This window comes from Mus musculus, chromosome 7 (genome assembly GCF_000001635.26).
Source record: "Mus musculus strain C57BL/6J chromosome 7, GRCm38.p6 C57BL/6J".
Taxonomy (NCBI): Eukaryota; Metazoa; Chordata; class Mammalia; order Rodentia; family Muridae; genus Mus; species Mus musculus.
Genome location: NC_000073.6, coordinates 103727940 through 103799613, shown reverse-complemented (window position 1 = coordinate 103799613; position 71674 = coordinate 103727940). Strand labels below are relative to the sequence as shown.

Genomic DNA, 71674 nt, shown 5'->3' with positions numbered 1-71674 from the left:
GGATCTCTGCTTTTGACTTTGTTGTGAGATGCTTAATATCTTGTTCTTCCTTTGGTGCAGGTATCTTTTTTTTTCCATTTTTTATTAGGTATTTAGCTCATTTACATTTCCAATGCTATACCAAAAGTCCCCCATACCCACCCACCCCCACTCCCCTACCCACCCACTCCCCCTTTTTGGCCCTGGCATTCCCCTGTACTGGGGTATATAAAGTTTGCGGGTCCAATGGGCCTCTCTTTCCAGTGATGGCCGACTAGGCTATCTTTTGATACATGTGCAGCTAGAGACAAGAGCTCCGGGGTACTGGTTAGTTCATAATGTTGTTCCACCTATAGGGTTGAAGATCCCTTTAGCTCCTTGGGTACTTTCTCTAGCTCCTCCGTTGGGAGCCCTGTGATCCATCCATTAGCTGACTGTGAGCATCCACTTCTGTGTTTGCTACGCCCCGGCATAGTCTTACAAGAGACAGCTACATCTGGGTCCTTTCAGTAAAATCTTGCTAGTGTATGCAATGGTGTCAGCATTTGGATGCTGATTATGGGGTGGATCCCTGGATATAGCAGTCTCTACATGGTCCATTCTTTCATCTCAGCTCCAAACTTTGTTTCTGTAACTCCTTCCATGGGTGTTTTGTTCCCACTTCTAAGGAGGGGCATAGTGTCCACACTTCAGTCTTCATTTTTCTTGAGTTTCATGTGTTTAGGAAATTGTATCTTATATCGTGGGTATCCTAGGTTTTGGGCTAATATCCACTTATCAGTGAGTACATATTGTGTGAGTTCCTTTGTGAATGTGTTACCTCACTCAGGATGATGCCCTCCAGGTCCATCCATTTGGCTAGGAATTTCATAAATTCATTCTTTTTAATAGCTGAGTAGTACTCCATTGTGTAGATGTACCACATTTTCTGTATCCATTCCTCTGTTGAGGGGCATCTGGGTTCTTTCCAGTTTCTGGCTATTATAAATAAGGCTGCTATGAACATAGTGGAGCATGTGTCCTTCTTAGCAGTTGGGGCTTCTTCTGGATACATGCCCAGGAGAGGTATTGCTGGATCCTCTGGTAGTACTATGTCCAATTTTCTGAGGAACCGCCAGACTGATTTCCAGAGTGGTTGTACAAGCCTGCAATCCCACCAACAATGGAGGAGTGTTCCTCTTTCTCCACATCCACTCCAGCATATGCTGACACCTGAATTTTTGATCTTAGCCATTTTCACTGGTGTGAGGTGGAATCTCAGGGTTGTTTTGATTTGCATTTCCCTGATGATTAAGGATGTTGAACATTTTTTCAGGTGCTTCTCTGCCATTCGGTATTCCTCAGGTGAGAATTCTTTGTTCAGTTCTGAGCCCCATTTTTTAAGGGGGTTATTTGATTTTCTGAGGTCCACCTTCTTGAGTTCTTTATATATGTTGGATATTAGTCCCCTATCTGATTTAGGATAGGTAAAGATCCTTTCCCAATCTGTTGGTGGTCTTTTTGTCTTATTGATGGTGTCTTTTGCCTTGCAGAAACTTTGGAGTTTCATTAGGTCCCATTTGTCAATTCTCGATCTTACAGCACAAGCCATTGCTGTTCTGTTCAGGAATTTTTCCCCTGTGCCCATATTTTCAAGGCTTTTCCCCACTTTCTCCTCTATAAGTTTCAGTGTCTCTGGTTTTATGTGAAGTTCCTTGATCCACTTAGATTTGACCTTAGTACAAGGAGATAAGTATGGATCGATTCGCAGTCTTCTACATGGTAACAACCAGTTGTGCCAGCACCAATTGTTGAAAATGCTGTCTTTCTTCCACTGGATGGTTTTGGCTCCCTTGTCGAAGATCAAGTGACCATAGGTGTGTGGGTTCATTTATGGGTCTTCAATTCTATTCCATTGGTCCACTTGTCTGTCTCTATACCAGTACCATGCAGTTTTTATCACAATTGCTCTGTAGTAAAGCTTCAGGTCAGGCATGGTGATTCCACCAGAGGTTCTTTTATCCTTGAGAAGAGTTTTTGCTATCCTCGGTTTTTTGTTATTCCAGATGAATTTGCAAATTGCTCCTTCTAATTCGTTGAAGAATTGAGTTGGAATTTTGATGGGGATTGCATTGAATCTGTAGATTGCTTTTGGCAAGATAGCCATTTTTACAATGTTGATCCTGCCAATCCATGAGCATGGGAGATCTTTCCATCTTCTGAGATCTTCTTTAATTTCTTTCTTCAGGGACTTGAAGTTTTTATCATACAGATCTTTCACTTCCTTCGTTAGAGTCACGCCGAGATATTTTATATTATTTGTGGCTATTGAGAAGGGTGTTGTTTCACTAATTTCTTTCTCAGCCTGTTTATTCTTTGTGTAGAGAAAGGCCATTGACTTGTTTGAGTTAATTTTGTATCCAGCTACTTCACCGAAGCTGTTTATCAGGTTTAGGAGTTCTCTGGTGGAATTTTTAGGGTCACTTATATATACTATCAATACCTAAACATGATAAAAGCAATCTACAGCAAACCAGTAGCCAACATCAAAGTAAATGGAGAGAAGCTGGAAGCAATCCCACTAAAATCAGGGACTAGACAAGGCTGCCCACTTTCTCCCTACCTTTTCAACATAGTACTTGAAGTATTAGCCAGAGCAATTCGACAACAAAAGGAGATCAAGGGGATACAAATTGGAAAAGAGGAAGTCAAAATATCACTTTTTGCAGATGATATGATAGTATATATAAGTGACCCTAAAAATTCCAGCAGGTATCTTTCTTGTGTTGGAGTTTTCCTTCCAGGATTCTCTGTAGGGCTGGGCTGGTAGATAGATACTGTTTGAATTTGGTTTTGTCCTGGAATATTTTTGTTTCTCCATCAATGTTGATTGAGAGTTTTTCTGGGTATAGTAGCCTGGGCTGGCATTTGTATTCTCTTAGAGTCTGCATGACCTCTGACCAGGCTTTTCTGGTTTTCATAGTCTCTGTTGAGAAGTCTAGTGTAATTCTGATAGGTCTACCTTTGTATGTTACTTGGCCTTTTTTGCCTTGCAGCTTTTAATATTCTTTCTTTGCTCTGTGCATTTAATATTCTGATAATTATGCTATGAAAACATTTTCTTTTCTGGTTCCATTTATTTGGGGTTCTATAGGCTTCTTGTATCTTTATGCCCATCTCTTTCTTTAGGTTGGGGAAGTTTTCTTCTATAATTTTGTTGAAGACTTCTTCAGGTCCTTTAGGCTGGTAATCTTCGTTCTCCTCTATTCCGATTATCCTTAGAATTGGACTTTTCATTGTGTCCTGAATTTCCGGGATGCTTTGGGTTAGGAATATTTATGTTTAGAATTTTCTTTGACAGTTGTGTCAATCTCTTCTACCCTATCTTCTACACCCAAGATTCTCTCTTCAATCTCTTTTATTCTGTTGGTAATAGTTACATCTATAATAGTTACACCTGACTTCTTTCCTAGGTTTTCCATTTCCAGGCTTGCCTCCATTTGTGTTTTCATTATTGTTTCTACTTCTACTTTTAGGTCTTGGATCACTTTATTCAATTCCTTCACCTGTTTACCTGTGTTTTCCTGTATTTCTTTAGGTGAGTTATTGATATCCTCCTTAAAGGGCTCTATTATCTTCATGAGATAGAGTTTTAGGACAGATTCATGATTTTCAGGTGTGTTCGTGTATTCAATGCTTGCTGTGATGGAAGATCTGGGCTCTGATGATGCCCACATATTTTAGTTTCTGTTGCTTATGGTCTTATGTTTGCCTTTCACCATCTGAATATCCATGGTGTTTGTTGATCCGGGTGACTTTATTGAGTCTGTCTCTTTTGTCCCTGGTAGGCTTGTGGCTCTGGCTGTATCAGACCACCTGTAGAGCCTTCCAACTGGGGCCTTTTCACAGGGGCAGAGAAGCTACTTATCTGTTGCCCTGGCTACAGTTGACTTCCTGAAAGGCCTTCAGACTGTTGATTCTTCAATGGAGCAGTCAAGCTGTTGTCTAACTGCTTTGAGTGCAGCTGATCCTCAACTGCTCTGAGAGTAGTGGATCCTCAACTGCTCTGAGTGCAGAGGGTCCAACTGCTCTGAGTGCAGCAGGTCCTCAAATGCTCCGAGTGCAGCAGGTCCTCTAGGATGTATTGGGATATGGAGTCTTCACGGGAGCAGACCAACTAGGCGGTCAGCCTTAGCAGCAAGGAACAGGCAGAAGGGGTGGACAGGAAGGAAGGAAGGAAGGAAGGAAGGAAGGAAGGAAGGAAGGAAGGAGAGTGGTATTCGAGAGGGCAGATTTTTTGGTGAGTGATGAGTCCAGAGTCCACCAGGCTCCCATCAGCAGCCCTGGACTAGGAGGTGGGGGGTGAGGGTGAGGGTGGGGGTGGGGGAGGTTCTTACCAACTTCTGTGAGTACAGTGGGTACTTTAGGATGGATTGGAATATGGAGTCTTCATGGGAGCAGACCAACTAGGAGTCTACCCTAGCAGCAAAGACCAGGTGGAAGGAGTGGAAGGGGAACAAAGGATTTTGAAAAGAAAAAATAATTTAAGTGGCCTATAAATGTTTTGAAAATTATTCAATGTGTCTAGCTATTAGGGAAACGTAAAACAAAACTACTTTGAGAGTTCATCTCATTGTAGCCAAAATAGTCACCTATCATAGGAAACAAATGAAGGCTAATATGAAGAAGGATAAATGGAAAGGGAAGCCCTGTTCACTACTGATGGGAGTGAAAACTAATACAACATTATGGAAACCAGTGGGCAAATTCTTCAAAAACTCAAACCAGACCTACCCTCGGACCTAGCTGCACCACTCAAAAGGATTTATATCCAACACAGGAATGCTTGCATATCACAATAGTTGGGAAATGGAATCAGCTGAGATGCCCAATCACAGGAAAAGGGATAATGACAATATGGCATACATACACAGATTTTAATAACCTAAAAAGAAAAATGAATTTTTGAAAATCTCAGCAAAATGGATTGTACTAGAAACTGTTTTTACTACGTAAGGTACCTCATGCCCAGGAAGACAAAGGCTGCATTCTTTCTTTGGCTATGAATCGTTCCATCTGTATGTTTTAAGTTGGAGTGAATTTTTGTGATTGAAGGGATCTAACAGTATGTGTGGGATTAAAGATCATCTGTGGTATGAAATTAGGTAGATTATTCATTCCAGTGCTGGTGTGGGCTGCTTCCCTGTCAGTTACTGGTCAGGGAGACGTGGAGCACAGGCAATAGTGTCCCCAACCAGTACAGGCTATTTCCGAGATGTTGACGTCTCTTGATGAAGATGCCTCACACTCTAGTTGTAGGCCACAGAGAAATGGAGCTGGAGCTTGCCTGGGAGCTTCATTATGCTTGATGGTGGCATATAGCCCCTCCCCCCCCATTCTGTAATATTCCATTTTGATGTTCTTCCTTTTTCCACATATAAGAGAAAACATATCACACTTGTCTTCCAATATGACTTATCTTTTAGCATGATGAGCTCTATTTCCATCTATTTTCTTAAAAAAAAAAAAAAAGGACTTTATCATCACTTGAAAGTTAACTTGTAATCCCAGTACTTGGGAGGCAGAGGCAGGCATATTTCTGAGTTCCAGGCCAGCCTGGTCTACAGAGTAAGTTCCAGGACAGCCAGGAGTACACAGAGAAATCCTATCTCTAAAAAAAAAACCAAAATAAATAAATAAATAAGAAAGAAAGAAAGAAAGAAAGTTAACTTGGTGAGATGGTAGGTAATTAATTGGCTGGATTATCTCTTTCTATAGTTTATGGATACAGTGTATTACATAAAACACACAATTATTATTTGCCAGAAATTATAAGAAATACATTTAAAAGATGAGTTTTTGTCATTTTATTTTCTGCTTTATTGATTTACAGTCATCTTTATGATTGATTTTATTTTTTTGTGGTCCCATAAATAATGGGAGATTTTTTAAACAACAAAACAAAACTCACTTGAAAGTGACTATTTTTGTCTTATATCAATTAAATAGTTGAAATTTTGGTGGCAGCTACTCAGAAACCTTAGAAGGCCACAATTAAATAGGTGAACTATTCATGTATACTTTATTATGTTGCTATGTATTATAAAATATGAAATAATTTAAATATAGTATTAAATAATAATTAAAATATTAAACTAGAAAATAATATTAAATAGAAAATTTAAGATTTAGAATTTAAAATTAGATTTAGATTTAGAATTTAAGAAAAGTTAAGGTTAGGATATTCTTTATGCATATGTTATGAAATATGCAGTGAATAAATTAATGGAGAAACTATGAGTAAAAAAGAGAGCATTAAAAAATGAGTAGGCATACTATTCATGTGCATTGATAGCAAGGTTCCTAAGTTTGTGGTTAACTGTGCTGTCTGGTATTACCACATAGTTTGTAGGAGGTTCTTATCTATATTTTCAGCGCTGCCAAAACCCTAGTTGACCTGATCACTTTTAGAAGTAGGCTTGTTTCATGCATCTTTGAATAAGGGGGGTGGGGGGGTGGGGAGGAGGGCGGAAATCAGCGGAACACTTCTGCCCCCTACTGGTATGCAACAGGATCATTAGAGAAATGACCTTAAAAAGGTGGTGATACAGTTTATCCCAGTTAGCTTTAGTTGACAACCTGAGGCTGCCTAGAGTAATCCTAGAAGATAATCTCAATTGAGAAATGGACTAGATGAGATTGGCCTGTGTGCATTGCTCTGGAAGATTGCCTTGATGGTTAACTGATGAAGGAGAGCCCTGCACACTGAGGACCCATCTTTAAGCAGGTAATCCTGGGCTTTATAAGAAAGCTAGGTAATTGGGCTAAAGAGATGCCTGGGGTTTAGTTCCCAACATCCACATTAGCCTTATAATAACCCTATAGGTCGAACAACAATATGAACTAACCAGTACCCCAGAGCTCCTGTCTCTAGCTGCATATGTAGCAGAAGATGGCCTATTTGGCCATCATTGGAAAGAGAGTCCCCTCGGTCTTGAAAACTTTATATGCCCCAGTACAGGGGAAAGCCAGGGCCAAGAAGTGAGAGTGGGTGGGTAGGGGAGCAGGGTCGGGGGAGGGTATAGGGAACTTTCAGGATAGCACTTGAAATGTAAATGAAGAAAATATCTAATAAAAAATTGAAAAACAAAACAAAATAGAAGCTCATAATAACCTTTAACTCCTGGTTCAGGGGAACCTGATGCCTCTTACCTCCATGCAACATATAGTCACATACAGACACACTTTACAAAAACAAAAATTAATATCTTAATTAATTGTTAATTAACTAAATAATAAGAAGCTAAAATAATAAAAAAATGTTACTCAAAAGTCAAAAGAGATTTCTATGTCATCTTTTTGCATCTTTGGACCCTTCTAATCCTGAATAATTCTGTCATGTAACCTAGGGAACAGAAGGAAAGACAAAGAGACTTAAGATTTGAAGGAACATGTGATTTTAAAAAAAGGAACTCATTATAGTGGCTTCAAAAACTCATTCAGCACTTCCTCCCTAAATGGTATTTAGAACCTGTTACAGTAGATCCCTCCAGGGAACAGGATACGATTGTGCTAGTACAAATCTCTGACATGCAAAAAAAAAAAAAAAAAAAAAAAAACTGGAATATGTATCAATTTTACTGTCTGGAAATGCTAACCAGAAGAAATGTTTCTCAGACTGTGGAGGAGGAGGAGGAAAGTTCTCAAGAGAGGAGCCAGTACTGGACATTTCTTCTATGATACAACTCAATGCTCTTGGGCTAAACGTCTAGGGCCCAAGAGATGTCTAAAACGAGGTATAAATAAATGATCCAGATTTGTTGTTTAGGCTCATAGAATCTCCTTGCTTTTACTCTTTCTCCTGTTAAATGTCTTCAGATTTTAAACAGAAACAAGTAAGTGCAAAGTTATGTTCAAAGGAAGCTTGAAGCAGATGACAGAAGAAACTTAAGTCATGTTTTCTGCAGTTCTGACCCATAAGAGTACAACACCTAACTTAGTCAAGTTGATCTGCAATGGTGGTGTAGTTCTATTTTGAGAGATTTAGTCATCAGTCACAATGTTTCCATATTTATATTGTATTTATACAATAGTCTCTTATTTTTCTACCAGGATTTGAATATAGGTGTGATAAATTTCCAGTGGTTAAAATAAAGCTTAGTTGTTTAAACATTTTAATAAAGACAAACCTTATATATTCAAGAATGAATTCAAGAACATGTTCATAAATATATAGAGCCTTATAACATCAGGTACCAGTCCTGATGTGTATTTAAAAAACGGAGACTTGGAGATGTTAACTCTGAAAAGTGATGATGGTCTTATATTGGTAGGAACGACCGTCTAATTTAAAGCGATGCCTCCTTCACTGACTATTATAAACACAATTGATATTTTTAGACTATTGATTGTTATAGCCAGGGTAAGATAATGTGTCTTGGTTTGAGGATTATGTTATAAACAGATTTAATCTGAAGCCCAGAAAGTTAACAATTGTTTAAATTAACATTGATTTTATTATTAATGTTGGTAATTTTATGTGTGCTCTTATGTCATTTGTTGCTGCAATAAATAGAGATTTATGTGATTTTTGTAGTTATTATCCTGAAGTCCTAACAAGAGAATGGGTTTACAATGGTGCTAAATTTTTAGGTAATTTATCAGCAAGAGAACTAAAATTCAAGTAAGTAACAGTCTCTGCACACAGCCAAGTACATCTTAGTGGATAGTGCTCAGGTCCAACTGTGTGCAGGTTCAGCTGGACTGTGCAATCAATACAGTCATAGTGCATTTTACAAAGAGCACAGACCAACATTTTAATTAATTCCAAATCTTAATCCCACAGTGCAAGACAAATAAAATAAAAGATTAGTGATGGCTAAAGCTTCCCACCAACAGGGAAAATCTGAAGGATCTGTTTGCCTCCCTTACATCTTTACACCATGATTTCCCCTCCCCCCATGGAGATTGTTCTACTTCCCAGCTAAGTCCCATTCACTGGTTGGTTTATGTGAAGGGGGCAGATCCATAAATGTCCATTGTTTGTAAAGAGCTTCATGCCAATTTATGCTAAAGTCATATAGGCAGACACTGCCTTATATATTTAACTGTAATTAAATAAGAAGTGCCTAATATTTCAATCAGATAAAGGAGGTAACTTTGCATATAGTAACAAAGAAAGGTGGCGACAATACAGTGCCTTGGTGCACAGTTAGGACGCTTAATTATAGTGGACAGGACACAATTGTAGTGGAATCAAGGTACAAAAAGCATCTGGTACTCTGTTAGTTATTGTTTTGGTTAAGCACACACAAATGTGTTTTATTGTAACTTATCTACCCAGCTCTACTATTATATTTAGTTCTGACTATCTATATCATTATATGCAGCTCCATCTATATCATTGTATGCTAAGTATAATCCTTCCTATCCCCTGCTTTTCCGCATCCCACATAGTCGGGTCCTTTTGTCTTACCAAAAGTTTCCATATATATTCCTGACATAGCTATTCCACAATCTTTTTAACACCATTTCTGCTATCTTTATATCACTTACTCCTCTTTCATAATACTAACTCTATTTTTTTCTTCCTCCATTTTCTTTCTCCACTATTTTTTATTTATTTAAGTTTGGAAATAAAAATAAATTTACAATGATACATGCTTCCTCTGATATCAATATCTTACAGAACTTGGACTCTTTGTTAGACTCAATAGATTAACATGCATTTCATTCTCTTATCTATGAACAATACCACTATTTTGATGACCTACATATTATAAGCATACATATATCTACATGCAAATTTAAACTGATATTCTACATATGACAGGAAACATGCAATATTTGTATTTCTGATTCTGGCTTCCTTTGCTTAACATATTAGTCACAAGTGGCATTCACTTTCCTGTGAAAGTCAAAGTATCAGTTATCTGATGGAGATTCAGGGAAACCTTAAAACAGTTTCCATTTGTATTTTCTTGATGGCTTAGAATGTTGAACACTTTCTCAAACATTGCCCCCTTTCTCCTATTGACCACTGTCTATTCAGTCCAATAGCCCATATATTTAAGTGATGACGTTCTTTTACCCTATTTAGATTCTTGAGCTCTTTACATATTCAGAGTACTAATTTCCTGTTGGATGTACAGTTGGCAAAGGGTTTTCTCTATTAAGTAGATTGATAATCATTTTGTAACTCCATGTGCCATTTTGGGAATAAAGTTTTTGCCGTCTGCATTGAGAAAATTTTGGACCTGCCTATCAATTTGCAGTCACATATTGATGTCTATGCTGTGTGTTACCTACACACACACACACACACACACACACACACACACACACACACACACACACACACATGTACGCATGTACCTGTGCACTTAGTCTGGCAATGTATTGCCTTTTCCTTTTATTCCCTCATGTAAAACTTGTAACCAGCAAGCCACCTTTCTTCTTTTTATTAAAGAACTATGCATTCTTTACTGTGATAGGATATATTTGATTTATAGCTATCATCATTTGCTTATGTTCTGAACTTGATAATACAAAGGTATATTGTCTAATTTCCAATAGAAACTTAAGTTGGCTTTTGTAAAAGAAAATTTGACTACATAGTAGTCTTGTTCACTTCAGAGCCCAGTAAAATCTGGTATTTCAAATAGTTCAGATCTTTAAAATCTCACACAGATTTTTGAGAGTTAGGTAGTAGGCAGACAGGGATATATTTACTTCATTTTTGTGATCTTAATGGCTAATACAAGGCTTAGCATCAATTCATTGATCACTAAACATAGAAGATGGCATGTTATGCTATAATGTTTGAAATCTACCTTATCAAACTTTATTTTATGAGTAACAAATCTCAATTTCATATCCGTTTTCTTCAGGAATATGATGAGTGAGAGACTTTATGGCATACATATTCTGTGTCTAGTTTGATTTTGAAATATGGATGAAGATGACTAAGATTAGAGCTAAAATTTTCTCTGTCTGAGTTTTTGATTAAATGAGTTCTGTGGAAAGAGACTCAAAGCTTATGGACCCTTCCTTTTCTGTCCATGTGAATAATAGTGTGGATGCTATAGGTTAACACAGAGACCATTCTAGTAGGTCACCATAAGAACTTTATAAGCTTATATATGTAAAGTGCTAGAGTACATATTAAATATTTATTAAATGATAACCATTTCTTTCAAGAGGCAATAATTAATTGCTTGATCAACAGCGTGCATATTTAGACAATTTAATTCTCCTTAATGCTTTCACACAGATGCAAATATTGGGGAAGAATATGATGAGACCTCATCCAGCCTTGGCTGTATTCCTCAATCGTTAATGCTGTAGTGAGAGTGTAAAAGAGCCAAGATTTGTGTATACAATGAAGGTGGCCTCTTCCTTTCATAATTACACCAATCCACAGGATGTGTGGTATGTTCTGATTGGAATTCCAGGACTAGAAGATCTACATTCCTGGATAGCCATCCCCATCTGTTCTATGTACATCGTGGCTGTCATAGGCAATGTCCTCCTAATCTTCCTGATAGTGACTGAACGCAGTCTGCATGAGCCCATGTATTTTTTTCTCTCCATGCTGGCATTAGCAGACCTCCTGCTCTCCACAGCTACAGCCCCCAAGATGCTGGCTATCTTCTGGTTTCATTCCAGGGGTATATCCTTTGGTAGTTGTGTGTCCCAAATGTTCTTCATACATTTCATCTTTGTGGCAGAGTCTGCTATTCTTCTGGCCATGGCATTTGACCGCTATGTGGCCATCTGTTACCCACTGAGATACACCACCATCCTTACTTCCTCAGTCATTGGCAAGATTGGCACAGCAGCTGTGGTCAGAAGCTTTCTCATCTGTTTTCCATTCATCTTCCTGGTATATCGACTTCTGTATTGTGGGAAACTCATAATTCCCCATTCATACTGTGAGCACATGGGCATTGCCAGATTGGCATGCGACAATATCACTGTCAACATCATATATGGGCTGACAATGGCCCTCCTGTCTACTGGGCTAGATATACTACTCATCATTATTTCCTACACCATGATTCTTCGCACTGTTTTTCAAATCCCTTCCTGGGCTGCCAGATACAAGGCCCTCAACACATGTGGCTCCCACATCTGTGTTATTCTTTTATTCTACACTCCTGCATTCTTTTCATTTTTTGCCCATCGCTTTGGAGGCAAAACAGTTCCTCGCCACATCCACATCCTAGTGGCCAACCTCTATGTGGTGGTGCCCCCAATGCTTAACCCCATCATCTATGGTGTGAAGACCAAGCAGATCCAAGATCGAGTGGTTTTCCTTTTCTCCTCAGTGAGTACATGTTAACATGACAGTAGATGTTAAAGATAGCACATTCCCAAAGAAAACTCTTTTAAATGTCATCCCTGTGAGAATAGAAATAAATGAGATTTATTATTTAGAGTGCTTCACTTTCAAGAGGATAATATCCATGAAAATTTTCACAATATTAACTAATACATACAGAGAGTGGGGGAAAAATATCTTAGTGACATTTTATTAGTGTGGACTTCAAATTACTTTATATTTATATATAGATAACCGTGAAAATACAATTTCTTATGTAAAGAAAGTAAAAACAGAAAACCATTGAATATCTTAAAACTATTTTCATTAATTCTCTGAGAATTATTACATTGTAATGTAATTATATTTCAAAGGATCTCACTTTCTGCTGAAGTGTAAAACATTTCTCTGCCCATCAGCAAATGTATGAGGTAATAGAATGAAGCATTTATACTATAGTTATTTTTGTCAATGCAATTCTTATACTAAATTAGTAACTCTAAAATCATTTATTTTAAGATTACCTGATATTTCATGAGTTCTATTCTTTTGAGAGTAGGTTTCATGGAGATACACCTGCCCTTTGTAACTATTGTTATTGCCTGCAGTTGTAACTATATATATATTTCGAGGCATATATATATATACACACATATATATATATATATACACATATACATACATATATACACACACATCTATACAATTATTTAAAGCCACTTTTAAAGTATAAACTTATACAATATATACATTAAGTAAGTTGTCAATAATAAGTTAAACATATTTACTAAAATAAAGCTAACTGTCAATATCACCCTAGTTTTCTAAAAGCTGTAATTTTTCACATATGTGTTGGGGCTTTAGTTTAAAGATACTAGGGAGCATGCTGGTGTCAGCAGAGCTCCTGTAAGAGTAAATGACTGGAAAGTCCCATGCCCAATAGTTAAAAAGAAAATTCAAAAGAAGTTTCATTGGAATATTAGTTTAGAAATTTCCACTGAAATAGGATTTAATCAGACAAAATACATGTGCATGAACACATTATACCAAAATTTAACTTGCTAAAAATCCTTCCCCTTTCTGTTAAAAACCTAAAGAATTTAAGACAATGTTAAAAAAAAGTCCTGATATATATAAAAGACAGCATTTAGAAGTTGGAAGTGAGCTTTATAACTTTATCATAGAACTCATGAAACCTGGCCAGAGGTTGTTAATATGTGTGTGTACAAACAGTTATTTGTCCATATGTATGCACAAGCATTTTCACATTTCTACACCAGACTCACAAATACCAAACGCTTTTAAAAGTTGAACCTTTTAAAAATGAACCTTTAAAAATTTTAAAAAATGAACCTTTATGTATTATTTGCAACATAAGAAGACAGAATACAAATAGCTCTAACCATAAAGCAATGTACTATGGGCCACACTGCTGATGAAACTCAACTCCTTTTCACTTAATGGTCATCACCTGCCAAAAAATCCTCACATAGGGTGAGGTCGAGCCCGTCACCTATCTATACTCTATCATATTGTTCACATACTTAGCTAAGTTGGCTTTTATTTTGGTGGGAAACTTTCCTTGTTTGCGCAATATGTTAAGAGAGATATCATCATTAAAGGATGACAAATTTCATAACTTTCACGCATATTAATGGGAGTCCATGAGTGTATCTCTGATTTGATAAGAGTGTATTAAATGAATTCTTGTGTGAACATTGTTTCATCTCTACATCCTATGTATAAACCCTGCTTTATCAAAGAGCATTATTCTCTTAATGCATCCTTTCATTTTGGTTGTTAGTATCTTGTTGAGGATATGGATAGATCTGCATCCACAATTGTGGTATAACCATGTTTTCTGGCAGTGTCTTTTTCTCTTTTGACCTCAAAAATGAATTTGTACCATATCTTTTCTACTTTTATTTGGTTAAGAGCTTGAGAAGAATTGATATTTAAGTGCTTGATATAACTCAGCATTGAAACCAAGCCATCTAGTCTCCATTTACTTTTTTGTTTCTTTTTCCTCTTATTTTGTTTGCTTCTTGAAACAAGATCTCATTCTGTGATCCACATTATCCAGAAAGCCATGGCAATCTTCAGCTCCAAGTGAACCACCATACTCAGTTCAGAACTATCTGTCTGTCTGTCTGATGGGAGATATTATATCTTTATGTTAATGATTCAATATTCATTTTTCTTGTCTGTTCGGGCTTTATATTTCATTATTTATCTCTAATAATTCAGGTTAAATCTGTCAGGGAAGCAATACATTTCTTTTAGATTATTCAAATGGTTGATATATAACTTTATTGTTATTATTATCCTTTATGTGTAGTGGTGGCAATTGCAATAGCTTTTTAAAAGCCCAGGGAGTAAGGTGGTCCACACACATAATATGGATTAACACTTCTAAAGACTGTAGTGTAATTGGGGTCATAATGGAAATGAGATAACAATACTACTACTACTACTACTACTACTACTACTACTACTACTACTACTACTACTACATTTGATTTCAGATAAATGTATTTGTTGGTAAAGACAGGATCATTTGAAAGAAAACATGGGAGATGAGTTTCACCTGAAAAATATAAAAATATTATGTAAGAGCAGCAACTTATAGTAAACTAAAATTATAAAACTGTCTAATTCTAAGTAACAATAAAATAAAATGTGTGCTACAGGGGAACGCCAGGGCCAAGAAGTGGGAGTGGGTGGGTAGGGGATCAGGGCGGGGGGAGTGTATAGGGGACTTTTGGGATAGCATTTGAAATGTAAATGAAGAAAATATCTAACAAAAAATAAAAAAATAAATAAATGAAACAATTGTTAATTCTATTACAATGTCAATTCTTTAAAAGAGGAATAAATTGTAATACACATTAAAACATTAAAATTATTTCTTTTATCTTAATGCATGTGTATATGTACACACACACACACACACACACATTTATGGAGGTTATGAGGTAACTTTTGAACATTCATTATCATTTTCTGCCATGGATTCCAGAGACAGAAATCAACTCATCAGGCCTGGCAGCAATCATCTTTGCTAGCTAACCCATCTCTTTGGCCTTTAATTAAAACATTTTTTAAGTTTAAATTCAAAAGAGTGGTTATCAGATGGCTTGTCATAAATGTGTTATATAATTTATCTACACCAACTGCTAACATTGGAGTTTATGAGAATGCCATTGACATGCTGCCAAGGACATAGGTAGCAATGTTGAGTCATATTATTTTTCACACATTTTTAGAACAAGTGACTATTTCCTCCACAAATACTTAAAAAGAGAGATAGTATGTATGCTACACATTTATACAATGTTTCAAAATGAATTTTTTTATTTTTAAAAGTAATGAATTTGGAAACTTACTTTAATAGATTTCATTCTGTTGAACACCTGAGAGTTAGACTTTTATGTTTGGTGTGAATGTCTGCCTCTTTTTGTGGAAACATGCTGGGAACCTTGCAAGAGGAACAGCAAAGAGCTTTAAAACTTCTAGAATTCAGCTCATGGGTTAGCCCAACTACAATGGGTGTGCCCCAAAGAGGCAGAACCCAGAGGGCTACAAGACCCGAGGACTTCATGCTGTTAGGAAATATCACTCTGCTTGTTGCCTTCACATGCACATCTCTCATAATCTATGAGCTGTATGAAAACTCTAAGGGGCTTCAAAGCCCTCACTGGGTACTATCATTGTCATTTACAATAGTAGTGCTTGATCTTTTTCAAGCATCACTGCTGGAGCAGATTAATGACTTATCCATCATCCTAGGAAAGAATTTAGAGACATACATTGTCAAGAATGACTGCCACCTTTAGAAAGAATTTGGAGAAGTAGATTGCTAGTAAAGTTATGTTAAGAATGTTTTTTTTTTCTTCTAATGGCTCTGATATAGAAAATCTTAGAGAACAATTTGAAGTTCAGAAAGGCACACTCATAACAGTTAAGTTCAGAATTTTTAAGGTCAGGGAACAAGAACAATGGGAGCCCAACTAGCACTGGCTGATGTGACTCTTGATGAAGCTGGGTTGGTGGCCAATGGGATGATTAATTTCTTGTACTCACTTTTGTCCTCAGCTTTCTGATATGGCTTAATAAGAAAATTTTAATGAGGAGATGTGCACCCTGAGGATTTAAAGTAGTAATGACTGATCTTTCATATAAAAGATTAAATTTGTGACTCTCAAGATTTTTATAAGATTACTTTTTAAGATGAATTAAGTAATTGAGCCTTTCTTTGTAGCCATAAATTGCACCCTGCCAGTAAGAGATACTGGCTGAGAAAATTACCTTGATTACACTTTGTTAATCTATAACAAGTTGGTTAGCTATGAATGCATGTAAGTTCTTGTGAATAATTTTTTTCACTTGTACATAAAACGTTTATTCATGTAAGGGTATTGGAGAACATGTTTTTTTCTTGTTTTTACTTATTGTAATCATGCACTAGAAGAAAAATAGAATGTAGTTACATTGTGACTTCTATATTGCATGGGAGATTTTTCTGGATATATATGGTGTGTGAGAGAAAATAAAATTGTTGGAGATTTGCTCCATCCATCCGCACATATCAGTTAGTCAAAAATTTTGTATATGCAAAGGAAGTCTTCTGAAAAGACAAGACGTGGTGAGACAATGAAATTTGCTGGACTTTCACTGTTATGATCTCTAAAGCAGAACAGAGCTCGAGGTTAGTAGTGTATTTTCTACATAAGCAGAAAAAGGGAATCTTATTCATTTCATCTCCTGAAATCAAACTTTGCAATCCTTTTTTTTAACACAAAGGATGTGAAAAAAAAAACATTTCTAAAGTATACAATTTATTGTCATCTATGTGTGCAGGATATCTTGAAAATACCTATGCACTGAACATGTAAAAATCTGGTTTCTTATCAATTTAAAATACAACATGCTATTCTTGTCTTTAGTCATATTGAACTTATTGGAACTGCCAAGTGAAATTCTGTGTCTTTTGACATAGATCTTCCAAATTTCGCTGTCCACCCAGCCTCTAGTAATCAATACTTTACTCTTGGTTTTGGAAGTTCTACTTTTAAAGTCTTTTTTGAATGTTCACACCATTCTTACTGTTAAGTGAATATCAGTCATGACATTGCATTTTGCATGTATTGATAGTATAAGTGCTATGAAAGTTTGATGAAGTGCCTAATAGTAGTTAAAAATTTTGAGCAGCAGTATTTTCAACAAATGGGGCTGGCACAACTGGTGGTTATCATGTAGAAGAATACGAATTGATCCATTCCTATCTCCTTGTACTAAGGTCAAATCTAAGTGGATCAAGGAACTCCACATAAAACCAGAGACACTGAAACTTATAGAGGAGAAAGTGGGGAAAAGCCTCGAAGATATAGGCACAGGGGAAAGCAATGGCTTGTTCTGTAAGATCGAGAATTGACAAATGGGACCTCATGAAACTGCAAAGCTTCTGTAAGGCAAAAGACACCGTCAATAAGACAAAAAGGCCACCAACAGATTGGCAAAGGATCTTCACCTATCCTAAATCAGATAGAGGACTAATATCAAATATATATAAAGAACTCAAGAAGGTGGACTCCAGAAAATCAAATAACCTCATTAAAAAATGGGGCTCAGAGCTAAACAAAGAATTCTCACCTGAGGAATACCGAATGGCTGAGAAACACCTGAAAAAATGTTCAGCATCCTTAATCATCAGGGAAATGCAAATCAAAACAACCCTGAGATTCCATCTCACACCAGTCAGAATGGCTAAGATAAAAAATTCAGGTGACAGCAGATGCTGGTGAGGATGTGGAGAAAGAGGAACACTCCTCCATTGTTGGTGGGATTGCAAGCTTATACAACCACTCTGGAAATCAGTCTGGCAGTTCCTCAGAAAATTGGACATAGTACTACTGGAGGATCCTGCAATACCTCTCCTGGGCATATATCCAGAAGATGTTCCAACCGGTAAGAAGGACACATGCTCCACTATGTTCATAGCAGCCTTATTTATAATAGCCAGAAGCTGGAAAGAACCCAGATGCCCCTCAACAGAGGAATGGATACGAAAAAACGTGGTACATTTACACAATGGAGTACTACTCAGCTATTAAAAAGAATGAATTTATGAAATGCCTAGGCAAATGGTTGAACCTGGAGGGCATCATCCTGAGTGAGTAACACAATCACAAAATAACTCAAATGATATGTACTCACTGATAAGTGGATATTAGCCCAGAAACTTAGTGTACCCGAGATATAAGATACAATTTGCAAAACACATGAAATTCAAGAAGAACGAAGACCAAAGTGTGGACACTTTGCCCCTTCTTAGAATTGGGAAGAAAACACCCCTGGAAGGAGTTACAGAGACAAAGTTTGGAACTGAGACAAAAGGATGGACCATCTAGAGACTGCCACATCCAGGGATCCATCCCATAATCAGCCTCCAAATGATGACACCATTGCATACACTAGCAAGATATTTCTGAAAGGACCCTAATATAGCTGTCCCTTGTAAGACTATGCCGGGGCCTAGCAAACACATAAGTGGATGTGCTCAAAGTCAGCTATTGGAGGGATCACAGGGGCCCCAATGAAGGAGCTAGAGAAAATACCCAAGGAGCTAAAGGGTTCTGCAACCCTATAGGTGCGACAACATTATGAACTAACCAGTACCCCGGAGCTCTTGACTCTAGCTGCATATGTATCAAAAGATGGCCTAGTTGGTGGGTAGGGGAGGGGGGGGTAATGGGGGACTTTTGGGATAGCATTGGAAATGTAATTGAGGAAAATACCTAATAAAAAATATTAAAAAAAATTTTTTTTAGCAATACGGTGAAAGCCAGTATAAATACAGAAGGGCTTCCAGTCATCAACATTCAAATGGAAAACTTTCTGGATATTAAAAGAAATCACTATTGATTACAGAATCACATTTAAAAGTGTCATGTTTCTCAGTGTAATTGACACTGGCTCACTTGTCCTCAAGCTCTTTCTTGTATCTCCCCTAGAGTGTGGACAAGATTTACTTGGAAGCCTCCTTCCACAATATATTTAGCAAGGTCAAGCAGAAATTCTACTGGTTTTGGGATAGGCAGAATGTAACATTCACTCCTTTGTAATTCAGGCAAGTGAGAACCTCCATAAGGGACATAAGTGCCCCATCTCTCTGAAAACTGTTTAGCATTTCTAAGGATGACTCAGAACATTTGAAAATCAAAGAAGTGTGACATCCTCAAGGGGCTTTTATTTTCATGTTCAAGTTGTTATTTTGAAAATCAGTGCCTTTTTTCTTAACAATGTCATTAAGAAACCTTGTCTTGTCATTAGCTTTCAAAATAAGGGTGATTTTAGTTCTATGATCCAAAGAGAAAGAGAAGTCAAAGAAAAACAAATAATCTGATAACGAGCATCTGTTAGTTGATTAGTTACATAATTTATCAAATATTTTCTGTTTTTCACTGTTGGAAGTAAACCCACACATGATGGGCAGCTCTCCTCCACGAAGCCTCCTGGGGCCGTGCTCTGCTTCTTTATTCACTTTTGTTGTAAGGTGACCTCAGATGCACAGGGACTAGAAAGACTCAGTTCCACAGAGACATATTATCACATAAAACCACAGTGATTGAACTGTCACAAAGATCCTACACTATCAGTGCTGTGTTCTCATCACATGTCTCCAGGTAAGTCTAGGAGCTTGAGGTTCTGTACCATGGTGGGAAAGTAGAAGAAAAAAGCAAGATAGTAGCCTAACCAATTTCCCTATCTTCTGTATTCATCTAATTCACTCAGTGCTAACAACAATTATAACTCTATTCCTATTCATTGCTAAACCCTAGTTCGTTCTATAGAAATGTCTAAATGTACCCTTGAGTTTAACATGGTAAGTTTTCCCACAATCCCTCTGTTTTGAGGGATTTAGAGAATTTAGAAAATTTCATAAATAATAGAAGTGTAATAGTCAAGTCTATTATGTTTTTCTCATATCATGTAAATGTGTTCGTTCTTCCTTGAACTATTAACTATTTATTGTTAAAAGTTCTCATAGGATTGGCAGAATGTATAAAATAAATGATTAGTTTCAGGAAAGCACCAATTTTTTTGCTTATTCTTTTTTATGTATTCTTATTTTATGTGATTGCATCTCAAATGTTATCCCTTTTCCTATACACTGGGGCATCAAGCATTCAAAGGACCAAGGGTTTCTCCTCTTATTGATGCCAGCCAATGCCATCCTCAGCTACATATGTAACTGGAGCCATGGGTTCCTCATTGTGTACTCTTTGGTTGGTGGTTTCATCCCTGGGAGCTCTAAGAGGTCTGGTTGTTTGATATTGTTGTTCTTCCTATGGGGTTGCAAACCCCTTCAGCTCCTTTAGTCCTTTCTCTAACTCCTTCATTGGGAACCCCGAACACCAAATTTTGAAAAGATTAATATGAGTGCAACTCTAGAGAGACTTTTAATAGAGACCACCTCAGATGCCAGCAGTTGAGCTATAGACCTGAAAGATAATCCAGAAAAAACAAAAACAAAACCAAAAAATTCTAGCCTTCTTTTGAGAAGACTGAGAATTCTTGCACTCTAGTGTATTGTCTGTGTTTAGTATAGGTGAAATCATATAATATCTTCATGCTATAAATTTCACTTAGAAATCCATAATGATGCACAAAAACAGATAATAAGTAAAAAATGAGAATTTTGGGGAGACGTTTTCTTGTGGCAGAAATAGGCCACAGAGCAATTTTGTCTTCACTAACTCGAAATGATTAAAATAATTATAAGTTTAAAATTTACTGGCTAATTTTTAAACCCAGTTGGAAATGACAAAATTAAGAGAACCTGAGATAATAAAGAGAGGGTGGTTTACTTCTAACCTACTTAGATTATGTTTTGCTAATGAATTAATTTCTCTTAAATTCAATGCATCTAGTCTTAGCATGTAGCAGAAGTTGAAGCAGCAATACTGCTACACGTTTCTGAGCTCACCATGATCAAGTTCAATGGCTCAGTCTTCATGCCTTCTGTGTTAACACTAGTGGGGATCCCTGGCCTGGAGTCAGTGCAGTGCTGGATTGGAATTCCATTCTGTGTCATGTACATCATTGCTATGATTGGGAACTCCCTAATTTTAGTTATAATCAAAAGTGAAAAGAGCCTCCACATACCCATGTACATTTTCTTGGCTATTTTGGCAGTCACAGACATTGCCCTTAGCACATGCATTCTTCCCAAAATGTTGGGCATCTTCTGGTTTCACATGCCACAGATTTTCTTTGATGCCTGCCTGCTGCAGATGGAACTCATCCACTCATTCCAGGCCACAGAATCAGGCATCCTCCTGGCCATGGCTCTGGATCGCTATGTGGCTATCTGCAACCCCCTCAGACATGCTACTATCTTCTCTCCACAACTCACCACTTGCCTTGGAGCTGGTGCATTACTCAGGGCTTTCATTCTTGTATCCCCATCCATACTACTCATCAAATGTCGCCTTAAGTACTTTCAAACTACCATTATCTCCCACTCGTACTGTGAACACATGGCCATTGTGAAACTGGCAGCTCAAGATATCAGAATCAACAAGATATGTGGCCTCCTTGTTGCCTTTGCCATCTTAGGGTTTGACATAGTCTTCATTACCTTCTCCTATGTGCGAATCTTCATCACAGTCTTCCAGCTGCCCCAGAAGGAGGCTCGATTCAAAGCCTTCAATACCTGCATTGCTCACATCTGTGTCTTCCTGCAGTTCTACCTTCTGGCCTTCTTCTCTTTCTTCACACACAGGTTTGGGGCTCACATACCCCCCTATGTGCACATCCTCCTGTCAGACCTTTACCTGTTAGTCCCACCTTTTCTGAACCCCATTGTTTATGGTGTTAAAACTAAACAAATCCGTGACCAAGTCCTGAAAATGCTATTCTCCAAGAAACATTAGTGACTCTCTCTGTTGAAAAGTTGTGTGGATTCTAATGAACAACTTTAATGAGTTAAACTGTTTATCTTCCTCCAATACAAATATATGCTGTCGCATGTGAATTCCAGATATTCATAATTTATAGAGATTTGTGATAAATATTATCTTTTAAATATTTAAAATCACATACAGTGGGATAATTTGATGACTTTGTAATTGAAATTTATTATTTGTTTTGTATTTTGAGATAATAATGTAATTGTATCCTTTCCTCCTTTCTTTCCTCACTTTGAGCTCCCTAATATAGCCCTTCTTGCTCTCCTTCAAATTCATGGCCTCTTTTTAAGTTTGAGTCTCTCAATTTAAATTCTCCTATTCTTGGAACAGGTTGACACTCTAACATTAAACTTCAGTCAACTGCATATCCTTCTTACAAACCCCAAAGACAAGTTTTTATATCAGTACCCTTGAATTTCCAATCCACCAAGCACCTGCAGTTTGGGCCTTGTTCCATTTTCTAATGGTGTTGCCAATCTATAGTGTGATAGATCTTTTATCTTTTTATGTATTTTATATGAATGCTTATCAATGCAAAAATAATGCATAACTAATGATGCGTACACATTTTTTCATTAATATCCCTAAACTATAAATGAAACCATGCTATTTGTACAGGAATAATGGGAAGAAAGAGATTGACTTAGCATGTCCTTAAAGACATTTCCATAAAAACAGAAACATAGTAGACTTATGTAAAGAATATTCTTGGACCACAAACATTTGTTAACTTTAATGAAGTTTTAGTTTTAATTTATTTCACTAAAGTTTATAGGAGAAAGAGAAATTAAATATGGAGGCAGCATTTAAAAATTGCCTAATGACAGCATTTGTGTGCTATCTGCTCTTCTGTCTGAGGGGAAAAGGATTGTTCAGACACTTTTTAGAACATGTGAAATATGTTTCCTGGTGTTAGTCAAAGGTATTTTATTGAGAGGTATCAAATCAAAAGCTAATTAAAACACAGAAATCATCCATATAGAGGTGACTTTACCTCATTAGTTTTAAGGTATAAGAAAAAAAATGCAGCCTTGAAAAAGTAATAGGAAACCAAGCTGGAGAGGAAGGCCAACACAGAGAAAATGTATACAAAAGGCAGCTGGAAGGATGCTATCTCACCATCCAATAAAATAAAATAATTGGAGGATAAAGAAACAACTGGGAGCAAGCAGTTGTTTAAAGTGAAATAATATGATCAAAATGTATTGTATATATTTCTCAAAAATAAATAAAATGTTATTAAAATAACTATTTAATAATAGAATACCTTTTAAATAAAAATAGTAAGATTATATTTTGAATTAACAGAGTAAACTGTTATGTATGTGGGAAAGGGGTAAAGAGTAAAAAATGTGCTGGTTATTGAAAACTAAGGAGGACTATATGAAAGAAGACTTATGGAAAACCCTTAATGACTAAGCTAATATGTAGCTGGACTTGGGCTACTTTGTGGGTTTTTCTTCCCTTCTCCACTACTTTATACCATTTATTCCCCTAACCTTAGATAGGAGGAAAAAAGGATAGAAAGGAAAGAGTGAAGTTATCATTAAACTACTAATTAGGGGAAATGAATTCCTTGGTGCAAGTTTGATCTTTGCCACCAGGAAATCTAATTTCTTCTTGTTGTTTCTTCTTTGAGTACCACTATTTAACAAACTGTGACCAAGATCACATCAACAACCCACCCCACCTCCTGGAGTCCTAGCATTTATATACCCCCTGAAAAGTCCTCAGAATTCCAGGCATCACACAATGGTAGTATCTACCACACCCCTGCTAGAGCATTAGGCAAAACATAATCAGCTGCTGTGGACAATCTGAAACAGTGCCATATCCCATACCTGGGATTAAAATGTAAACATATTCTTATTAGATTTCTTTGTTTTATAAAAAAGCCAAAATTCCAAAAATGTCGCTACATTTCCCCTCTTCTGTTTTAAATCATTGTGTTGTGTGTAATTCGAAATTATAAACAGAGACTTTTTTTTTTTTCATGAAATAAGTGCTTTTTGGCTCAGTGGCCAAGTTTTTCAGTCCAATTCTAATCTTTTTCTGTTTTGATGGTATCCACAATTTTTCATTTCCTGTGGAAATATAAAGAAATCCTCGTCTCCAACTTTTGTGGGCGTCGATTCTGATTTAGTGGATTTTCAAAAGGGGGAGTATGAATTTTGTTGTGGAACTTTTCAGAGGAAAATGGAGAATTTGCGAAGTTGGAGGAAGTGAGTTAGAAGGAGTTTATTTTAATACATGCCTGAAATTCCCCAAAATAGGGAAATTTTAAAACAAAAAGTATTCCCCGTTCCTGAGGTCCAACATGAATTTAGCACAATTGCTATGTGCCATTGCCCTCTGACAAGGTTCCCATAGACCACCAGAGACCACCAAGAGTCCAACTCACATGCAAATCAAAAAGTCTTTATTCAAGCTCAGGATCAGACCCTGCAACCTCTCCTGCACAGTGGAAGGTGTGGATGGTGCTGACCTGGTAACAGCCTTGCCTTTTATGGTGGCAGGGTGAGAGACTTTCCAACTTGGCAGTTACATGATTGGTTGACATTTGCTTGGCACACTTTTATTGGCTACTAATGATTTCAGTTTGGTGTAAACAATGGTTGCTAGCTTAATCAATTTACTTTAGTTACTAGGAATAGAGTGGGTATTTGACCAGGAGAACTGTGATTGTTACCAGAGTGACATGATTCCAGAACAAGTTGGTATTTTTCCAGTAGCTGAATTCATCCAGAGGGCAAATTCATCATAAAATGAAGTCTGAAAGCAAAATGGAGTTTGTAATGTTAAACTGGGCTCTTCACTATGAGCAGGGCATCTGGATCTGTTTTCACATTGTTCCTTTCTCTTTGCCTACAATTTCAGGTTTTGTTGTATGATGTACCCTTAGACATCATGTTTAAATTTTCTTCAATAAAGAATGAATGTAAAATAGTAAGCACACAGAGAAAGCATTGTAGATGGGGAAGTCATCTGGATTCCACAGTTTGGATAAATAAATCTTCAAATAAATAATTAATGGATTGAAGAATTTCTCTTTATCCTTCTGTCTCTCTCTTATGTATACATACATACACACATATACACACACTAACACATACATGAAACAATATTACTTAGTAGAAAGGTGTAGGCTTTAATTAAACAAAGAATTTTTGAAAGCTGAAAAAACTCACACATGTTATAAAAATAAAATTTATTGCTGTTAAAAGGATGAATCAAGATGTTAAGATTTTCCTGCACAAACATGAAGACTTGGGGATGCTCAATTGGCATAGGTATTCTGTCTATAATTTTAGCCTGGAAAGAAAGGTACGAAGAATCCCCAGTTCAAGCTGGAGAGAAAAATAGACATATCACTGAGATTTTGGTTTGATTGAGAAGGTAAGCTTTAATATGATCGAGGTAGAAGAACAATGAATGATCATTACTGAAATCAATTTCATACCTCCACACTCAATGAACACACGTGTATGTACATCCACAATATTTTTTTCACACAAGAAAGAAAATGTATACACATATACAAAACTAGGGCTTTTTTTTTTTTTTTTTTCATTTCTTGTTCCAAAGGCATAGCAGGGTTAGATAAAGAAAATAATTTTATCTAGACACTCTTTTAGGCAACTAATTGCCTAAGTACGCAGCAATGCTCTTTCCCTTTTTTCTTTTCTTCTTCTTTTTAATTAATCAATTAATCAACTAATCAATTAATTAATTGATTAATCTACATGCCATATTTTATTCCCCATGCCACCCCCAGTCTCCAAGTGGATGTCCCCAACCCCCATCCTACCTGACCTTTTAACTCCCTGGGGCCTCCAGTCTCTTGAGGGTTAGGTGCATCATCTCTGAATGAACACAGACCCAGCAGTCCTCTACTCTATGTGTGTTGGAGGCCTTATATCAGCTAGTGTATGCCGCCTGTTTCGTGGTCCAGTGTTTGAAAGATCTCGGGTGCCCAGGGTGCCCAGATAATTGAGACTGCTGGTCCTCCTACAGTATCACCCTTCTCCTCAGCTTCTTTCAGTCTTCCCTAATTCAACAACAGGCGTCAGCTGTTTCTGTCCATTGGGTGGGTGCAAATATCTGCATCTGACTCTTCCAGCTGCTTGTTGGGTCTTCTGGAGTGTGGTTATGCTAGGTCCCTTTTTGTGAGTGCTTTACAGCCTCAGCAATAGTGTCAGGCCTTGGGACCTCCCCTTGAGCTGGATTCCACTTTGGGCCTGTCACTGGACCTTCTTTTCCTCAGGCTCCTCTCCATTCCATCTCTGTAATTCTTTCAGACAGAAACAATTATGGGTCAGAATTTCTTTTATTTTTTACAGTCCAATCATTGCCCACCTCCTGGTCCGCCCTCCCACAGTTCCTCATCCTATTCCTCCTCCCCTCTGTCTCCAGGAGGATGTTCTTCCCCCACACCCCCACCCCTGCTAAGACCTCCCCACTCCCTGGGGCCTCAAATATCTCAATGGTTGGGCACCTCTTCTCCCACTGAGGCCAGACCAGGCAGTCCTCTCCTGGTCCAGGCAGGGCATCAGACTAGCTCGTGTATTCTGCCTGATTGGTGGCTCCGAGTCTGAGAAATCTTAGGGCTCTAGGTTAGTTGAGACTGCTGGTCTTCCTATGGGGTTGCCCTCCTCCTAAGGTTCTTCCAGTCTTTCCTTAATTCAACCACAGAGGTCCCCCAACTTCAGTCCAAAGTTGGGTGTAAGCATATGCATCTGTCTCAGTAGATTCTCAGAGGACAGCCATGATAGGCTCCTGTCTGTAAGCACACCATAGCATCAGTAATAGCATCAGGCCTTCGATCCTCCCCTTCAGATACATCCCAAATTGGGCCTGGCACTGGATCTCCTTTCCCTCAGTCTCTTCTCCATCTTTCCCTGCAGTTCTTTTAAACAGGAAAAATTCTAGGTCAGAGTTTTTGACTGTGGAATGGCAACCCAATCCCTCCACTTAATGTTCTCTCTACTGGAGGCGAACTTTACAAGACCCCTCTCCCCACTGTTAGGCATTTCATCTAAGGTCCCTCCCTTTGAGTCCTGAGAGTATTTCACCTCCCAGGTCTCTGGTACTTTCTAGAGGTTCCCCCTACCTCCCCCCCTCCAATATTGCCTATATCCTTTCATTCTGCTGGCTCTCAGGGCTTCTCTCCTGTCCCTTCTTCCATGCCTGATCATGTTCCCCTTCTCTTTGTATCTCCCCTCTCCCACCCAGGTCTCTCCCTCTGCCTCCAGTGATTGTTTTCTTCTCCCTCCCAAGTGGAATTGAAGCTTCCTCACTTGGGCTCTTCTGCTTGTTATCCTTCTTGTGTTCTGTGGATTGTATTGTAGGTATCCTGTACATTTTTGGCTAATATCCACTTATTAGTGAGTACATAGCATGCATATCCTTTTGGGTCTGAGTTACCTCACTGAGAATGATATTTTCTAGTTCCACTTATTTGACTGCAAAACTCATGATATCCTTGTTCTGCATCATTAGATAGTATTCCATTGTGTAAATGGACCACATTTTTATATACATTCGTTTGTTTTAGGACATATGGTTTGTTTCTAGTTTCTGGCTATCACAAATATGGCCACTATGAACATAGTGACTTCACAAATAACACACAGGTCTCCACCACAGAGACACCTGCCAGCTGTGCTATACGCTCTTTTCACTTTTCAGATTCTACAGGGACTAGGAATCTCATTTCCACAGAGACACATTATGATATAAAACAGTAGTCCTTTCCTGACTGAATTACCACAAAGATCCTATTCATGAGCTCTGTGTACATCTCACTAAATGGCTCCAGGTAAGTTTATGGGCTTAGGATTTTGTTCTTTGGGGAGTTGGGGGTGAAGGGTTGTATCATGGAAACATGAATTTGATACACTGTGATAGTAGATGGATCAAATGAAGTTGATTGTTTTAGGTTTAGAAATATTTTCAGCGAGAGGATTCTATGTACCTTGAAATATTTCAGAAACTGTTAATAAAGTATGGGATAACAAGATTAAAGCAGTATTTTTGAAAACCAGAAGACCCTGAGATAGCAATCTGAATGAAAGTGAAAAAATGGGTGGAAAACTTAACTACATGGTTATCTAAATAAGAGTTTTATCATGCTTAGACCTGATAAGAATTGCAAGAAATTAGAGTGTCACCAGCGAGTATCTGCTATTTACTTATGCAGTAATGTGTTTTAAAATCATTTCTATTTGTGACCTTTGTTCAATGTGTTTGTAGATATTATTCATATTTTACCTATGTTGCAAGTGAATAACTTAGTTTATTAACTAGATCCAGAGCCTGAAGAATAGTCAGCAGTTTAGATTGTCTTGTCCAGCTACAGATTTTAAGAACTTCACTCTTTGCCTTATGGGAAATGTCTGGAATGGAAATGTGGATTTAAAATGTTCATGAGAAATAAATAGGAGGTAATTTGAAGCCAATTATAACGAATATCCACTTGAGTTGAGAGTTGTTCTGCAATGTGGAAGACTGCCCCAGAAAATAACAAAGTTTACTGATATTGGCAGAAAACACATGCTGAACATCAGAGGGGTAGTCTAGGGCAAAGTGATCCTTGAGCTGGTAGGGAATTAAGATTCGGCTTCTCAGGAGTTTGAATTTTGATTCTTAAATTCTTACAACCTTGGGCCCTGGAAAATAAGACTTAGGATAGGAGCTCTAAGTAATACTGTTTTTTGGTGTATTTCTACATTGAAGAGCCAAATTGCTGTAGTGTATGTACTAGTTCAGATGTATCAATAGGTATCAACCAACGAAAGACTTTTCTTTCTTCTTTTAAATGTGTGTAATTTGTAACCACACAGTTATTTTCTAGACCGCCCCTTTTCATCTTGTCCAGTTACACTTAACTTTACATTATTCCATCACTTCCTCTGTGCAGTGTGCAATTGTCAAATTGTATTTCCATTGATACCACGTTGTAGCTGTGTATACTGGTCCACCGATAGGCTAGTACTTGAAAGAGACATGAGGGTTAATACAATATTTGATCAGTTTTATTTGCATAGCACGTTTTTGATCAACCATAGATATAGAGATAGACACTGTGACTTGCCCCTCACCATCCTCACTCTCATATATTAGAGAAAATTGGTACTAATACCACAATCTTAATAAAGAAAGCAATCTAAAATATTCACAATCTATGCAGAGTAATAATATTTAAAGTATCTTTAATGGATTGTAGATGCTATTATTTGGATTTCAAACAACAAACATAACATTGATCTTTATAAAGATAGAATAAATGAACATTTTTCCCTCAAATATTTCAAAGGATATTTAGATTTCATGGAGAATGCCTGTTAATAAAATTGGTAGTATATAAAATTAAAATTCATGTGTATTAACACTGCCTTTTACAATAAGGAAGACAGTTTAAAATACAGTGATTTAAAGAAAAATTCTGTGTAAGAAAATTCAGAAAGTAGAGTCTCCTTGAGTTAGATAAGGATGAGAGAAAGGGATGCAGACTGTTCTCTTGGGTGAGCTGAAAATGAGCCCCCTTTCCTTTCTCATAGATAAACTATATTTATAATGTGAAAAAAGAGCAACAACTAACATATTTGCAGAATGGAGGGCAAAGCACATTTACCTGATGTGTCTTTTTTATTGATTTGCTGTTTTAATCCACCCTCATAGCATCCTCATAGCATTTAATGCTTAAAACCATCTCAGGGAACAAGTGTGTGAATTGCTGAAAGGAAATAAACATCCTTTCGAAATCATTTATTACATTACATCTTTCTGGAGTGGAAAGGCATCTTGAAGGAGTTATAGATACAGGTTTCAGGTAACAGTGAGGCAAGACACCAACACCCATGGACCTGTGGGTACTTGGCAAAGCATTGACCTTTTGTACAGAAGCATGTCTTTAAGCCTGACATAACATAACTGAGAATTATTAAAGTAAAGGAGGAGAATAAGGGGCAGAGAACTTGTATAAAAATTGTCTCCCAGAAAATAGTGTAAAGGCAAAAAAAGTCATCTCCATAAAAATATTTTTCTCCTGTAGACAAAGGATACATTAAAACATTAGAAATTCCTCTCCATAGAACTTTCAGTATTAGTCAGTCACCTAGGCAGAAAGGCGTGGCGGCCTTAGGTAGGTGAATTAGTTACTGATAAAGATGAATGGATAGCAGAGACTGCAAGTGGGGGGTTGTTAAATATAAATGATGGACAAATGAAGAAAACAAGATGAGAATCGCCTGTGGCCAAAATAAAAAAGATCTATGAGTAAAGGGGACTTTTGGGATAGCATTTGAAATGTAAATGAAGAAAATACCTAATTAAATAAATAAAAAAGTAATGGATAGATAGGTTCTCAGAGAATGGGCAGGAAAAGTATAATATAAACAGTTGAGCTTGAGAAAAAATGAATATCTAGAGGGATAATTTGTATATGAACTGGTAGATCCTTTTAGAGAAGGACAAGACTATAAAAAGACCCACAATAGCAGTTACAGAATGAGAAACATAGAAGACCTTCCTAACAAACATGCCCTGAGAAAATTGAGTATCCTCCCACTCTGGTGAATTATTCATATCCACATATAGATAAATTCAAGATCTTATACTGTCTTCATTCTGTGAATTCCAGTTGCAAAACCACAAGAGCTCATAGAGGACAAATATCAAGCGAAAGGAATTTTTGATCAAAGGCATTTGGTCTTAGAGAAGAAGCAAGTTATCTACTGAATTTAACTTACAGAAATGATTCAGGTAAGGACAAAATGGGACTGACATTTAAATACTTAGGGGGAAAAGAATGGTTGAGGGTGAAGAAAAGATGGTATGCTCCTAACTTACATAGAGTTTATTTTGCTAATGAATTAATTTCTCTTATATTTATGCATCTAGTCTTAGTATAGAACAGAAGTTGAAGCAGCAATACCGCTACAGCTTTCTACTGACAGGTTCAGCATGATCAAGTTCAATGGCTCAGTCTTCATGCCTTCTGTTTTAACACTAGTGGGGATCCCTGGCCTGGAATCAGTGCAGTGCTGGATTGGAATTCCATTCTGTGTCATGTACATCATTGCTATGATTGGGAACTCCCTAATTTTAGTTATAATCAAAAGTGAAAAGAGCCTCCACATACCCATGTATATTTTCTTGGCTATTTTGGCAGTCACAGACATTGCCCTTAGCACATGCATTCTTCCCAAAATGTTGGGCATCTTCTGGTTTCACATGCCACAGATTTCCTTTGATGCCTGCCTGCTGCAGATGGAACTCATCCACTCATTCCAGGCCACAGAATCAGGCATCCTCCTGGCCATGGCTCTGGATCGCTATGTGGCTATCTGCAACCCCCTCAGACATGCTACTATCTTCTCTCCACAACTCACCACTTGCCTTGGAGCTGGTGCATTACTGAGGTCTCTCATTACCACATTTCCATTGATATTGCTCATCAAATGTCGCCTTAAGTACTTTCGAACTACCATTATCTCCCACTCGTACTGTGAACACATGGCCATTGTGAAATTGGCAGCTCAAGATATCAGAATCAACAAGATATGTGGCCTCCTTGTTGCCTTTGCCATCTTAGGGTTTGACATAGTCTTCATTACCTTCTCCTATGTGCGAATCTTCATCACGGTCTTCCAGCTGCCCCAGAAGGAGGCTCGATTCAAAGCCTTCAATACCTGCATTGCTCACATCTGTGTCTTCCTGCAGTTCTACCTTCTGGCCTTCTTCTCTTTCTTCACACACAGGTTTGGGGCTCACATACCCCCCTATGTGCACATCCTCCTGTCAGACCTTTACCTGTTAGTCCCACCTTTTCTGAACCCCATTGTTTATGGTGTTAAAACTAAACAAATCCGTGACCAAGTCCTGAAAATGCTTTTCTCCAAGAAACCCCTGTGAACATCAGTGACTCCCTCTGTTGAAAAGTTGTGTGGTTTCTAATTAGAACTTGAATGAGTTAAACCCTAAATCTTATACAGATAAGAAAGTGTGTGGCAACATGTGAATTTCACATACTCAAAATTTAAGGAAGTATGGGTTTAATAAACAAAAACAACCTTGTGTATTTCTGTTTTAATTTCAATTTTTTGAGAGCACTTTACTTGTTTGGAACCATGAATATAGCTTTGCATGCTCTTTCCTGACACCATGTAATCATATTTAAAAACAAAATTCAAAATAAGCATTTCCTAAAGTTAATTTCAGAGAAAGTGTTGTGAATCACCATTCTGAAACTTCTTACCCAACACATACTCATAATTTTGGTTATGTTTTACTTTTTGGTATTTTCTTCTAAACTGTATTATGGAATGGCTAATCAATTATACATACTTTTTATGAGTAAAGATACAGTGATAATATAAGGAAGAATTCACAAAAACTTATTTATTGACCCATTATATTATATTATTCAAAACCCATTAAAGATTCCAAGCAACATGAATAGAGAAATTCCAAAGGATGAGTAAAGTCACTAGCATATTCTCAAATAAACTTTTAGAAAACTGAAGCAATAATATAATCATGTATACTGATTAGACCCTCATATGTAATTATTATAATGTACATACACTTGAATTTTACTTGTTCTGCACTAAAATTAGAGGGTGAAGAGTAACTGAATACTGAGGCAGAACTGCTGTATTTAAAAATTGCCTACCCACCTTTTGTCATGAATTTTAGGTCACACTATCTGGATATTATTAGAACACAAATGAATTTGCATGTATGGATGTTAATGTAATATGCACAGATATCAACGATACAGAAAAATCTATACATTCAGGAGTTTATTCCGTTACTATTAAGGCAAAGGAGGCACTTATATCTGAAGGGATACTTTTATTATTCTGAGCTTTATAAGAGCCCCACTGGTTATGAGCAGGGACTCTGCACTTATCTTTACAATTTTCACATCCTCTTTATATCTTCATGTAAAAGTAACTTGTATCTTCCTGATGTAATTGCTGACACAGAGTCTTACTACTGAATAAGCTCATCCTCGCTAGTTCTTTTTCAACTCTGGTTTGCTGATTCAACTGAGCTGTTTAGACTCAAATGACTCTCCAAACTAACTGATTTAATCTTGCTATTCTCAACTTCTCACTGAATTGCTCTGCTTGACCTCAAACTAATTCTAGAAATTTGTTTTAATCTTCTGGCTCCATTTTATTCTCTGACTTCAGCCGCCTCCTCTGACCTGCAAGGAACTGCATGTACTCACACATGAACTCAACTCTGCTGCACTCACTGCACTGTCTTCCAAATCACTGACTCTCTCCCTGTGCCGTTCTTTAAAAGCTTTGCTTTCCTGTCCTGATCTTGTGAGACTTGGACATATCCTATCTCTGACTCATGATGTAAAAATCTTTCTCTGACTTGTCATTTTGTTTGCCCCCCAATCACTTTCAAACATGGCTGCTTCCTTCTATAAACTAATTTTACATTAAAGGCCTGTTCTAAGAGTGTGTCTGTATTCTATCCAGAGGGATTAAAGCTATGCGGCATGTCTGCACTCTGGCCAGATCACACAGACCTAGGTCTTTTTGCTGTGTTCTCTTGATACTGGATTAAAATTCCTTAAAATTTCTCTATATCATCAATTTATTATTTTGATGTATCTATGAATATCATGACTAAATTTTGTTTAACAAAAGAACAAGTCTTAGAAATAATAACTTGATTATTAGCACACACTAAGAAGATCATTGTAGATGGGAAAGTCATAAGGATTCCTTATTTTAGATAAAAAATGTTTTAATAAATAAGAGAGAAAGACAGAGAAAGAGACAGAAAGAGGCAGAGACAGATAAACACACACAGAAAGATTGATAGACATGGATAGACATATACAGAGAGAATCATTCAATAGGTAGATTTAAACAATAATTTTTGAGAAGAATTTTTCTTTTTTTAAAATTTAATTTAAATGTTTTTGTATATATATATTTTTACTTATTTATTGTATATCCTATTCACTGTTCCCATCCTGGTCCTCCCATATTCCTTTCCCCATTCCCTTTCCTCTTCTCCTCTGAATGTGTGGGGCTCCCCCTGGGTATCCCCCTCACCCCCACCCCCAAACTTCAAGGTTCTGTGAAGCTAGGCACTTCCTCTCCCACTGAGGCCAGACTAGACAGCCCACCCGGAAGAACATATACCATATACAGGCAACAGCTTTTGGGATAACCCCTATTCCAGTTGTTCACAACCCACATAAAGGTCAAGCTACACATATGCTACATATGTGTAGGGAGGCCTAGGTCCAGTGTGTGTATGTTCTTTGGTTGGTATCTAAAACAATTAATAACAAAGTGGTCATGAATTTGAAAAAGAGCAAGGATGGATATATGGGAAGGTTTGGACGGAGGAATAGAAAGGGAGTAATGATGCAATTATAGCATCAAAAATTTTTAAAAAGTACACATGAGCCGGGCTTGGTGGCTCACGCCTTTAATCCCAGCACTTGGGAGGCAGAGGCAGGTGGATTTCTGAGTTCAAGGCCAGCCTAGTCTACAAAGTGAGTTCCAGGACAGCCGGGGCTATAGAGAAACCCTGTCTCGAAAAAAAAAAAAAAAAAAAAAAAAGGTACACATGAAATTGCAGAAAATGACCCCATAGAAACTCAGTTGACTATGCCGGGGCCTAGCAAACACAGAAGTGGATGATCACAGTCAGCTATTGGATGGATCACACGGCCCCCAATGCAGGAGCTAGAGATATTACCCAAGGAGCTAAAGGGAACTGCAACCCTATAGGTGGAACAACAATATGAACTAACCAGTATCCCGGAGCTCTTGTCTCTAGCTGCATATGCATCAAAAGATGGCCTAGTCGGCCATCACTACAAAGAGAGGCCCATTGGACTTGCCAACTTTAGATGCCCCAGTACAGGGGAACGCCAGGGCCAAAAAGGTGGAGTGGGTGGGTAGGGGATTGGGGGGGGGGGTGGATGCTGGGGACCTTTGGGATAGCATTGAAAATGTAAATGAGGAAAATACCTATTAAAAAAAAGAACTTTTCATCCAATAAAAAAAAAAGAAAGTTAAGCTGATTGTTTTAAGAAAGTTCAACAAATTTCAAGAAAACACATAACAATTTAATATTTTCTCATTGCAAAGCAAAAGACAGATAATTTATGAAACTGAAGAGATATTCTCTAGCTGAAAAATCATACTAAGTGAAACTGAAGTTATGAAAGGAGGCAATAAATGCTGTAAATGTTCTAGACAGATGAAGAATTAGTGATTTCAGATATTTAAAATGGGAATTTTAGAGCAGACAAAAATGAAGCTTTGGGAGAGTATTAAGAGAGTATGTTTTTAAGTGTTAGTTTATGAAGGACTTGAGAATACCAAAGAGGCCCAAAGTCTATTTAAAGAGATAACAACAGAAATTCTATAGTCCTAGAATCAGATGCAGATATCCATGTCAGTCAGTCAAACCTAGCACTTCAATTCTGCCTCAATATACAATCTTCCCACTTTCTTCAAGGTTAGAGACAAAAATGAGTCCATTTCAAGGGAGCAAGAGAAAATGAATGAATAGCACACATGGGCATCTCTTTTTTTCTGTGATTTGTAAGAATAAGCCTTATAGTTAAAAAAAATGCACTGAAGAAAATAACAAATCCAAAGGCATTCAGCAAAAGTGCCAATCAGGAATACAAAGTGAGCGTAGCTGACAAAGCTGAGTGAGCTTAACAGAATCAGGAATACAAAGTGAGCGTAGCTGACAAAGCTGAGTGAGCTTAAGCCAATCAGGAAGACAAAGTGAGCGTAGCTGACAAAGCTGAGTGAGCTTAACAGAATCAGGAATACAAAGTGAGCGTAGCTGACAAAGCTGAGTGAGCTTAACAGAATCAGGAATACAAAGTGAGCGTAGCTGACAAAGCTGAGTGAGCTTAACAGAATCAGGAATACAAAGTGAGCGTAGCTGACAAAGCTGAGTAAGCTTAACAGAATCAGGAATACAAAGTGAGCGTAGCTGACAAAGCTGAGTGAGCTTAAGCCAATCAGGAAGACAAAGTGAGCGTAGCTGACAAAGCTGAGTGAGCTTAACAGAATCAGGAATACAAAGTGAGCGTAGCTGACAAAGCTGAGTGAGCTTAACAGAATCAGGAAGACAAAGTGAGCATAGCTGACAAAGCTGAGTGAGCTTAACAGAATCAGGAAGACAAAGTGAGCGTAGCTGACAAAGCTGAGTGAGCTTAACAGAATCAGGAATACAAAGTGAGCGTAGCTGACAAAGCTGAGTGAGCTTAACAGAATCAGGAATACAAAGTGAGCGTAGCTGACAAAGCTGAGTGAGCTTAACAGAATCAGGAAGACAAAGTGAGCATAGCTGACAAAGCTGAGTGAGCTTAACAGAATCAGGAATACAAAGTGAGCGTAGCTGACCAAGCTGAGTGAGCTTAACACAATCAGGAATACAAGTGAGCATAGCTGACAAAGCTGAGTGAGCTTAACAGAATCAGGAAGACAAAGTGAGCGTAGCTGACAAAGCTGAGTGAGCTTAACAGAATCAGGAATACAAAGTGAGCGTAGCTGACCAAGCTGAGTGAGCTTAACAGAATCAGGAAGACAAAGTGAGCGTAGCTGACAAAGCTGAGTGAGCTTAACAGAATCAGGAATACAAAGTGAGCGTAGCTGACCAAGCTGAGTGAGCTTAACAGAATCAGGAAGACAAAGTGAGCGTAGCTGACAAAGCTGAGTGAGCTTAACAGAATCAGGAAGACAAAGTGAGCGTAGCTGACAAAGCTGAGTGAGCTTAACAGAATCAGGAATACAAAGTGAGCGTAGCTGACAAAGCTGAGTGAGCTTAACAGAATCAGGAAGACAAAGTGAGCGTAGCTGACAAAGCTGAGTGAGCTTAACAGAATCAGGAAGTCAAAGTGAGCGTAGCTGACAAAGCTGAGTGAGCTTAAGCCAATCAGGAAGACAAAGTGAGCGTAGCTGACAAAGCTGAGTGAGCTTAACAGAATCAGGAATACAAAGTGAGTGTAGCTGACAAAGCTGAGTGAGCTTAACAGAATCAGGAATACAAAGTGAGCGTAGCTGACCAAGCTGAGTGAGCTTAACACAATCAGGAATACAAGTGAGCATAGCTGACAAAGCTGAGTGAGCTTAACACAATCAGACTTTTTTTTTTGAGCAGTGTGTCCAGAAGAGTTCTTAAAACCTGTTTGAAGAAATACAAGTGATAAAGGATAAAACGTTCAGTGCTGAAAAAGACTCATCTCAATGAGTAACTTTGTAGAAAAATTTAGAATGCTCTAACTTGAACATGGTAAATAAACCATTCACATATGTAGTGTGAAAAATAAATGGCAAAGTGCTTCCAAATAATAACTATTAATAAGAGGTGAAAAATGCAGAAAGATATAAAGGTGGAGATGAAAAATTCAAACTGTGTGGAGGAATTAAAGACAAGTCAATGTTTTACTGGGTTTTTAAATTTTTCTTTTGAGTTTCCTTTTGCATCTTTAAATCAATGCTAAATTGCTATTATTTCAAAATAGCTTGTTAGCATCCAAAGGTGCTATAATTTTCAGCCTTCATGATTAATACAGAGAATAAATCCATAAAAGACATAACAAAATAATACAGAAGTCAAAACACTACTAGAATAAAACTTAAAACCAGAAAAATATAGTCTGAGCGTAAGGATTAAGAGTTCAATTTCAACAAAACTAGAAGATAAATATTAACATTGTTAATTGTAAAGCTCATGTGTTGAAGACATCTCACATTAAGCTCTAGATGCCTGGACCCTGATGACAAGGAAGAAAATCTGGGGTACTGTGTTTCGGAGTACGAGGCTACGGCCTCTTGTGGGCCCCAGTATGATGAGAACTGAGCTGCCCCCATGGCCTGCTTCTTTGGTGCAAGCACCTCATGTCATTTCTGCAACTATTCTTTTTTTTTTTTTTTTTACAAATTAGGTATTTTCTTCATTTACATTTCCAATGCTATCCCAAAAGTCCCCCATGCCCTCCCCCGCCCTTACCCACCCACTCCCACTTCTTGGCCCTGGAGATCCCCTGTACTGAGGCATATAAAGATTGCAAGACCAATGGGCCTCTCTTTCCACTGATGGAAACTAAGAAGACTAAGCCATCTTCTGATACACATGCAGCTAGAGACACGAGCTCTGGGCCAAAATGTGGATACTTTGCCCCTTCTTAGAATTGGGAACAAAACACCCATGGAAGGAGTTACAGAGACAAAGTTTGGAGCTGAGACGAAAGGATGAACCATCTAGAGACTGCCATACCCGGGGATCCATCCCATAATCAGCCTCCAAACGCTCACACCATTGCATACACTAGCAAGATTTTGCTGAAAGGACCCTGATATAGCTGTCTCTTGTGAGGCTATGCTGGGGCCTAGCAAACACAGAAGTGGATGCTCACAGTCAGCTATTGGATGGAACACAGGGCCCCCAATGGAGGACCTAGAGAAAGTATCCAAGGAGCTAAAGGGATCTGCAACCCTGTAGGTGGAATAACAATAGGAACTAACCAGTTACCCCACCCCCCCCCCCGAGCTCGTGTCTCTGCAACTCTTTTTAGTATGAATCATTCTCCTTATCTATTTACTATTCCTTCTTTTTCCTCCTTCCGTGATTAAACTGGTATTTGGTGACCTGGCAAGACCTAGTAGGAACCTGCTTTATATCCAGAGACTAGATGTTACCAATAATATTAAACTGAAATCTGTTCATGAAGTCAAGAGAAATGCATGTTATGGCCACTTGCTCACTGTGGAAACGAAGGTAACCTAGAGCAGCAGTCAGAGATGAGTAAATCTGCAGCTGTTTCCCCAGTCTTAGTCTCAATTCTGTATAATAAAAACAGGACATTTTTATTACAAAACTGAGGATAGAATAACATACAGATATTTCCCAGAAAGTCAGCAGTGGGTTTCTTGGGTTCAGAGACGATGGCTGCTGCCCCCCTCGGAAATTTCTATACAGGTTAAGTGAGGATGATTTCATAGACAGACAGATAAGGTCCTGGATGTTTGACCCAGACTGAAGATCGAAAGACTGCAGGATCAGCAGTATGACCTCATGTTTACCCTTTTATGAAACCGTACTCACACATGGCTTTGTAACCAAAATACTGTTGCCACTGACCTCACCGGAGACTGGTGGTCGGGAGATATAAAAACATTGTGTTTGCTACAAGAATTTTATGTTTGAGATTTTATAGTTTTCTTTTTCTGTTCTAAATCTGTGCTACTCTGAATCACAAGAAAATATTGGCAAAGGAAAATAGAGAAGTATTTACCTACCCCCCATAAGCTTTGTAACCCAACTTCTTTGTATGATTTCAATAAAAGACTGGGGCTGAGTCAAGTCCATATGAGCATTCTCACTCCTGAGTTCAAAAAGCTCTCACAGAAATGAACAACCCTGTCAGTTTCTTCAATTGATGTTTTCTTATTCGCCTACCAGGTATCCCTAGTCCTTGACAAACCCCCACTCTTGTTGATGCTGGGCCTAGGGACTCATGCATCAATAACCATATTAAATGCAAATGAATTAAAATACCTAGTTAAAAGATACAGAAATGAAATAGATTTAAAAGAAGAAACCTGCATATTGATTATGAAAAAAAATTCCTAAGGAGATTTATGTACTTAATGTGACTAGGATGAAATAAGATATTCCCAGAAAATGGAATATAGCAAAAGCAGAAATAGCCATACATTTATAAGAGAAAATAATGTATAAATAAAAAGCAGTAAAAAAGAGACAAAATTTTCACTATATAATGATATAGAGATTAATACAACAGGAAAAATGTAAATGTATATTATTCAATATCATAGTAAATATATGTGTATGTATACATATACATAATATATATATATATATATATATATATATATATATATATATATATACACACATACATTAAAAGACCTAAAGCAACTGATAAAACACAACATATAGTTAATAGAAGACATCAATACCTCCCTTTCAATATAATGATATAATAATATTAGATTAATATCAGTCAGTCAAACACTTAACAGCAAAATGGAGTTAACACTTAACTCTGGGCCAGTCGTTCCTGATAGACATCTGAAAGACTACATCCAGGAAATCTAAAACATACATTCTTATTAACAGTATGGAGAAGATTCTGAAGGATGGATCATGTGGTAGATTCAAAATAAGTCATAGAAAAGTTTAAAAAATACTAAATTATGTCAAGCAGCTTGCCTGACCATAATTCCATAAAACCCTGAATTAAGAGCAAAGAAAAAACACTCTGAGAACTATACAGAGATGCAAAACCCGCAGTCACCGCAGAATCAAGGAAGATATATCTATATATCTATATCTGTATCTGTATCTACATCTATATCTATATCCTTCTACATCTATATATTTAAATGGTAATGGATAAACAGCATACCAATACTTACTTTTGGAGCTATATCACATGCAATTCTAAGAGGCCAAGAGAGAAGATTATAAAGTCACTGATCACATAAAAATAAACACTATTCTATTAAAGAATCAACATATCAATGTATCTTAAGAAATTAGATTAAAAAGACTAACCAAATTCCAGATTAACAGTAGGTAAAGAAACAGTGCATATATATATTTTTTAATGAAATAGAGAATAGAAAGTACAAGTATCAGGTCATATCCTCATTTGTCTGATATAAAAATTTTGATGCAGGGTTCACAGAATGTTGTTTGTGTGTATGTGCCTGTGTGTGTATACACATACACACACACACATGCATATTTTTATACATATGTATATTTGTACATATACAAATGTACATATATATACATACATATGTATATATATGCACATATATATTTTCCTGTTTACATATATATATGTATATCTATCTATCTATCTATCTATCTATCTATCTATCTATCTATCTATCTATCTATCTATATATCTATCCACCCATCTATCTATTTCTAGATGTAAACTTGCTTGCCATTGCTTGTCCTGATGCATAGCAACCGTAAGACTATATAAGAGGTCAGAAAGATTCCATGCGGAGAAAGCTACCTAATTACCATTTTGGAGGGAAATGAAGACATCGTGAGCCAAAGTATGAAGTGGATGGAGGCTCAGAACATTAAGTGTTTCAATATATGTTCTTCTGTGCTCTCTCTGTTTTCCATCATTGACTCTAGAGATCAACATATAACATTATGGTCAGCTATACAGTGATGAATTTCAGAACAGAATCAATCATACTGTTCACATGTATATCCCCTTTATTGGGTGTGGTCTTGTTACTGTCCTACTGTATCACTGTATGTAGACACCACTATATTCTCTTACCTAATGAGATATTCAAAGCTGAACTTATGGGCTAAGATTACCAGATAATTTGGCAGAGATAGGATAAATAACATTTCTTTTTCCATGATATATTCATGAATGAATCATTCATTGAGTGAATGTATTATGTAAAGTTAGATTAAATAGACTAGATCTGTTTTCTTGGTTAGAGATAAGTAGAATATTAAGAAGAGTGTCATTTTGCAAAATCAGATTTCAGCCATGAAATTGGCTTTATTGCTAAATGATTTTGAAGAAGGCATTACAAATATCTGAATCATATTATACATGTTAGCACGTAGAACTGAATTTAGGTACCTATAGCTCCCAAATATAGACTCTGTGCTTTTCCACAATCTATACCACGTCTGAAACTTTTCACTGTTCTCATGTTCTCAGTGTAAACCCATATCTCATTACAGGTTGCATCATACCAGCTTTTCCAGACACAGAGACAACACATATTTAAAAAATCTCTAGAGAATTCATTATCCACTACACTTAAATTGTGACATCCTGCCATGATAGTAGTGCAGAAAAGAACCCGAAATTGAAATGTTGGCACTGACAGGGTTACAGCCTCTCTCTTGCATGTATGCAATTACTCTCTAAGGACGACTACAGGGAGCCTTATTAATTCATCCTGCTTACTTTCAGAGTTAGATTCATCCTTTATAGAGGGAACAACTTTTCTACAAAGTATGTGAGATTGGGAGAAAGATAAATGGGAGGATATAAGAAAACACAGGAAGGATGCTGAGAAGCAAAAGGGAGGAGGAGGGAAGACATCAAAAAAATGAAGACAAGAGGGCCAAGAGGAAATATTAGATATTTTTTAGTGATTCTCTCCGTCTCACTCTCTCTGTCTCTCTGTCTCTGTCTGTGTTTCCCTCTCTATCTGTGTCTCTGTCTCTGTATGTCTCTGTCTCTGTCTCTCTCTCTCTCCCTCTCCCTATCTATCTGTTTGTTTCACTATTTTCTCATGTTCTTAATATAACCCATATCTCATTTCAGGTTGCATTACATTAGTTTTTTTTTTTCAGACACAAAGACAACAAATACTTAAATCTCTCTCTCTCTCTCTCTCTCTCTCTCTCTCTCTCTCTCTCTCTCTCTCTCTCTCTCTCTCTCTCTCTCTCTCCTTCTCTCTGTCTGTCTCTCCTGTATTCATTCTTGTACCATCCAACTTGAAATAGGAAAAAAAATTCAGAAAAGCAGGCCTTACTTAAGATGCCCCAGACTTTCTCTTCAGGTAGCATCTGTCCATATCCTTGTCTACAATGAGGCAAAGAATTATTTCAGATGTAACTTCAGCAGGCAACTTTAAAACTCCCACTCCAACCCAAATAAGAGTAACATTTAAATGTTTTACATCTAAAGTCTCAAACCCACTTTGCAATTTCCCTAGACTTTAAAATTTAAAAAGCAATAATAGTCTCCTCCCACTCCTCATCCTCTTCTTCCTCTTCCTCCTCCTCTTCCTCCTCCTCCTCTTCCTTTTTTTTCTTAGGAAAATGCTGAAAATGATGCCATGCCCATGTAGGTGAGTTACCTAGTCAGGATCAATAGAAATTGGACTATCAAAATAAATCAAGCAGTATGAAGGATTATAAGATAAAAGAGGTAGCAGGCTCTAGCAAATGTGTAAGATTGGGAATATAAGAATGCTAATATGGCTTCACAGTCTCATAGCTTGCAAATGTTTCTAGGGTTTCATTTGCAACCTACTTGGAGAAGTTTTTCATTTCAGAATTGATACTGGATTGAATACAAAGCACATCGTGCAGTCCATAGTACTAGAGGAGCTTGGTGATAGATAAAAAGATTAAAAGATGATTTACATCTTGATATGGTGTGTGTGTGTGTGTGTTTGTGTGTGCATGTGTGTGTGTTGGGTTACTGTGCAAAGTAATGAAATGCATCAAGGGATCTTCAAACTTATGTATCATTAAACTTTTCTGACATTTATTTTCCTCCTCAATCTCTTTTCCTCCATTCAATTTTTCCAAGCTGATTCACATTCTTTCTCAATTAATCTCAGCATTTGCTGTCATAGTGTTGTATTCTGCTGCTGCCCTTTCAGGTTCCCTCTTCTCTTAAGATCTCTTCTTTCACCCTTAAGATCAGAGAGGGCTTTAATGGGCTTGCATTTGGGAAGCTGACTGCAATGCCTTGATGGCAGTAAAGGGCAGTAAAGTAGATATTGTGCTTTGATGTTAACGAACAATGAAATGGAGATGATGCAGTAGAAATGAAGAAAGGATTAAGGAGTGAATATATGTAAGCGCTAAAGGCTTTTAAAAATTATTGCTGCCCTTATCATTTGCTGTCCTCTCCCTCCACCCCATGACACAGATCCTGACATTGTGAATGCCTCCCATATTAGGGAATAACTGTGGGATTGGATTGAGCTCTATCAGTAATCCCAATGGCAACCTCAAACTCCAGCACCATTGTGTCCTCTACATTCTACCTCACAGGCATCCCTGGCTATGAGGAATTTCATCACTGGATTTCCATTCCATTTTGCTTCCTTTACCTTGTTGGAATAACAGGCAACTGCATGATCCTGCACATTGTGCGGACAGACCCTAGACTCCACGAGCCCATGTATTACTTCCTGGCTATGCTTTCACTCACTGACATGGCCATGTCCCTGCCCACCATGATGTCACTTTTCAGGGTGTTGTGGTCTATTTCCCGAGAAATCCAGTTTAATATCTGTGTAGTCCAAATGTTTCTGATTCATACTTTTTCCTTCACTGAATCATCTGTGCTCTTGGCCATGGCCCTTGACCGTTACGTGGCTATCTGCCATCCCCTGCGATATGCTACCATTCTCACGCCGAAACTTATTGCCAAGATTGGAACTGCTGCTCTGCTCAGAAGTTCTATTTTGATAATTCCACTTATAGCCCGTCTAGCCTTCTTTCCCTTCTGTGGCTCTCATGTTCTTTCTCATTCCTATTGTTTGCACCAGGACATGATTCGCCTGGCTTGTGCTGACATCAGATTCAATGTCATATATGGACTAGTACTCATTACTTTGCTGTGGGGAATGGACTCCCTGGGCATTTTTGTATCTTATGTTTTAATCCTTCACTCAGTGTTAAAAATTGCATCCCGTGAGGGTAGGCTTAAGGCACTCAACACATGTGCATCCCATATTTGTGCTGTGCTAATTCTATATGTGCCCATGATAGGATTGTCTATTGTCCATCGTTTTGCCAAACATTCCTCTCCCCTCATTCATATCTTCATGGCTCATATCTACTTATTGGTTCCACCAGTACTTAACCCAATCATCTACAGTGTGAAGACCAAACAGATCCGTGAAGGAATCCTCCATTTGCTTTGTTCTCCAAAAATCAGTTCTATTACAATGTAGGCATGTCATCAAGTCAAGACAGGCATCAGCACTTGCAATGTGAATCATGGAAAATTGTTGTTCCAGCAACATTGCATATAGAGATGTCAACAAAAGCAGTAACAAGTCAACAAACATCACAGGAAGTTTCTGAAGGAACATGCTCTGTTCATGTTTGTCTGTGTTTGGAAAGCCTGTCTCCACATATACTTTATAAATTTTCTTCAGTTATGGATATGTTGCAGAGCAGTGTATTGGTAATCAATGCCAAATATTCTTTCCCACTTCCATCATCAAGCTTTATTCCAAATGATTTATCTATGAACATAGTGACCTGACATTCCTTTGCCTCTTGATATCATTCTATAATTATTATGTGTATAAATGTGCTGAAAGTTAGTGAATTATTATCTAGAAATGAGCATTACTGTAGGTAAGAGTGGACATTAATCAATACTCATGGAATTAAAATAATTATTTACATGTCTCTTTCCTACTAAAGATTTATTTCCCTAAGGAACACAAAGGGCAGCCTTGAATTTTTGTTGGTTAACATTTGTTTTCTTTCTTTTCTTTTTGTGATGCTTTAGACCAAGCCCAGGCTGTGGTCCTTGTAAAAAGACGCTATTATCAGTAAGCTAACTCGCTAGCCTAATAAGTTCAATTTTAAAGAAAGTTGAGAGTGAATTTGAACAATTTTCTAATTGTCATGTGACCATGTGAAACTAATATAATCCATTGAATTAAATATGTCCTAATAATAATTTTAAGAAATTATTAACACAATGTAAGCTTTTACAAGGTTTGTTAACAGGAAACAGATGACATGGATTTTTAAATATTCATCTAGACTTCTCCCTAATGTTCAGAGCCATTATTTTTTGTAAACATTTTGAAGTTGTTTAGTCTGTGGTCATGCATAGAGTAGGATAATAATAATTTCACTGTTAATTGGGATTTCTTAGGTCATGTATTTACACTAGCAAAAAAAGGCTTACAAGCAAGCAAACAACCAGATGGAAAGATAAGTTAAAACTCAAGTCCTATGAATCAAAATTCATAATATGATAGATATGAATAAAAAAAATAGATACTGTGTTTTCATATACATTTTTCCTAGCTATTAAATATAAATTATTGCAATTGGACTGTGCTTGTTAATGAGGACTTAAAGTTACTGTATGTAAAATGATTGTGAAATAAATTAGTACTTGAAAAAAGAATGACTCATTTGTATATTCATTTTTGTATCTATAGTTGTCAAGAGGCCACATTTTATATATCTATTTTAATAATTTAAAATTAACATCTTTAAATTTTAAGCACCCAAAAAAAACCCCACAAACTTTTGTTTGCACCTTGATTTTGGTTTGATTGTGTCTGTTTACCCTATTTATTCTTATTTTGGTCTTGTTTTCTATCCCATCCTGCAATTCGTTGATATTGACTACTGGTATTATAAAATAAAGCAAGAGATATAAAGATCGAAATGTAATGATTCACTTTATAATATGATACATCTTTAAAATCAAGTTGATTTCATGAAGATATTTAAAATTTTTTATGTATTTTTATTTGATGTGTATGAATGCTTGCCTGCCTGCATGCATGCATATACACCACATAAAAGTCTTGTGCCCACTGAGGCCAGAAGACAGGATACAATTCTCTGGAACTGGATTTACAGATAGTTGTGAGCCGCTACCTGCATTCAGGAAATAAAACCTAGCCCTCTGCAGAACAGTAAATACTCTTAACTGCTGAGCCCCCCCCTCACCAGCTCCTTTAGGAATATTATTTACAAAGAATATGAACATTATAGATGGAATCAATATTTTATAATAGTCATTATAAAGGTAATGCCTTCAAAGGCAAATTTATTTTTAAATTGTGTATGTTGGGCACATAGAATATAAGGAGAAGAAGCCAAATATGACTGTACATATGGAAATTACTTCACAGTATTAGTATAAGGCCAAAGTAACAACAAATAAAAGCTTTAAAGTTCTCTGAGTTTCAAAATCTTGGTGAAATTATTATTTTCTTTCATGGAGATTAAAACTGAATGTTTCTGGTCTTGTAAAAAGTCTGGGCTATCCTGTTGACTTTAAGATGTGTATTTCTACTAAACTTATCTTTTAGGTTCATATAACATTGTATATAGTTTAAATCTTTAATTTATACTCTACTACAGTTGATCAGCATGGCACTGTCTCTAAAGAGTGTACATGGTGAAATGGGAACCGATTAGTTCAATTGTTCAATTTTCTTTCTTTTTTCTTTTTCCTTTTTTTTTCTTTTTTTCTTTTTTTCTGAGACAAGGTTTCTCTGTATAGCCCTGGCTGTTCTGGAACTCACTTTGTAGACCAGGCTGGCCTCGAACTCAGAAATCTGCCTGCCTCTGCTTCCCGAGTGCTGGGATTAAAGGTGTGTGCCACCACACCAGGCTTAGTTCAATTTTCATATCAGCACTGGGGAATCTATAGCACAACGTGTGTGCTTTTACATCCAGATGTTTGCACATAACTGTAACTGCTTTTTCTCCATGTTCTTAGACATGAGATCTTTGTGTCATCCAAAGAGCCATAACACAACTACCCATCAGAATAACTAACTACGGAGCTCCCATAACCACCAACTTATCTACCTAGGACTTGGTGTACCAAAAGCCATAGCTCTTGTGTATTTCAACCATTCCCAGGTCAATGGCTTTGAGTCAACACTACAGTAGTCATCTAAAGATTTGTGCAGAATACAAATTATTTTAGTTACTATGTGAGGTACATACATGACAATGTAGTTGAAAGACATGTGAGAATAATATATTTGTAGATACAAAATTACCACTCTGTGCTTTAAAAGTATTGTTAAATATTCACCAAACTTAAGAAACTAATCTAATAAATTTGTTAATTAATTCGTTGTGGTAGAGATCCAGATCTGTATTTAGCACTATCAGATTTATTAAAAATATGGATACTTTTAAGACTAAGAGCTGATGTTTAAAAAATGCCACTTACAATGATAGCAAGCACTGAGTAAGTGCTTACTTCCTGTTATGTGTCCCACAAAACATTTTATAAAACGAAACTCTGTAGGTGTTTGAAAAAAGTTTTTTTAGGTTTACTTTGTTTTATTATTATTATTATTATTAATTTTTTCTCACAGTCTAGTCACTATGCCCCTCCTGTTCTGCCCTCCAATAGTTCCCCAGCCCATCCCTCTCCCCTGTCTCCAAGAGGATGTCCCCACACCCCACACACCCCCTTACCCCACCAGCAACCCTCCCCATCCTTGTGGCCCCAATTCTCTCAAGGGATAGGTGCATCTTCTCTCACTGAGACCAGACAAGGCAGTTCTCTCTGTACATGTGTTGGGGCCTCGGACCAGCCAGTGTATGCTGCCTGGTAAGTGGCTCAGAGTCTAAGAGTTACTGACTGTGGGATGGCAATCCCATTGCTCTACCTAATAATGCCTTATCTTCCTTACTGGAGGTGGACTCTACAAGTTCCCTCTGCCCACTGTAGGGTATTTCATCTAAGGTCCCTCCCTTTGAGTCCTGTGAGTCTCTCACCTCCCAGGCCTCTGGTACATTCTAGAGGATCCTCCCACCTCCTACCTACTGAGGTTGTATATTTCCATTTATTCTGCTGGCCCTTAGGGATTCACTCCTGTTACCCCCTCCAATCCTATAACTGATCATGTTCTTCTTTCCCCTTCACCTCCCCTTCTTCTCTCCCACCAAGTTCCCTCCCTTTCTCTTCCCTCTGCTTTCTCCTCCTTCTCAAATGGGATTAAAGTATCCTCACTTGGGCTGGGCCCTTTGACTATCTGTGGATTGTGTCCTGAGTATTCTGTACTTTTTTTTTTTTTTTTTTTTTTTTAGCTAATATCATCTTATTGGTGAATACATACTATGCATGTCTTTTTGGGTCTGTTACCTCACTCAGGATGGTATTTTCTAGTTCCATCCATTTGCCTGCAAAACTCATGGTGTCCTCATTTTTAGTAGCTGAGTAGTATTCCATTGTGTAAATGAACCACATTTTTTGTCTCCATTCTTCTGTTGTGGAACACCTGGGTTGTTTCCATCTTCAGGCTATCACAAACAAGGCTGCTATGAACAGAGTGGAACACATGTCCTTGTGGGCATCTTTTGGATATATGCTCAGGAGTGATAAAAATTGGGTCTTCAGGTAGATCTATTTCCAATTTTCTCGAGGAACCTCCAGATGGATTTCCAGATTGGTTGTAGCAGTTTGCAATCCCACCATCAATGGAGGAGTGTTCCTCTTTCTCCACATCCTCACCAACATGTGCTGTCACCTGAGTTTTTGATCTTAGCCATTCTGATTGTTGTAAGGTGGAATCTCAGGGTTGTTTTGATTTGCATTTCCTTCATCACTAAGGACTTTGAACATTTCTTTAAGTGCTTCTTAGCCATTCAAGATTCCTCTGTTGTGAATTCTGTTTAGTTCTATAACCCATTTTTTGATTTTTTTTGGAGGTTAGCTTCTTGAGTTTTTAATATATTTTGGATATTAGCTCTCTATTTGGATGGGGGTTAATGATGATTTTTTTCCCAATCTGTAGGTTGCCAATTTGTCCTATTGACTATGTTCTTTGCCTTACAGATGCTATTTATTTTCATGAGGTTCTATTTATCAACTTTTTTGATATTATAGGTTTTTTTTAGATGTTTTCTTCATTTACATTTCAAATGCTATCCCCTTTCCTAGTTTCCTCTTTGAAAATCCCCTATACCCTCTCCTCTACCCGTGTTTCCCAACCCATCCACTCCTACTTCCTGGCCCTGGCATTCCCCTATACTGGGTCATAGAATCTTTGCAAGACCAAGGGCCTCTCCTCCTATTGATGACTGACTAGGCCATTCTCTGCTAATATGCAGCTAGAGACATAAGCTCTGGGGGTGCTGGTTAGCTCATATTGTTGTTATTCCTTTATCAATTCTTAATCTTAGAGCCTGAGCTATTGGAGTTCTGTTTAGTTCTGTTTCCTACCCCACTCCTGTGCCCATGAGTTTGAGGTTCTTTTTCACTTTCTCTTCTATTATATTCAGTGTATCTGGTTTTATGTTGAGGTCTTTGATCCACTTGGACTTGAGCTTTGTGCAAGTTGACAAATATGGATCTATTTTCATTTTTCTCCATACATACAGCAAGGTAGCCCTGCCTCATCCACTTCAGTGATCCACTTGGACTTGAGCTTTGTGCAAGTTGACAAATATGGATCTATTTTCATTTTTCTCCATACATACAGCAAGGTAGCCCTGCCTCATCCACTTCAGTGAAGACTGTGTGGCAGGCCCAAAAGCTTTGACGCAGTCTGGAGGCAAACAAACAAACAAACAAACAAACAAACAAAAAACAAAAAACCTTCTGGAAACTTAGCCTCCTGGACCCTTGGCATTTCCATAGCACAAATGCTCCAAATTTGTCCCTGCAATAGTGTGGAGAGTTTTGCATGCTTTCTTGCAGTATTTTACTAGATAGGAGCTAAAAATCTGAGGGCAAGCTTAGCAAAGTATATTCAGAATCTTCATTACAGCCAGGTATGACAGATTACATTATATATTAGAAGAAAGTTGGTGAGTTCTTCTGACCAATGGAGATTCCCTACAGACTCTTAAAAGAGCAGCCAAGTTACTCCCATATGCAAGAATTTACCATGGCCTAGGAAGAAGGAAGGTTGTGGTTTAAGGAAGAACTACAGTAATGCATTATTCATGAAAAGGTTGGCTAGAGCAGAACTCCCTGGTGCAAGATTTCACAAGGCTCAGAGGAATAGCATAAATTGTGACTAGGGTGTGAAATCCTCACCTGGCCCCTGTTAATAGCTGACTCTAGATAGGGCTGATCTTATCTCAATTGTAAACATTGCCTGGTTCCTAGCAGTCTTTTGTATGCACTTCTCTGTTTTGTGTCAGATAACTTCAGTGTACCTTGGCTGATTGTTTTCTTCTGTAATACATAAGTCTGATGCTCATTTTGGGAAATTACATTCAGATCAACACTCCCTTGTGTTTGCCTCTGTTTGTCACTTTTCTCCGACTCCCTGACCACCTACCTGTACTGGGACCGTGGATTGAGGGACCCACTGAGGCCAGTCCGTGGCATAGACCAACACAATTTATTGAAGTTGCTTTCTTTTTCCACTGTATAATTTTTGCTTCTTTGTCACAGATCAAGTGTCCATAGGTGTGTGGTTTCATTTCTTTATCTTCAATTCTATTCCATCTGTCCCTGTACCAATACCTTGCAGTTTTTATTACTATTGCTTTGAAGTATAGCTTGAAGTCAGAGATGATGATTCCCCCAGTTCTTTTATTGTTAAGTATTGTTTTTGCTATTCTGTTTTTTTTTTTGTTGTTGTTTTTTCATATGAAATTGAGAATGGTTCTTTCCATGTCTTTGAAGAATTATGTTGGGATTTTGATGGGGATTGCATTGAATCTGTAGATTTTCTTTTGGTAGGATGACCATTTTTATTATGTTAATTCTGACAATCCATGAGCATGGGAAATCTCTCAATTTTCTGAGGTCTTATCCGATTTCTTTCTTCAGAGATTTGTCACACAGGTTTTTCACTTGTTTGGTTAGAGTTACCCCAAGGTATTTAATATTATTTGTGGTTATTGTGAAGGGATTTGTTTCCCTATTTTCTTTCTTAGCCTGTTTATCATTTGTATAAAGGAAGGCTACTGACTTGTTTGAGGTAATTTTATATCCATATACTTTGCTGAAGTTGTTGATCAGCTGTAGAAGTTCTCTGATAGAATTTTGGGGTCCCTTATATATACTATCATATCATCTGCAAATAGTGATCCCAGGACTTCTTTGCCAATTCATATCTCCCTGATCTCCTTTTGTTGTTTTATTGCTCTGACTAGAACTTTGAGTACTATATTGAATAGATATAGGGAAAGTGAGCAGCCTTGTCTTGTCCCTGAAGTTTTTAAATGTAAAATGTTGTTCTCTGCTATCTTTCTTTTCCTTTTTAAAACTTTAATTAATTATTTAATTATCCTTACATCTCAACCACATTTTCTTTCCCTCTACTTCTCCCAGTCTTTCCCCCCACCTTCCCTTAACCTCATGTATTTCTCTGCCCTTTCTCTTCAGAAAAGGGTAGGCCTTCCTTGGCATATCAACTTGTAGTAAGATTAGACACATCCTCTCTTATTGAAGCAGCACAGTAGGAGGAAAGGGTCTCAAAGGCACATTACAGACTTAGAGAAGGTTCCTGCTCCTGCTGTTAGTAGTCCTACTGGAAGATCAATATATGGACAGACCCATGTTCTGCTATTGTAATATGTTGGTACATTTTAATTTATTACATTTGGTAGTCATCGATGAAAACAAATCTTGAAGTAATGATTTCAGTTTCCTTAGGTACTTACATGCTTACACACACACGCACACGCACACGCCATAAATGTAAGAGTAAAAATCCCTAAAAATAAGAGAAAAATAAAAGAAGCAGAGAGCTAAATCTGAAAAAATGAGGAGAATACAAACCTCAAAGTCTGGAGATGCACATCAACCAGCAAGACTCCAGTTGTACAGACACTCAGAACAGTGACAACCTCTGACTAATCTCTCAAACACATAGCCTGTGGGGGACATATTGTATCCAAACCATCATATACTCATAAAAGGAAAAATTAAGCAAAAATTCATAATTTATAGGATTGAAGAAAGGTAAATAAGGGTACATTGTCTTAAAAACATGTTAATTTTTCCTAATAAAACTATAATATGTGGAATAATTGGAGGGTAGATGGGGGAATACAATATAAAGTTTAAAAGATTAATTAATTAATTAAAAAAGAAAATACATAAATAAATAATTAAATAAAAAAGAAAAAACCTATAATGCATAAAAACAATTAGCATGGTACTATGAAGATTATAGAATGAAATAAATATTCATATACTGAACTTTCAATTTCCATTTTTAAGAATTTTAGAAATAAGATCATATTTAATAAAAATTGACTTTTGTTCCTATGTATGTGAATGCATGCCATATGTATGCAGGTACCTGTACCGGTCAGAAGAGGGTATTGGCTCTCCTAGTTCTGGAGTTGTAGATGGTTGTGAGATTCTCTGTGTAGATGCTGGGAATCAAATGCCAGTCTTCTGAAATAGCAGCAAGACCTCTCAGCTTTTTGAGTACTTTCCATGCCTCAGATTATATTTAGTAAAACAGAATGCATGAAGTGTCAAGAAATAAACTAAAATTTGAGTTTTGTGGGTTTAAATTTAAAGACTGAAATGATATCTGCTACATAGAGTGATTATTTAGTCTTATTATAGACTTATTCAGACTATTGTTTGATTAACATCTTAAAGCTTCATTGACTGAACAACCTCTTAAACCCATGATTTCTAAAGGAAAAGGACATAAACACACTCCCCATCAGAGCCTGGGTGGGGTAAGGGGAGGATTACAAGGTTAATATAGCTATGCCTAAAATCATTACCTCTACCTGTGTTGGGCTCTGTCCTAGGTCTCCAGTTCTTTGCTCGTAGGCCATGTCAGGGAATGAGCAGCTGAAGAGGCCAACAACAGAGAGGCCAACACATATAGCCACACTTACTGCACACACAACACTTCTGAGATCATGTGACAACCTAGGATAATAACTGTCTTCTTCATTCTAAGCTAAAACTGCTGTCTTTGTTCCTCTACTTCATGTGCGTACCTTCTCTCCTCAAGGGCTTTCTTTTCCATTTAAGTCAGTCTTGTCATCTCTGCCCTTCATTAGTTGCTCAGGGGTAGTATAAGAATGAAAGTAACCAGTGAATAGAATTTTATTATTTACTTTTTCCAAAATAATACTTTCTGTACCAACCAGTATTAGAGATATAAAGTTGAATGAGTCAGTTACCCTTTCTAATTTACAATGGCCAAGGTGTGATCACATAGGAATTATAATGAGTAGACTTTATGTATGTTCCTCCCTACCCATATCCTCCTTAAAAAATCCTCAATAGTATAACATAGGGAACAAAAATTAGTGAGTTACATGAAAAATTCATGAAAAAGGGTGCAAAAACCAGATTATAGTTTACTAATTTAAAATGACATTTGTATCTTCATTTAGCATGTTTTAAATGTATCTACTTTTAATAAAATCATACTTTTATTCTGTGTATGATGGTTTTACCTGCAGGCATATAGACATGCTGCATGCATGTCAGAGGCCTAAAGAAGCCTGAAAGAGTGTCATATCTCTGTACCTGGAGTTACAGATGACTGTGAGTCTCCATGTGGGTGCTGAGAACTGAACCCAGGTCCGTTTTCAGCCATTGCTCTTAGGTATTGAGCATCTCCCCAGACCTTGAATGTATAGAACTGAAAGAAGCAGCCAAAAGCCAAGAAGAATCAAACCTCTCTGTCTGGGAGAAGTGGCCCAAAAATTTAAGTCCAGTTTTGGGGACTGATATTCATTAATAACCTACAAGCTTTGTGGAATTTACAGAGTTAACATGGTGGTGCAGAGGGGCATTGTGCTGTCCTGTGTTTTCTCCTGTCTATTTTGCTTTCTTTGATCTTTTGTCTCTAAGGATCAATAGCTTTCCAAATCCAAGGTGTCTCCTGGGAGGTGTACAACTATATTAGAAAGCAACCATAGCGAGCAATCTGACTCAGAGTCTGCACTGTATTATGAATCAGTTCTTTCTAAATATCCTCTGCATCATAGAAATTAAAGCAGTATTCAAGATAAAGACAAGTCGAATAGGAAAGAAAGAACCACACTCATATAAAGGGCAGTACAGAGCTTAATAATTTGACTTGGCAGAGGAGTATTATTTAATACGATATTGGTAACAGGAGGACAAAAGGACTTGGTTAATTTGTCATAAGACTATATAAGTTCATTACTTTGTGATAGAAATGATTTGGAAAGAACGTATTCCAAGAAGACATTTGAAGTGAATGGTGTTTAAACAATAGCTGTGAATGAATGGTGTTTAAACAATAGCTGTGAATGAATGGGTCGTTTATAGAGAAGCAGAAACTTTAAATGCAAGGTAAAATGTCCATGAAATTATTAGTATATAAGATACAGAGATTTTCCTTGAGATTTTATTTTGACTTTGTTCAATTTCTGTAAATCCTTTTGGTGTATAAATCTGAGGATTGAGACTGAAAGCAGACAGAAATCAAAAGGTAAGAGCCAACCAAAGAGTTGGAGGGATTCATGGTTCTAGATATATATGTAGCAGAGGATGGTCTTATCTGGTATCAGTGAGAGAGAGGCCCTTGGTCCTGTGGAGGCTTGATGCCCCAGTGTAGGAGTAAGGTGGGAGTGGGGTAGTGGGTGGAGGATCACCTTCATAGAAGCAGAAGGGAGAGGGGATGGGATGGAAGGTTTGGGGAGGGATAACTAAGAAGGGGATATCATTTGAAATGTAAATGAATAAAATGATTTTAAAAAACAAACAAACGAATTCTAACAGAAATAGAGTTAGCAGCTACTGAGGAGAAGCTGGTGTCAAATAAACCCAGAGATAACTTTCTGAGTAGCTTGTTCTGCCATGGAAGAAAATATGATGTGCAGTTAGGAAAGTGAGATTTATGTAAATCAGTAAAGGTTATGGATGTTACAATACATTGAGATAATATATATATATAAGATTAAAAATATGCTTTTGTCTTTTAATTGACTCTTAAGAAAAAATTCTACAGAAGGAATTTGATCCAATGACTGAGAAACTGCAAAGTGTGGGTGCTGGGAACTTGGTGTTTGTGTTCCAGTAAAAGAGAGAGAGAGAAAGAGTATGGATTTGGATGAGTGTGCTAGTGGGAAGAGTAAGGTAACGAAAACTAGCCACAATGTATTGTAAGAAAAATTTATTTTCAGTAAAACTAAGATCGTAGAAAATGGGAAATAGTTGAGTAACTGGGCTAGCAAAAACTTAGAGGCGAGGGCAGTTCATGCACCACCCTGTCTGTTGCTGCTGCCGCTGATTTGAATGACCCTCCCACAGTAAATGTTCAGATTTCACTCGAAGGAAGCTTGGGTGACAGAGATAATCCCTGAGGAGGAGAATGTTGGTCAAAGCAGATCATATCTAAGTTTGTAAAGACCCTTATCCTAGTGGAAATCACTTTTATTTTTTAAATATATTGCACATATTGTCTTCATGCAGGTAATATTATCAGAAAGAAAATAATTTTTTTATTGTAACAACATGTATTTGCCAAAGATACTTATTCACATTTTAGCAAAGTTTTCTTACTACTTTGTATGGCTATATTTCTAGGTAAGCTAATTTTCTTCTCACCATCACGAAGCACCATGTATTTGGCTTATCATGTTCTGTCTACTACCATTAGCCTCATGATTGATTCTTCCAGAGGCAATTAGCCAAGTTGACCATGGCTTAACAATCCTCTCAGAGGACTATATCATATTCAGGCTTACAAATTAGAAACTGGTTAGTGAAAATGGAGTAAACCTATTGTGGTGTGACTTATATTTTTGCATTTATTTCTTTATGTGTTGCTATAAGCTTTACCTGATGTGTGATAGTTTTAAAAAACTGTTTTCCTATTATGATGAGCTTTTGATGTGTTTGATATGTCCCTGATAATTTTTCAATTACTCCCCAAAATACCTCAGAGAATAATTTACATTGGTCCTGAGAAGCAAATGATTAAGTTCAGAATGCAGATACCATGTTAGATTTTTCCTCATAAAACTATTATTTGGATATACAGACATGAATACTTCCCATTGAGAAAATGTGAAAAAAAGTGTTATGAAGACTTCTAATTAATATTTCACAGTTTGACTGGTATTCAAGAGGGACAGACAACTATGCTAGAAACTTCAGAATATAGTCAGGAAAAGAGCCTTAAACAGTTAGTATTATTGCAGAAAGTAACAGTGAATTGCTGGGTCTTTGATCCCCACTGACACTATGAAAGTTAAATCCCAGAGTTGGATTAAGGGCCTGTGCCTAGAAAGGAAATTGATTAATTTATTTTGGCTAACTAATATGCTTATAAACAATAATTTGAGACCAACTCACTGCACAAAAAAACAATTGTTTCTTAATTTTATATTTTTATAGTAGCTTGTCCATCAGGAGATCTTCCTATGGAGTTAATACTGTTAGGGAGAATTTTCTATCAGGTTACTATTTGAAATAAAAAATTTCCTGTGCTCCAATCCCAGATTGACAATCACCAGGGTATCTCTTATGATAAACTTCCATGTAATCAAAATGAATGCAAAACTATGTAGATATCAGACCTTCAAGAAATAAGTACTAGTTAGAAGGCTCAGGGGGGAAAGGTGCCTACTCTTAAACCAAATGACCTACATCAATCCCAGGGAACACATAGAGAGGAATGACTTCTGAAAGTAGTCTTCCACATGTGTGCCGTGGCACATGTGTGCACACTATACAGAATAAATTAATTACAGTAAATGCTTTTCAAAAAGAACAAAGCAACAAATAACAATCAAAATTTCCAGATGAGAGTCGTGTGATCAGCATTAGTCATCCCAAAAATGTCAGACTGTGGTGACCTAAATGCCAACTAATGAGTGATCTGTCTTCTTGTCTTCATCTTCTAAGGAGAATAATGTTGCAATAACCAATCTAATTTATATCTGTTTCTTTCTTCTTCCTTTTCTCAGCATAAAATAAGCCTCCTCTGCTGTTGGAATATTCATTCTATTCATATAATGAAGCATCATCCAGCTCTGAAGTGGAAAATAAAATAAAGAGGATCTTTAAATCTTCATAGTGGTCACTTTTGACAACCTAAAATACATCTAAATTTACCTTTGGTGGATTATGAAGCACCTACTTCTATAATCGAATTTTCTTTATTCTCATTATGTTTTGCGTTTCAACAATTGAGCTAGGTTTCCTCAAGATAAAAGTGTCCTCTGATAAGTGATGTCTTGAAATGTCTGCAGATTGTTGGTGTGTTTTCATTCAATGCTTACGCTTATGACTAGTCTATTAAGTGCCAGTGTAATAGCAAACGAAATATCTGTTATAAGATTTAATTACATGATAATATCAGGAAAAATCTGAGTAAATGTAACATCTTCCTATGCAAATGCAGATCCTGTGCCTCCAAATGTAGTTCCCTTGCTACTAAAGGTTAAAAAAAATTCCCGAGGATTTACAAAGGTTTTGAGAGCAGTCTAATCTTCAAGGTGCGTTATATAAAGTGACTCTACATTACCCAAGAAAAACAATTAAAATTAGCTTAGCACTCATATTTTCTGCCTGATGGGCATTTTTCTGGTTACCATATTATTAAACTTGCACTTGCAACATCTCTAGGTTTTTTTTTTGTTGTTGTTGTTTTTGTTTGTTTGTTTGTTTGTTTACATCCCTAGTTTTAATATGGCAGGCAATGCTACACATCATATTGCATCTTTCTTCCTGGTTGGTATTCCTGGGTTGGAAAACTTTCACTGCTGGATTGGCATCCCTGTCTGTCTTCTGTTTGCACTGACCCTGCTGGGGAACAGCATAATCCTTACTACTGTCAAGCTGGAGCCAAGTCTCCACCAGCCTATGTATTTCTTCCTTTGCATGCTGGCAATGAATGACATGTGTCTTACCTGTTCTACAGCTCTGAAGATGCTTGGTATCTTCTGGTTTGATGAACATTGGATCAACTTTGATGCCTGTCTAACACAAATGTTTTTTATCCATACACTGTGCATCATGGAGTCAGCCATCCTAGTAGCCATGGCATTTGATCGCTTTGTGGCCATTTGCATCCCACTGCACTATACATCAATCCTGACAACGCCCATGGTGATTAAAATAGGTCTAGTTGGCCTAAGCCGAGCTATACTTATGATTATGCCATGTCCGCTTCTCATTAAAAGGCTGTTGTACTACACCAAATATGTCATCCATCATGCATACTGTGAGCACATGGCTGTGGTGAAGATGGCTAGTGGTAACACTCAGGTGAACAGAATATATGGAATCTTGGTGGCCCTTTCAGTGACAATATTTGACCTTGGGCTCATAGTCACATCCTACATAAAAATTCTCCAGGCAGTATTTCGTCTCTCTTCCCAGAATGCCCGCTCTAAAGCCTTGGGCACCTGTGTTGCCCATGTGTGCACCATACTTGCCTTCTATACACCTGCATTGTTCAGTTTCCTAACACATCGTTTTGGCAAGAATGTGCCTGCAAGTATCCACATAATCTTTGCAATCCTTTACCTGTTAGTGTCCCCCACTGTCAATCCCTTGGTGTATGGTGCTAAGACCAAACAGATTCGTGACAGAGTGGTGAGTCTTCTTTTTTCTCAAAAACAAAAATTTTGAGTACTAAAACATTTTGATACAATTTTTGTTGGAGGAATGCTGTTTTAATGTAGTAGTGTAATAGCCTTATTTGCCACTTTTCCCTCAATGTGCTAATTAATAGAAGATATTATATTATATGTATATCATACTTCTGTATTTATTTCAATATTTAATTTTATTAAAACTGCTGATAAATTATTTAATATTTCATTGGGTATCTTCAAATTTCATAGTTCTGGTTTCTTTTTGAGACAGGGTCTTGCTATGTAGACGTGAATGTCCTTCAACTTTCAGAAATCCATTTGCCTCTGCCTCCAAAGTGCTTAGACTATTTCTGGGGTGTATGATACTATGCCTGGGTATTTTTATCTATGATTATCATCTTCTTGTTTATTTCACTACGTCTATAAATATAGATAAATGTATGTATATTCAGGGTGATATTTCAGAGTAAAATAAATGTAGCAATGGCAGTTTTGATCGCAGTGTATTAAAATTTGTCAAATATCATCTGTAACGTTATGAAAATGTAAAAAATACATACACAAAATAAAAATTAAGATTTTTTCCATTTTTCAAAAAAAATGAGGTTATATGGAAAATTGTAACTCCAAAATGTGGGAAGAGGAAACAGAGAATCGCAGTTGGTATGAATTGAGCTAAAATAGAATGCTGGCCTTAGACAAATGTTCAGAACAATGCTTCTGAGATGTCGAAATTAACATAGGTCAAAGATACATATCTATATGAAGAATGCCAATCAGAAAGGAACATAGCTAAAATATTGATTTCATTAATGTGTATTACACTGTCCAAAGAACTAGTGCTATTGAGGCAATATGTAGCTATCAATATGATGAGCTAGCAAAAGAAAGACATGCCTTGTGCATAAATTGTGATAACTGGTTTTAAAGAGAGGTACAAATGAAGGCACAGTCATATTTTTAAGTTGAATTTTATTTATTAATAAAAAAATGATGAGCACCTTTGTGAAGGAAATTCAATTAAAATACAGAAATTTATCTTATAAAATAGACACTAAATATTTTGTTTTACTTTTGAATTCATATATATATACATATATATACATATATATATATATATATATTCTTGGTTTTTTTTCACTTTGAAACATTTTGTTTCTTTTATTAGATATTTTCTTCATTTACATTTAAAATGCTATCCCCAAAGTCCCCTACACCCACCCCCTGCCCTGCTCTGCAACCCACCCACTCCCTCTACCTGACCCTGGCATTCGCCCTGTACTGGGTCATATAATCTTCGCAAGACCAAGAGCCTCTCCTCCAATGATGGCGACTATGCCATCTTCTGCTACATATGCAGCTAGAGACACAAGCTCTGGGGGTGCTAGATAGTTTAGTTCATATTGTAAGAACTCAAGCAGAGAAAATAAACATCTTTCCTACAGTTATAATTTTAGAGGAAATAGTTTTAGTTTTTGTTTTTCCCATTAAGCATAATATTTGCAACTTTGACTATACATATCTTTTCCTATGTTAACATAAGATCCTTCAACTCATAGTTTCAACAGGAATTTTATCACAAAAAAGTTTGAGTTATGCTAAAATATTTTTTCATCTTTAGAGATGAAATTATGTTTAATTTATCATTGCTTTGAAAATTTTACACATGTATACACTGATATGAGCTTCTCAGCCAGGAGAAAGAAACTGTCTGGAAAGGGAAGGGAAAAGTCTCACCCAAGGGAAAGAGCCCTAGAATGAGGGTCAGGGCAGCACAGAGGGAGCTCCAAGCTCAAGAACTCTTCCCTGGGACAATGCAAGATGGCTGTTACTCTGACCAGTGGGGGATGGGGACTAGAGATAGCTGGGCTAGAGATAGCTGGGGTGGGATGAAAACCTGCATTGTTTCTAAATCCGAGTCCTGGTGTCATATGGTGTGTTTATGAAAAGATGAGGGGAGAAGGAATATGTTTTATGGGGTTGTGGTAAGGTATGGGGGAAGGGGATGTCCCAGCAGACCCATACCAGGGCATCACTTCCCCGAAGGGATGGGCCACATGACAGTATAAAATAGAATAGAGTTTATTTATTGGGAGGGGAGTCAGAGGGTAGTAGAGGGAGAGAGAGAGACAGAAAGAGAGAGAGAGAGGCCATGAGCATGTGGAGGGGGGAAGGGAATGGGGAAGGAGTGAGGGGACAAAGTGGGAGCAAAAGTCAAGAGAACAAGAGAAAAAGAGAAGAGCAAGAGAGGGAGGAGGGGACAAACAGCCTCTTTTATACTGGGTCAGGCCTACTTGGCTGTTTTCAGGTAACTGTGGGGTGGACCTTAGACAGAATGCTAACAATGATACTCAATATCTTGCAATAGCAGATGTTCAAACAAGTTTTAATATTTTATGCCAATCTAAACAATCACATCCTTCAAAAATAAGTAATTTTCTTACTCTTTCGCAACTAGTAAATTTATGGGAATCCAGAAAGTTGTGTTCAAATAAATTTCTTTAAGATTTATTACATTAATGTTTAATTAATAAGCTTCCAATATATACCTATGTGAAGGTAGTCTAAAAGTACGTGAAAGAAAATGGTTAACAAGTAGAGAACCTTAAGAAGAACTGCTCTAGGGAATAAATATAGCCAATTAGCCAATGGATAGTTCTTGAGAGTATGCTCAGAACTCAAGTGAAGAACAGTTTTTAGGGCAGTCTACAAGCCCTGTGACACAACTTGAAAATCTGTATCAGTTGGAGGCAGAAGAGTTATTTAAAGTCTTGTGCTGTATAGTGTTTACAGTGTAAGTCATCAAAGGCTCATGGATGGGACAGTGAGGACCGGAATCACACAGATTAAGCAGATCTTAACCCACCATAAAAACAGTTCCTAATTAGAGAAGAATAATATAGACATTAAAATGTGCATAATATGAATGCCTTACATCTAAAATTGAAAGTAGTCTATATAGTACATTCAAGGTCACTGAAGTAGACTTTGAGTAGAGGATTCAGAATTCAGGTTTCTTCATCACAGTGACGTTGACTACATGGCAGAGGAGGATAGGACATCTTATTTGTGAAGCTGTAAAAGAATCGCTGCTCAGAAAGGATGGTAAGCTTAGGAGTCCACAATTCCATAGTGATTCATACACACAGTAATGCCCACCACAAATACATCGTGTCTGAATTTATTTTCCTAGAGGTTAAATCATTATCAAAACCTTGAGCATTCACTGATATCTTCTTTGATGCTAATTTTTCAGCTACAGGTTTTCTCCTATTTGATGTCTGTGACTTCTATCCTCAAGGGGAAGTCCAGGCATTCCAAATATCAGTTTGTATTTTCATCAGATTTATTATTCATTAGAAACCTTCAAGGGTAGTATAAAATTTAATGAAATTTTATTTCCTAATTAAAAGTATTATTTCTATATAGCTGTTGAATGAAAACGAGGGCATGACCATTCTTAGGTATGGTTGAAGAGAATATTTTAATTGTAGATATGAAGGACTGAATAGCCAGAGGCATCTGGAAAGTACAGATTGAATATGGCCAACAGAGTATGCCAGGATGTAACTAAAGGGAAATGAAGAAGAGGGAAGGACAGGAGAAAGAGAAGAAGGAGGGAGGTAAAAGAAGATAAAAGAGTAGAGAAAAGAGAGCCCATGTTTAGAATGGCTGGAATATTTAGGGAAGAACATGGGGGAAGAGGATGAAATGCAGGAGCTACAGAAGTTAAAGGTAAGGTGCTGGGATGAGAAATGCTGAGAAGAGCTAGGATGCTGTAACAGGTACCTGCAATGCTGGGAGATGCTGGGAGAACCTAGCAGCCAGCATCCACTTTGATATGTTAATAGATCCCTCAGTTAGCTTTTGTCTTGATTTCCTCAGGATCTAACAGCTTGAGATACAGGGATGAATACCTGCCTGATTCCCACTACTTGTTTTTTGTTTGTTTGCTTTTTTTTTTCAACAGTCAAGTGGATATGCAAATAATTCTATTTTTTTAAATATTCATTCATGAGTAGTATAGGTAAATTTTATATATGCACCCCCCAAAAAAGTCATTTTTATCTTTTAAATTTCTTATTTCAGTGATTACTAAGTAAGAACCCTGAAGCAAACATGAGAGAGGTCATTCAAGACATTACTTATTAGGTGATAGTTTTATGAGAAAAAGTGTGTGACACTAAGTTACAATATTTTATACAATTGAATATTTGTTCAAATTACAAAACTGCACATACATACTGATATAACAGTTTGACTACAGTACCAAAAACAATGAATGTTGAAGAACAAAATATAGCCCAAAAGAAAACATCTTGGGAGAAATGACCACAAAAATAAAAATATAGGTAGCCAGATATATGACTTAGTGGTTAAGATTACTGGCTGCTCTTATAGAGGCTTTGTGCTCCAGTCACAGCACAGGTATTGTGGCTATCAACTGTCTGCAATTCTGGTTTCAGAGGTTCTGACCTATGTGGTCACCAGGTATGCATGTGTCAAAACACACAGACACACACACACACACACACACACACACACACACACACACACAAACACACACACAGTACAAAGTACAAAGTACAAAGTACAAAAAGAAAAATAAAGAAACTAAACAACTAGTTTTAGAGAATAAGATCACTTCACCAGGATCACACCAGGGTAAGGAATTCCTGGCAGAGGACACACCATGTGAGACTGAGTAGAATATAAGCATCTGAAAACACTGTCACTGTACCAATACCGTGCAGTTTTTATCACTATTGCTCTGTAATACAGCTTGAGGTCAGGAATGATGATTCCCTCAGAAGTTCTTTTATTGTTGAAAATAGTTTTTGCTATCCTATGTTTTTTGTTATTACACATAAATTTGCAAATTGCTCTTTCTAAGTCTATGAAGAATTGAGTTGGAATTTTGATGAGGATTGCATTGAATCTGTAGATTACATTCCGCAAGATGGCCATTTTTACTGGATTAATCCTGTCAATCCATGAGCATGGGAGATCTTTCCATCTTTTGAGATCTTCTTTGATTTCTTTCTTCAGACACTTGAAGTTCTTGCTATACAGATCATTCAATTGCTTGGTTAGAGTCACACTAAGGTATTTTATATTATTTGTGATTGTTATGAAAGGTGTTGTTTCAGTAATTACTTTCTCATCCCTTTTATTCTTTAGAAAGCCTATAGAAAGGCTACTGATTAATTTGCATTAATTTTATACCAAGTCACTTTGCTGAAGTTGTTTACTGGCTTTAAGAGTTCTCTGGTGGAATCATGGGGTCACTTAAGTATACGATCATATCATTTTCAAATAGTGATAGTTTGACTTCTTTTCCAATTTCTATCCCTTTGACCTCCTTTTGTTGTCTCATTGCTCTAGCTACAACTTCAAGTACTATGTGGAATAGATAGGGAGAGAGTGGGAGCAGCCTTGTCTAGTCCCTGATTTTAGGAGGATTGCTTCAAGTTTCTCCCTATTTAATTTGATGTCGGCTACTGGTTTGCTGTATATTGTTTTTGCTATGTTTACGTATGGGCCTTGAATTCCTGATCTTTCCAAGACTTTTAACATGAAGGGATGATGAATTTTGTCAAATGCTTTTTCAGCATCTAATGAAATGGTTATGTGTGCTTTTTTCTTTTATTTTCCTTATGCAGTGAATTATTTTGATGCATTTCTAATACTGAACCATCCCTGCATCCCTGAGATGAATCTTAGTTGATTGCGGCTTATGATTGTTTTGATGTGTTCTTGGTTTCGGTTGGCAAGAATTTTATTGAGGATTTTTGCATCAATGTTCATAAGAAAGATTGGTCATAAGCTACATCATATGTGATCTTGAAAAGAGGAGAGTACAATTAAGTATAAATGTATATATTCAAAAATTATTGTCAAATTAATATTCTTTAGTTGGGTGTAAAAACATGCTACCGCCTGTGCCCTTGAGTTGCTGTGCTACCAGCTCCAATCCTGGCTCCCTTTTGTTCTACTCAGCCACCAAAACTGACTTGGCTTCTCTTTCCTAACCACTTTTGATCCAGCTTGGCTCTCAGCTTGGTTGCCTACAGCCACAACCTGGCCTCTCTCTTTACCAGCCTTTCTGAGAGTCATCTGCCCCCCCCCCCCCCCGCCAGCTCACTCCCTAGAATCTGCAGATAAAGGACACACAGAGAGCCTTATTATTTTAGAGCTTGATGGCTAGGCACAATTGCTGAGCACATAGTCTCTTGCCTGGAAAATCATGTCCTCTTCAATTATTCTCTTTCTCCTCATGCCCTAAACTTAGTGGCTTGTACCAGCTAGACCTCACCAACCTCCTTGGCCCCAACCTGTAGAGGAGGTTGCAGTCCTTAGCTGCTTTTGACCTTACATGACTGCTGCTTTCTACTAGATTCAAATCATGGCAGATAAAGCCCCTCTCCCTTTCCCTGTGTCTCCTGTTCCGCTTTGGACCCAGAAGTCCAACTTGTACCTTCTGCCCAGAAATTGGCTCCCAGCTTTCTTGATTGACAAATCTAAGAACCAATTAGGGAACTAGACCTTAGTATCAATACCTCCCTTTACACTCATTTCACAAGATAAAATGAATGAGCTGCATTTCACTATTCTAATAGTGATGCTGAGTGTGATTAAAAAATTGAAAACAAGTGATAACAAGTACATTAAAATGAAGCACACTCATAGTGGTATCAAAACCATTTTATATTTTTAATAGAACAAAAATGTTTAATATTCAGTTACTTTTTTGAAGTGTTCATTTTTAAAAGTTTAATTTGTATGCAAATATAACTGTCTTTTATGGTAAATTAAGATTAAACATGATTAGACTTGTTTCAATTACATTTATAACAGAAATAGATTGAATTAGCTAAGATGTAGTCAAAGTTTTACCACATTGTAAGAAAAAAATTAAATGAAAGTTTAGTACCTGCTCATGGAGAAATAAATTAAACACTTATTAGGAACATGGGTTGTCAAGTTAGCTCAATTATTTAAATGCATGCTGCTCAAACATAAATTCAATAAATAGAACAAATGTAAAAACCTGACTGTGATGGCACATACATTAGTTCAAGGACTAGAAAGGCAAATGAAGACTTCCCTGCCAGAGCAATCTAATTGTGAATTCCAGGCCATAAAAAGCCAGTCTCAAACAAGAAAAATATAAAACAGCAACAACAACCAAGGTAACAAGGTGGATAGTATTTTGACCTCTGTTTATTTTTTTTACATGTTCTTGCGCACACACACACACACACACACACACACACACACACACAGAGAGAGAGAGAGAAAAAGAGAGAAAGAGAGAGAGAGAGAGAAAGAGAGAGAGAGAAAGAGAGAGAGAGAAAGAGAGAGAGAGAGAGAGAGAGAGAGAGAGAGAGCAAGCAAAGAGTGTTGAGTGAGATTTGCTATTTGAAACAAAAGTAAATAAATGAAACATCAATAAGAATAATTACAATACAAAATTTTGGACACTTGATCTCGAATCTGTTTGGTCTTCACACCATAAACAATAGGATTGAGCAAAGGTGGGACAAGTAGGTAAAGGTTGGACAGGAGAATGTGAATGTAAGATGGAACATGGTAGCCAAACCTATGTGTAAAGAAGGAGAAGAAGGCCAGAAGGTAAAACTCCAAGAAGACACAAATATGGGCAACGCATGTATTAAAGGCTTTGAGTCTTGCTTCCTTTTGAGGGAGCTTGAAGACAGTTATAAATATTCTAATGTAGGAAAGTGTGATGAAAATTATGTCTAGTCCAAGTATACTGAAGGCCACAAACAGACCATAGATCTTGTTGACATGAACATCTTCTGCTGCCAGCTTCACAATGGCCATATGCTCACAGTATGAATGAGAAACAACAGTGGTCCAGTAGAATTTCAACCTGCATTTGATGAGAAAGAGACATGGAGCTACAAACAGGGCTGCTCTGAGTGTGACTCCTACTCCTATTTGAGTGAGGAGTCGCTGGGTAAAGATGGATGCATGTCTTAGAGGATAACAGATTGCCACATAACGGTCCATTGCCATGGCAAACAAGATGCCTGATTCAATACCCTGGAAGGTGTGAATCAGCCACATCTGTAAGAGGCAGGCATCAAAGTATATGGTTGGAAGGTGAAACCAGAATATCCCTAGCATTTTTGGTAAGATGGAAGTGCTAAGAGAAATATCTGTTGCTCCAAGCATTGCTAGAAAGAGGTACATGGGCTCATGGAGGCTTCGCTCAACTTTGATGACAACTAGGAGTAGAGAATTCCCCAAAAGTGCAATGATGTACATGATACAGAAAGGAATCCCAATCCAGAACTGCACAGACTCCAAGCCAGGAATCCCAGTCAGAGTCAGCACTGAAGGCCTGAAGATGGTGCTGTTGAGATGGGGCATGCTGCCTCAACCTGTAGACATATGGCTTCTCAACTAGACTGGCAGCTGGTGCTGAGAATATTCCTTCTGTGTTATGCTCTCACCTAGATTGACACAATCAGAGACTGAATGGGATTTCACATGGCATTTTTCAGAAACAATATTTTACTGACAAGACTGTTTTATGTAGATCTAAGAATGTCTACATATCTTCTCTAGGTGTGAATGTTTTATTTCAAGTTCAGTTTTCAACCCATCTCCCTCATTTTTCTTCTCTTTGCATGTCTATCTCATCACAAACCTACACAATATGTACACTACAGTCACACAAATACAACCTTATGACATATATTCTATAAATAAGACATATTTCTGTATACTTATAAGAAATATTCAGTTGAAATTATAATTTGTTTTCCTATGATAGTTTATGTGTGTGTAAATATTTTTGATATATATGTGCATATGTATATATATATATGTATATGTATACACACACACACACACACACACACACACACACACACACACATATATATTCTTTGTCAAGTCCTTGTCAGGAAACATTTATATATTTAATAAAGATGTCAGAAAATGAGCAACGTAATGTGCATTCACTCTGCCAGTAGTGTGTGTATATGTGTGTGTGTGAGTGCGTTCTGAATAAGCTACACTTATATGATTAAAATATCATTTTTCATAGGTTTCTTATTAATGTTATTATTATTTTCAACCTTTAAACTAATATACTTTTCAACACAAGGAGGGAAATTGCCTTCAAATTCTAACCTAGTTCAACTTGAAAAACCAGGTAGGGTAATATCTTTTTGGTTGAAATAATATCTGAACAGAGTAAAGAGAAGGGAGAAATATAATTAAAATTCAGTCTCAAAACAAGCAAAATTATATATAAAGAAAATATTCATATTACAGGTGTTATTATTTCTATCAAGCTTTCATAATTTTAAGGTATAGAGAATTTAATTCTTTTAATTCTATACCATATTGAAAATAAAACATGTATTCCTACTTTTGCACATTCCTTTTGCATTTTACCTATAATATTTGCTTTTATTTATGTTCCAGATCAAATATCTTCTCTATGACTTCATCTAGTTTTTAATGAGAAGGAAAATTTTGTGTCTAATCCCCGGTCAAACATCTCTGAGTTCTCCTAGTCTTTAATTGGAGTTAAATTAAGAAGTTAGTATTTCTCTGTTTTCTCATTGAGTGAGTATTTAATGATTACAATCATAGAGAAACCTCTAAGTTAATAGTAGTTTACTTTCCTTTCAATTGGTTAAGTCTTTAAATAATATATTTTCTATAAGGATCTACATTATTGCCAGTTGTGCACATGCAGAGATAACTGGAGGCTAGGATTAGGAAAAGGAAACAACCAATATCAAAAATGTTAAAAATCTTATTGTCTTTTAGTATAAGTATTGTGGGGTTTTATTACCACTTGCTGGTACTATAATGACCAAAAGTGACTTACATACCTGTATCCATAAATGACTATAAGAAAAAGATAGGAGAAATACCTTCTAGACTGAGAAAAATCAGCATTTCCTGTTAATAATCTGCACATCTATGTCAAAAGCTATGGAAATCTTTCCTTCCTTTACATAATGTCTAGTCTGAGCTGAAATATAATTAGAAGTCACCTCCTATGTGCAAGTGCAATTCCCATAGTCTCTTCACGTATCACCTTAGTGTTTCTTTTGGAAGTTCAGAGACCCACAAGGGAACACAAATATTCTTAATTGTCCAACCTCTTTGTGTGAGTTCACATATTAATAACATTGTAGCTTTTCAGAGGCAACTAAAGATTAATGTTCACCATCCAAGCAAAGAGTATCATGTAATTCTCATGGGATGAATGAGTGACCAAGTAATCTTCTCTACAAAGCCCAATGTTAACCATTCTCTGTCTTCATACTTATACAGGTTAAGAACATATGAAGTGCTACACTGGCTTATAGGAACTCTTCTCTTAATCCTGGTGATTCCTGTAATGTCCATATCAATTTTAAAGAATAACCTTCAGTTTCAACAAATGAGTGGACAAAAGAAGTTCTACAGATGACACTAAAAAACAAAAAACAAAACAAAACAGGAAGTACTTTTTGTGGTTTAACAGACTCTTACTATTTAATACACTGATACCAGGGATAGTCAGGTTCAATTCTAATATCACAGTGCTAATACACTCAGGAAATCTCAATTTAGGTTTTCAGAGCTGAGAATGACTTTAACAACAGCTGTCTAAATTTAACTGAAACATAGTTAAACCCATTTGCTTTTCCAAAACTTATTGCTAACCACTTCTAGAAAACATCTCTGGAGATTGTGGGCTTTGACAAATGTTAGTCAACCCCAAGTACTTCTACACAATGAACATTTCCATATGTGCTGGCTCATGTCATAGAGGCATTTTCTGTGCACAAATAATCAATAAGTGTCATTTTTACATTAGCATTTCCATAAATTGCAATCCCTATATTTTCATTAACATGCACATTTAAAACTATGTTAGTTACGACATTCTGAGGCATAAAAGACTGGGAAATATAGCATGCATTGTTTTACATTATAAATGGTTTTTAATATTCTTATATATAGATAGTTCATTCTAATTTCTGAAGGAAAATTTTTCACATATTTCACAAATCACCTATATAAAACTAATAAAGTATGAAGACGAATCTCTACACCCATCACAATCTTTTTAAAGACAAAGCCTTAATGAAAAGTAGTTAACATATTTATTTTTTCTTTATTTCTGATAATCAATGGAATATTGTCAACTCTATACATTCAGAAACAAATATATACCTTATTATCCATTCTTGGGTCTTGTTTTCTTATAAAATAACAATGACCTTCCTGAGTTTGCAACTCTTTGCTAATGCAAATTTCCAAAGCTTTCACATGACTATGGATGAAAGTCTACACTAAACCCTCTAAGAAAAAAAATTAACAGAATATGTAAAGGTGCTCAATTGTTGCAGGAAAGAATGGCCAAATGGGAAAGAATCATAGTGTTTTGCATTCACATTAATTTAAAATACACTTTTCTTGTTAATTATAATTACTGATACCAACAACGAAAACAAACAATTGATATTTTTAGATTGAGATATTTGTGTGAAGTGAGACCACTGTAGTTTTAAAGGGGAAAAAGCTTTAAAATTAAGGAATGAATGCCATCATAGAAGTTGAAGATAGGCTTGCCTCCATTTTGATAAACCATTGTATTTCTTAAAGATACAAACTATCTTTGAAAGTGTGATTGTTCTTCATTTTAAAAAATATTTTGTTAACTTTTGAGAGTCTAATCCACTGTATTTTAGTCATATTTATTTAACTACTCCATCCTCTCCAGTTAGATATGCCACCATTATTCCATACCCATTCAACTTTTTGCCATCATTTTTTTCAACTTTAAAAAAGTAATCCATTTACTGCAAACCAACAGCCAATATCAAATTAAATGGAGACATACATGAAGTAATCCCACTAAAATCAGGAACAAGACAAGGATGCTCACTCTTCTCATATCTATTCAATATAACACTAGAAGTGCTAGCTAGAACAATAATACAACAAAAAGAGATCAAGGGGATATAAATTGGCAAAGAAGAAATAAAGATATCACTATTTGCAGATGATATGATAGTATAGATAGGATACACCAAAAATTCTACCAGAGAACTTCTCTAGCTGTTAAACAACTTCAGCAAAGTGGCCAGATACAAAATTAACTCAAATAGATCAGTAGCTTTCCTTTACACAAATGATAAACAGACTGAGAAAGTAATTAGAGAAACAAATCCCTTCACAATAGCCATAATAACTTGCTGTCTATATGTAGAGCTTGTGTCTCTAGCTTCATATGTAGCAGAAGATGGCCTAGTTGGTCATCATTGGGAAGAGAGGACCCTAGGTCTTGCAAACTTTATATGCCCCAGTACAGGGTAATGCCAGGGTCAAGAAGTGGGAGTGG

At 36.9% G+C, this 71674-nt stretch overlaps 6 protein-coding genes across 6 annotated transcripts, besides 5 other annotated features; 5 read left to right on the top strand and 1 right to left on the bottom strand.

Moving 5' to 3' along the window:
* Positions 5711-6637: a silencer, noted in NCBI's record as "AseI/MfeI 3'HS1 fragment". NCBI's record gives its function as "CTCF-independent silencing activity" and the evidence as "EXISTENCE:reporter gene assay evidence [ECO:0000049][PMID:12861010]".
* Positions 5711-6714: a biological region, named in NCBI's record as "beta-globin 3' hypersensitive site 1".
* Positions 5914-6714: a DNAseI hypersensitive site, noted in NCBI's record as "3'HS1; includes three sub-sites; the nucleotide coordinates are approximate for this feature". NCBI's record gives the evidence for it as "EXISTENCE:in vivo cleavage assay evidence [ECO:0001075][PMID:10220430, PMID:12861010]".
* Positions 6476-6547: an enhancer blocking element. NCBI's record gives the evidence for it as "EXISTENCE:reporter gene assay evidence [ECO:0000049][PMID:11997516]".
* Positions 6505-6520: a protein binding site, noted in NCBI's record as "core CTCF-binding site". NCBI's record gives its function as "enhancer-blocking activity" and the evidence as "EXISTENCE:chromatin immunoprecipitation-qPCR evidence [ECO:0000228][PMID:12861010, PMID:21454523]".
* Positions 7784-12402, top strand: Olfr67 (olfactory receptor 67). The gene is made up of 2 exons (NM_013619.3): positions 7784-7853; positions 11231-12402. Exon 2 carries the CDS (start codon positions 11339-11341, stop codon positions 12299-12301), a length of 963 nt encoding a protein of 320 aa, NP_038647.2. The 5' UTR covers positions 7784-7853; positions 11231-11338; the 3' UTR covers positions 12302-12402.
* Positions 12403-21270: 8868 nt separating this feature from the next.
* On the top strand, positions 21271-22218 carry Olfr68 (olfactory receptor 68). The gene has a single exon (NM_013620.2). The coding sequence runs from the start codon at positions 21271-21273 to the stop codon at positions 22216-22218; it is 948 nt and encodes a 315-aa protein (NP_038648.2).
* A 5801-nt stretch (positions 22219-28019) lies between these two features.
* On the top strand, positions 28020-32337 carry Olfr69 (olfactory receptor 69). The gene is made up of 3 exons (NM_013621.3): positions 28020-28072; positions 30896-31017; positions 31156-32337. The coding sequence occupies exon 3, from the start codon at positions 31219-31221 to the stop codon at positions 32167-32169; it is 951 nt and encodes a 316-aa protein (NP_038649.2). The 5' UTR covers positions 28020-28072; positions 30896-31017; positions 31156-31218; the 3' UTR covers positions 32170-32337.
* A 9926-nt stretch (positions 32338-42263) lies between these two features.
* On the top strand, positions 42264-45464 carry Olfr630 (olfactory receptor 630). Its single transcript, NM_147098.2, has 2 exons — positions 42264-42301; positions 43958-45464. The coding sequence occupies exon 2, from the start codon at positions 44031-44033 to the stop codon at positions 44988-44990; it is 960 nt and encodes a 319-aa protein (NP_667309.1). The 5' UTR covers positions 42264-42301; positions 43958-44030; the 3' UTR covers positions 44991-45464.
* A 12827-nt stretch (positions 45465-58291) lies between these two features.
* On the top strand, positions 58292-59413 carry Olfr629 (olfactory receptor 629). Its single transcript, NM_146821.2, has one exon. It carries the CDS (start codon positions 58376-58378, stop codon positions 59318-59320), a length of 945 nt encoding a protein of 314 aa, NP_667032.2. The 5' UTR covers positions 58292-58375; the 3' UTR covers positions 59321-59413.
* Positions 59414-66735: 7322 nt separating this feature from the next.
* On the bottom strand, positions 66736-67686 carry Olfr628 (olfactory receptor 628). The gene has a single exon (NM_147097.2). It carries the CDS (start codon positions 67684-67686, stop codon positions 66736-66738), a length of 951 nt encoding a protein of 316 aa, NP_667308.2.
* Positions 67687-71674: the final 3988 nt, after the last annotated feature.

What these genes read in the sequence shown, in the direction of transcription:
- Olfr67 (NM_013619.3), top strand. Translation starts at nt 11,339, where the DNA reads ATGAAGGTGGCCTCTTCCTTTCATAATTACACCAATCCACAGGATGTG.
- Olfr68 (NM_013620.2), top strand. Translation starts at nt 21,271, where the DNA reads ATGATCAAGTTCAATGGCTCAGTCTTCATGCCTTCTGTGTTAACACTA.
- Olfr69 (NM_013621.3), top strand. Translation starts at nt 31,219, where the DNA reads ATGATCAAGTTCAATGGCTCAGTCTTCATGCCTTCTGTTTTAACACTA.
- Olfr630 (NM_147098.2), top strand. Translation starts at nt 44,031, where the DNA reads ATGGCAACCTCAAACTCCAGCACCATTGTGTCCTCTACATTCTACCTC.
- Olfr629 (NM_146821.2), top strand. Translation starts at nt 58,376, where the DNA reads ATGGCAGGCAATGCTACACATCATATTGCATCTTTCTTCCTGGTTGGT.
- Olfr628 (NM_147097.2), bottom strand. Translation starts at nt 67,686, where the DNA reads ATGCCCCATCTCAACAGCACCATCTTCAGGCCTTCAGTGCTGACTCTG.